At 43.8% G+C, this 58,166-nt stretch overlaps 1 protein-coding gene across 1 annotated transcript; it reads right to left on the bottom strand.

The window, feature by feature from the left end:
- Positions 1–9,603: 9,603 nt before the first annotated feature.
- Positions 9,604–53,668, bottom strand: TIMP2 (TIMP metallopeptidase inhibitor 2). Its single transcript, XM_054977073.1, has 5 exons — positions 52,969–53,668; positions 18,859–18,959; positions 17,281–17,389; positions 14,950–15,074; positions 9,604–12,219 (listed from the first exon to the last, which is right to left on the bottom strand). The coding sequence occupies exons 1-5, from the start codon at positions 53,096–53,098 to the stop codon at positions 12,022–12,024; spliced, it is 663 nt and encodes a 220-aa protein (XP_054833048.1). The 5' UTR covers positions 53,099–53,668; the 3' UTR covers positions 9,604–12,021.
- Between the last annotated feature and the right edge of the window lie 4,498 nt (positions 53,669–58,166).

Below are 58,166 nucleotides of genomic sequence, written 5' to 3'. Positions count from 1 at the left end.
CTCAATGGTGGGAGATGAGGAGCGAGCTGCTCCCCCCCCCCCCTGCCTTTGCACCATGGCACCCTACTCATAAGGGGGGGGGAAGCTCACTGATTATCATTATTTATTCCATGTAGGCTTGACATCCTGTTGAGGTGTTTGAAGGCAGAAGTAGGTATGGGGGAGAGCTTTGGGCTGGTTTAAATTGTTTCTCATGGAACAGATTCAGGAGGTTGCAGTTGGAGACCAGCTCTCTCCAGAGTGGGAACTGTCTTGTGGCTTTCCACAGGGCATGTTATTCTTCCTCTATGTTATTCATCCTCTATGTAAAGCCTTTAAGAGAACCAATTTGTAACTTTGCAATTGGACGGCATCAATATGCAGATGATATCCCCCTCTGTCTCTCTCTATCCAAAATCCCCTGGTGATGCAGTAGAGACCTTAAGCTGCTGCCTGAAAGCTGTGGTCAAATGGCTGAAAACAAACAAACAAACTGAAAGTGAACCCAGAAAAACAGAAGTGATGCTGGTTGGGAAGGCGGAGATCTTGAAAGACGTTGTGCTTCCTACTTTTGATAGGGTTCACTTGACCCTTGCAGGCTCAGTTAAGAGCCTAGGGGTTATATTGGACCCAGCCCTGCTGCTAGAGAAGCAAGTTAAGGCAGCTGCAAAAAAGGCCTTCCAATTCAGTCTAGCCCAGAAGATGGCCACCTACCTTTACACAGTAAATCTGGCTACCTGAATCCATGTTACGGTAACATCAAGACTAGACTACTATAATGCACTCTACCCTGGTCTCCTCCCAAAGACTCCATTTGGTGCCGAATACCACAGCTCGATTATTATCAGGAGCTAGGCAAAGCTTGCATATTACTCCCATCCTGTAGTCACTCCATTGGCTAACCAGAAGTTACTGGGCTCAGTTCAAGGTTTTGGCTATCACATACAAACCTTTCATGGCCTTGGTCCATCATATCTGCGGGAGTGCCTCTCTCCCTGTGCTCCACTATGGCATTCATTCATCTGAACAGGGCCTTCTGCAGGTGCCACCTTGCAACTGTGCAGAATCAACAACTGCCGATAAACGTGCATTCTCTGTCATGGCACCCACCGTATGGAATGGCCTGCTTGATGAAGTTAGGAGAGCTCCCACTCTCCTGGCTTTCCACAAACTATGCAAAACTGAATTATTCAGGATGACATTTTTACACAGGTAGGAGGACTGTACTGTTAGGAAATGGTTCAAAGAGATATATTAGTAAAAAGACAGGGAGTATAGAGTATAATACCATGTGTGGTCTGTTGTCTGTTCCTACTTGAGTGTTTCTGCATTGTTAAAATGTAATGTTTAATTGCTTATGCTTATTTTATCATTGTTATCAGGTCTATATTGAATTTTTGCTTGTTTCCAATTTCTGCACATTAGCATTCCCTAGCACATTGTTTATTGAATGTCCCAGCTGTTGATTGTATTGAGTTATGGTCTGTAATCCGCCTTGAGTCCCAGTGAAAAAGGCAGACTATAAATAAATAAATTTTGATCTCCATTCCTCTTGGAAATTTGCTAGATGATTTGGTGGCAGTCATTTGCTCAGCCTACCCTACCTCATAGGGTTGTCATTGTGGAGATAAAATAGAAGATGGATGAACAATATTATAATGTTATAAGTCACTTTGAGCCCCTGTTGGCAGTAAAAGTGGGGTATGAACATCTAAATAATAAAAAACTCTGGTTTTCAGCAGGACCAACATGCCCTATAGCCAAGGTCAAGGAAACAAGAAGGATAAATAGTTATATCTGCAAGAAGTGTTGGAATTGTTTGAATTGGCTAATAATACTTGTAGATGGATTGAGTTGCTATATCCGAAACCAATGCAAGAGTTCGGATCAGAAATTATTAGTCAACTCCCTTTTGTCTACAGTAGGGAGTAAGACAAAGTTACCTCTTTTACTCAGTCTAGCTATTGAAATTCTGGCATTACAAAGTTGCCAACATATTGATTCAAGGAATCCAGTTAGGCATTACAAATATGAAGACACTTTTATATACCGATGATACAGTTCTTTTGTCTACAAAAACCTAGGCATTCAGTGGAGGAGCTAGTTAAGATTGTGGAATAGTTTGGCTGGATATCATCATGATACAAAGTTAATGAAGAGAAACCAGTCCTATTGTGTATACACGTGGATCAAGAAACTAGGAAGGAGATAATGATACTAACGGTTCAGCTTGGAAGGGAGAATAGATTAGATACTTTGGGATTCTCCGTTCTGACAATCTGAGTAAGCTAATGGAACAGAACATTACCCCATTAACAAAAAAGCTAGAGCCTGGAGCAAATTTAAGATCTCAAGGTTGGAAAAACTTGCTGTTTTAAAAATGAAAACACTGCCAAGAATTATGGGGGGGGGGGTTGACGCTCATTATTAGTAGCATAATCATTACAATCTATATTCATTAAATTCATATGAAATAATAAAAAACCAAGGATTGAAGCTAAAGTAATTCAGCAGGCAAAGGGGAGGAATTGCAGCTCCAAATGTTTCGAAATATTACTATGCTACTAGATTAGCCTCAATAGTCAACTGGTTCAGGAACGATGAGACCAAGTTAGTTCAGAACAGCTATGGATTAAGGTCCCAGGAGTAAATATCTGGATTCAGAGAAACAAATATATTTGATTACACAAAGGAGACAGTATGGTTTATTCTGCGTTACTACAGGCTCGGGACAAATGCAAAGATGTACTGGAGTTAAAGGACCATTAGGAAAGAAATTCATACAAGCATTTGATATAAGAAGATTAATACCTGGACTAATGCAGGTTTGATAAGATAGTAGACTTTAAGCATGAAAGGAAAATCCTGTTATATGTTGAAGCCTCTAATAAAGTGGAAGGAGGGAGGATCTCCAATTTTTGTAGATCAGAAGTTACATAAATGCATTGCGTGGACAAATAAATATTTGAGACTTTGAAAGAATATTGAAGGAACCAGAGAAACAGAGGTCGTTGGCAAGGCAGAAGTGTTGGACTTATAAAATAAAACAGTTAAAGGATCTAAGAATACAGGACTCAGAAGACATTTGGCTTGATTTATATAAAAGATGCTTGAAATACAGATTTAAGAGAAAGTACACTGAAAATTACTGTACAAGGTGGTATTTAATACCAAACAGAGTGGCAAAAAAATTAATTTGGAGGGTTGCTGGAAATGTAATGATAGCAGTAGAATGTTCCTCCACATTGGATAGAGTTGCCCAATTGCCCGGTGTTACTGGCAGAGCATCTTTAAATTTATGGAAGAGATGTCAGGGAAGGCAATTCCAGTTGATCCAAAGATGGCTGTGCTCAGGGCTTTTTTCTGGGGAAAAAGGTGGTGGAACTCAGTGGGTTGCCAGCACAGGGGACAACTCCTGGTGGGAGGTTGGTGCCCCTGGTACCACATGCGCGCACACAAAGTGCGCGCATGTTCCCAGGACCGCACAATGACGTCACTTTGGGTCAGCTGAAACGAGGGAGTGTTTTAAAGTTTTAAAATCAAAGAGTCCAGTAGCACCTTTAAGACGAACCAACTTTATTGTAGCATAAGCTTTCGAGAATCACAGTTCTCTTCATCAGGTGCATGGAGGGCAAGAAGAAACTAGTCAGATATAGGGGAGGGGAGGGAGGAGTAGATGCAAACAGCTCCCAAACAGCTCCTTCTGATATGGAGATCAGTTTAAAGTTTTAATTGCCCTCAGTGAAAATGGTCACATGGCTGGTGGCCTCGCCCCCTGATCAGATAGAGGGGAGTTTAGATTGCCCTCCATGCCAGACACAGAGGGCAATCTAAGCTCCCCTCTGTCTGGAGATAAGCATAAGAACATAAGAACATAAGCAAAGCCATGTTGGATCAGGCCAGTGGCCCATCCAGTCCAACATTCTGTCACACACAGTGGCTAGAAATCCAGTGCCATCTAAAGGACTGTCAGTGAGGCCAGGACACCAGAAGCCCTCCCACTGCCTTCCTTCCAGCACCAAGACAACAGAGCACCACCTCCCCACAAAGAGAATACCATCTATCTCCTGTGGCTAATAGCCACTGATGGACCTCTGCTCCATATATTTGTCCAGTCCCCTCTTGAAGCTGGCAATGCTTGTAGCTGCCACCACCTCCTGTGGCAACGAATTCCATGTGTTTATCACCCTTTGTGTAAAGTAGTATTTTCTTCTATCTGTTCTAACCCGACTGCTCAATAATTTCATAGAGTGCCCACGAGTTCTTGTATTGTGAGAAAGGGAGAAAAACACATCTTTCTCTACCTTCTCTAACCCGTGCATTATCTTGTAAACCTCTATCATGTCTCCCCTCAGTCGTCTTTTCTCCAGGCTAAAGAGCCCCAAGCGCCTCAATCTTTCCTCATAGGGAAAGTGTTCCAACCCTTTAATCATTTTAGTTGCCCTTCTCTGTACTTTTTCCAGTGCTATGATATCTTTTTTAAGGTGTGGCGACCAGAACTGTACACAGTACTCCAAATGAGGCCTCACCATCGATTTATACAGAGGCATTATGATACCGGCTGATTTGTTTTCAATCCCTTTCCTAATAACCCCTAGCATAGCATTAGCTTTTTTTATGGCAGTCGCACACTGTGCTGACGTTTTTAGTGAGTTATCTATCATGACTCCAAGATCTCTCTCTTGGTCAGTCTCCGCCAGTTCAGACCCCATCAACTTGTATTTATATTTTGGATTTTTGGTTCCAATGTGCATTACTTTGCACTTGGCTACATTGAACCTCATTTGCCACATGGATGCCCACTCTTCTAGCCTCGACAGATCCCTTTGGAGTGCCTCACAATCCTCTCTGGCTTTCACCACCCTGAACAATTTCGTGTCATCTGCAAATTTAGCCACTTCACTGCTTAATCCCAATTCCAAATCATTAATAAACAAGTTAAAAAGCATTGGACCCAATACCGACCCCTGTGGCACCCCACTGCTCACCACCCTCCACTGTGAGAAGTGCCCGTTTATACTCACTCTCTGTTTCCTATTAATTAGCCAGTTTTCGATCCACAAGAGGACTTGGCCCTTTATCCCATAGCTACTGAGCTTACTTAGGAGCCTTTGATGAGGAACTTTGTCAAAAGCTTTCTGGAAGTCAAGATAAACAATATCTATCGGGTCTCCCTTGTCCACTTGTTTGTTCACTCCCTCAAAGAACTCTAACAGATTGGTGAGACAAGATCTTCCCTTACAGAACCCATGCTGAGTTTTCCTCATCAGCTTTTGGTCATCAATGTGCCCACTAATTTTGTTTTTGATAATAGTTTCCACCAACTTACCCGGTATTGACGTCAGGCTGACTGGCCTGTAATTTCCCGGATCTCCCCTGGAACCTTTTTTAAAGATGGGGACAACATTAGCTACCTTCCAGTCCTCAGGAACAGATGCAGAGTTTAATGACAGATTACATATTTTTGTGAGGAGATCTACAAGTTCACACTTGAGTTCTTTCAGAACTCTTGGATGTATGCCATCTGGGCCCGGTGATTTATCAGTTTTTAAATTATCTAGCAGTCGCATAACCTCCTCTCTCGTCACCTCAATGTGACTCAGGTCTTTCAAAACCCCTCCCAAAGTCAGTGCTTCCGGAGTGGGCATGCACTTCTTATCTTCCACAGTGAAGACAGAAGCAAAGAACGCATTCAGCTTCTCGGCCATTTCCCTATCACCCTTTAGTAATCCTTTTACGCCTTGGTCATCCAAGGGCCCCACTGCCTCCCTAGCTGGTTTCCTACTTCTAATATATTTAAAGAATTGTTTATTGTTTTTCTTTATGTTCTTTGCAATATGCTCCTCATATTCCCTTTTTGCCTGTCTGATCACAGACTTGCACTTTTTTTGCCACAGCTTATGCTCCTTTTTATCAACCTCACTCCGACTAGTTTTCCACTGCCTAAAAGAATCCTTTTTACCTTTTACAGCTTCTATTACATTGCTTGTTAACCATGCTGGCCTTTTCCTAAACCTATTTGTGCCTTTCCTAACCAGCGGTATATATTTAATTTGAGCTTCCAGGATTGTAGTTTTAAATAGTCTCCAAGATTCCCCAAGTGTTTTGACCTTTTTTACTTTCCCTTTCAGTTTCTTCTTCACGTACCCCCTCATCTCAGAAAAGTTACCCCTTTTGAAGTTAAACATGGCTGTGTTGGTCTTATTTGGCAATTTCCTATTTATACATATGTTGTACTCAATAACATTATGGTCACTGTTCCCAAGTGGTGCAATCACATTTACATCTCTCACCAGGTCTTCAGCATTACTGAGGACCAAATCCAGGATCACCTCTCCCCTAGTAGGTTCTGTAACCATCTGTTCCATAGCACAGTCATTGAGACAGTCTAGAAACTCACTTTCTCTCCCCCGATTCGAACACCCATTGGCCCAGTCAATGTGTGGGTAGTTAAAATCACTGAGTGTGGGTAGTTAAAATCACTGAGTGTGGGTAGTTAAAATCACTGAGTCCCTCGAATCTTATACGGAGCAGGTCTCCAGGTGCTCAAGCAAAGATCAGGAGGCGGGGCCACCAGCCATGTGACCATTTTCAAGAGGTGCCAGAACTCCGCTCCACCGCGTTCCAGCTGAAAAAAAGCCCTGGCTGTGCTAGAAATACTCCCAAGATATTGGAATTTAGACGGGAAGGGTACTAATTAAGAATTCACTGGCAGCAGCCTGTATGATCCTAGCAAAATATTAGCAAAAATATGATACTCCATTCCCCAGTGGGGAAGAGAAAATTGATGTTATCCTATCCCTTACAGTACTGGACTTGTGGTGTGGAAAGGCCATATACCAACGGTTGTCTTAATTTCACAAGGTTTGGTCATATTAAACTTCAGAATTCATATTAAAGCTATTTAATAGCTGACTCTGGCAGGCATCTTTTAAGGGGGGGAGGGAGAGGTTTTATCTTGGAAATTTTAAAAATCATTTTGTAAGCTGCCTTCAACTGTGTGAAAAGGTGGGATATAAACACTTAAATAAAATAAATTTAACAGTGCTATCCTAAGCAGAGGTACACCATCATATGCCCATTGGTTTCAATTGACTCGGAAGAGTGTAACTTAACATAGGATTGCACTATAAAATGGCTAACGTCACTTTCACGACCATGTGAATGGAGGGATGGCTTGCCAGGGCATTCCTAATGTCCCTTCTTTGGAACTCAGAGCCAAGCTACAAGTGACGCCTGACACCGGTTGGACACTTGTCAGCTTCCCTCAAGTTTTGATGGGAAATGTAGGCGTCCTGGTCTTGCAGCTGTAATGGAGAGCCAAGCTGTAAAACCAGGACGCCTACATTTCCCATCAAAACTTGAGGGAAGCTGACAAGTGTCCAACCTGTGTAAGGCGTCACTTGTAGCTTGGCTCTCAGAGGCATCAACTGACTCCAGTGAGCAGCAATATATCCTGCTACAATGCTGTTTTGGCCACTTTTCTCTGTCGCTTTTTTTAGACTGCAACTAACATCTTCCTTGCTATAGTTTCTAGGGGCATCTTGCAATCCTTGTCCGTGATTATAACATCCGACATATCTTCATTGAGCATGCCAAAAACCAGTGGTCTGTCCCTGTACTTAGATTTTTTTTATGGTAAGCAATTGCTAATTTTCAGTTCAAACTGCCTAACACCGAATCAGACTGAGTCCCTCGAATCTTATACGGAGCAGGTCTCCAGGTGCTCAAGCAAAGACATTTCCCATTTCTGCTGCCTGAGAATCTTTTAATTGGAAATGGAAGAAGTTTGTATCAGAGCCTATCTGTGTATAAAGCATGTGCTGTACACAGAGCTGAGGACCAAAAAAATGATCCGCCATTAGATGTAGCATAATACTCTGTCACAATATATTTTTTAGATTATAGACCCCTTGAAATACTATCATTATGCATGTGCAAGGTTAAGCTTTCCATCGATCCATCTCAGCCATTTGAGAAATAACCTTTTCACTCCAGATAAGCATATGGTCCACAAGAATGTGTTGCAAATTCCCAAGGGGCTGCTGTGTTAGTCTATTGTAGCAAAACAAAACAGATGTCCAGTGGCACTTTACAGACTAACGTTAGGTCAGTCGTCATGTTTTGAGGCTCAAGGAGCTTGGAAAGAAGGTATCCAAACTTGGCTAGCGAAGTAGATCAGCTTCTTAAACAGTTGCATTAGGAAAGAAACCTAGTCATAAAACTTCTTTAGGGCAGAAGTGGAGGGGAAATGCTAGTCTGTGATCCTATCCCAGTTTTATTTTTCTAAATTTCAAGCTTGCAGATTATCTCCCCTCTCTATGACTCTAGAGAGCTCTAGGTGTATGTCAGCAAGAAAATCAAAGGCATACCCTTGTTGAACAAATGCTTTGGACCCCGCTGATTTCCAATTAACTGGGAACCTGTGAAATAAACAGGTCTGAGATTTTTTTCCTGTTACATCAGAACTAGGTTCTTAGTGCCTACAAGATTCCTTCAGTAAGAGACAGCCTGATTGCTACTGAAATAATGGCAAGCCGTCTCTTAAGGAGAGCCCTTTCCTTACAACTATGTTTGAACGATAGATGTTCATAAGGATGTAAAACTAGCCAAGCTGGTTCAGGCCAGTGGGCCATATAGTCCAGCATCCTATTTCACATCAATGAGATGCTTCCCATTAAGGCATATAAAATAAGAGAGTGTGGGCTAAAGCCTCCCTTCTTGTTGCCCTCCATCACTAGAATTCCGAATGTTACTGCCTCTGAACATGGAGGTTCCATTGATGGACCTATCTTGCATGTATTTGTTTAACCCCTTTCAAAGCCAACAAGTATAGTCCATCACTACCTACTGTACCAGTGAATTCCACAATTACCTGAGCTCGATCCTAGCGGAAGCCGGGTTCAGATAGTCAGCTCAAGGTTGACTCAGCCTTCCATCAGGTAGATAAAATGAGTACCCAGTTTCCTGGGGGTAAAGTTGAGATGACTGGGGAAGACAATGGCAAACCACCCCGTAACAAAAGTCTGCCAAGAAAACGTCGTGATGCAATGTCCCCCCATGGGTCAGTAATGACTCGGTGCTAGCACACCTTTTTAATTACTCTCTGAGCTTGTCCTGATGGTCATAGAAGACATCAGCATGGGAACCAGAAGGCCTTTGGAAATAGCTAGAGGGGCAGAGAACCAACCGTCTCCATCATTAGGATGGGGGGGGGGAGGTGTATAGAATTCTAACCCTCCCAGTGAAGGCTGTCCACCATCCTGTTTTTAAATTTGTATGAATAGAAATATGCTGCTGATTTAATGATGTTTTAATACAGATGGAATTTTTACTGTGTTTTAATACGTTGTTATCCACCCTGAGCCTGCCCGCAGGGAGGGCGGAATACAAATTTGAAATAGAAATAGGAACCATAGATCAGTTTGTGCCAAAGAGAGAGAAAAAGTATGCCTAGAGGAAACTTGGAACCCTTAACTTAGCTCAGCTTATGCCATGACTACTTTGTTATATGGTTTACCGTAGTCAAAAGGCCTAGGTAGCCCTATTAATCCTTTCTCGGGTCTTAGTGGACTCATTTCCCATTGCAGCATCTTCATTCCCCAGACAAAGAGAGGCTTCCCGTTTTATTTGATAATACTGTTTATTGTCCAAAGACTCAAATGTCCACATATGAATTATACAAAGCGTCTGAGACATGCACAGTCTGCTTGTCTATTCAACAACTTTCATGTGTTCCCAGCACAAGAAAATCTCAGCTTTCAGAATCCAACAGAAAAAAAAGTCCACCCACCCCCAATATTACTCCACCCACCAAACAACATCCCAGCTCCCCAATAAGCTTTAAATTATGGCTGCAAGTTAGATACTTATTTTTCATACTTACTAAGCAAAGATTTGAAAATAATGTAAACTTTCTTTTAAATATTTTGAGTTGCTGGCATGAGGAAAAAAGGGAAACTTTGTATGTGTGTGTGCTTGTGTGTCTCAGGGAGGGTTCGGCGTGGCACCAAAAGCCACAGCGATAAATTAAACCAATTGAAGAGCTTTTGATAACTACTTTTTCCATAAATAGATTTTTCACAATGGTTGCTTTTCACACAGCTACTGGAAAGGCAAGCTGATCTTACTCCTTGGCAGGTTATGGGACTGCAATTTGGCTAGCAAGAAGCAGTCATACACCACAGCCAGCCTCCAGCCTCTGGAAAAAGCCTGTGCTTGTTGTAGGGGCAGGAAGAGGAAGACAGAAGGAGAAATACTACCACCACTGGCATTACGAAATAACCGGAGGTCTCTACCCTCCATACGTTTTGACATTCTTCCCACTGTATGTTGAAAGCTTCCAATGCAGAACCCCTTTAAAAAGAGTAAGTGCAAATCTAACAGCTAAACAAGGAAATTTAAAAATAATAATAATAATAATAATAATAGAGCACAGGAATGATACAACTGATTGCCAAAACAAATGGAAAACATTACAATCAAAGAGAGTATCAGCAGAGAGAGGTAAATGTCACATATGATATAACCATACAGGAAGCAAAAACGGGAGTCATATATTGGATTGAACAGATTTTTTTCCTTTTTCTTTTTTTTTTTAAATATATTGAAAATCAAACAGACTGGTCCAATATGACATCTTTTAAAAAGTTACCTTGATGAACAGCATGAAAAGGTCACGGGTTGGGGGGGAGGTCTGGCTGAGTACTTCCGGGCACCCTCCCAATTAATTTTGGGGTCTTGCAAATAGGGGCAGCTATACAGAGCTCAGGAACTACAGCAAAGAAACAAAGCTGGCTCAGAAAATATGGAGAAAGAGCTGGATGACTGGGATGGTTTGTAGGCAGCCAGTGTCCATTTTGTGACTCCAAGGGAACATTTATAATCACAGTTTAGAAGGGTATGCCTCGACTACCTGGCTCCTGTGATCACATTTTTGGGAGGGGGATGCCCAAACTCAGTTCTTTCCACAAAGCTTCCCTTCTACACAGGACAGACTACAGAACCTGAAGCAACTTCAGTCCTATTGAAAAAATCACCATTCTGCATAACAAGACGTTTCAAATAGGGGGAGAAGAAAGACTCCTTTGGTCTACCAAATACTGAAAAGGAATAGCGAGTCCACTGGGCTGGGAGGGGCTTTGGCAGTAGAATTACATTAATGGACAGGAACACAATAGGAAGTAGACACAGCGAATGTTTGACGGGGAGGCCTAACAGGTAATTCAGCTTCCCAAGGGAATAGTATCTTAATTAAAATTTATACTTCAGAGTACAGAGCCAATATCTGCACACAACTTTCCCATACACACAAAGGTGGTGACTTAACATCCATCAACTCACACTGCGACCCAACTAGTGACAAAAACATTGTTCCTGAAAGCAGGGAGTGCCCTCTGCCCTCTCAGCACTCAGTAGCAGGATGCTTTGACAATAGAAAGGGGAACGCAGTGTTCACCAGTACTGTGGCAAATCGGTCCTCTCGTTTTGGAAGCTATTTGCTCTCAGTCCACTAGCTGTGTGTGTATGGGGCAGAGAAAGGAAAGATTCTGAAGCGCCAAGGGTAGAGGTTTAATTTGTGCTGTGTGTGCATGCATGTATATAAAGGGGAAGATAGTTTTTTACACAGGCAGAAGCCAGTAGGGTTGGAATAGGGAGCTGTCCCTACAGCAGTGGCTGCCCTCTCAAGGCAGTAAGAACCTGGTAGGCCTGCTACACAGAATCAGAGGCAACGCCTCTCTCAGCCACTTGTACTGTAAATTCTGCACCCCCTCCCCCTCCCCATGCCGTGGCATGTTGGTAATTGTGTGATCCAGGTTGCAAGAAACCACTTGTTAACACAACACAAGGGAGGAAACCAACAAAGCAATGTGTAAGTGGCTTAGACCTCTCCTCCCTTAGCCCCACTTTCCACCACCATTGTGCTTGCCCGGGAGACCCTATTTTCATGCTGTTTCCAGGAAATGATGTCAGAGGTGGACCAGTCTAATTTCTTGCAAGCTTTGTTGCTATTGGCTACTGGACTGCCATGGCGCTGGGGACTCAAGGGTCCTCAATGTCAAGAAACTCCTGCTTAGGTGGGGCCACTCCACGGTACCATGCGCATGAACCATCGCTCCGCTTGATGCAGGCATAGTGCTTTGCCTGCCGACCATTGATGTTCTTCTCAGTCACCCAATCAGTCCAAAGACACTCATCCTGAGCAGAAACAAAGCAAGGGATGGAGGGGCAGCGGGAGATCTGCAGAGAGAAGGGAGAACCATCAACAACTTAACAGCCATTCCAAATTGCTAATAAATCTCTCTCAGCTCTGGGGAAGGCTGAAGTTTCTTATACGAACACATTTCTCCTGAAAACTAGAAGAGTTGAAACCTCAGGTATCAAACCAGGCAGGAGCCCAAACTATGAGCAACCAAGGACTTCCAAAGGCACAGTTAAAGAGCCAGCCTTTTCAACGGCTCAGCAGCAAACATGCAAGCCATCAAGGTGTTTTAAAGCTTATTAAGAATCTAAATTTCCTTTAAAACATGAAGGAGGAGACAGAAGCAAGCTAGACACAGTCTTTCCAGACAATTATTGCCACTGAGCTGTTGCAAGGATTTTCCACATCCTTCAACCTATCTTACTAGCACCCTGTTGAATGAATCATCATCAAAACTTTGTGATTTCCTGTCCACCTACTGCTTCAGTCAGTCGTAAAGGGAGAGAGTGTTCCACTGGCATATACCGAATTCATTTCTTCACCAATGAATCACTACAGCCTATTACACAAACATAAGAAGAGTCCTGCTGGATAAGACCAGGGGTCCATCTAGTCCAGCATTCTGTCTCACTCACTGGCCAACCAGTTACTCTGGAGGGCTGATGTTGCCTCCTAGCACTGGTAATCAGAGTTTTACGGCCTCTGAATGTGGTGATTCCCTTTAGTCAGGGCCGGCGCATCCATTGAGGCCGGGCCGGCAGCTGCCTCAAGCGCTAAGGCGCCAGACGGGGTGCTGGGGGCAGGGGCGCACGCCATGGAGCTGAATTGCCCCATGCTGCTGCCGCCGCTGCCAACACACAGCTGTGGGCCAGGCGCAGCAGGTGGCTGTGGTGGAGCGCAGAGCAACTGAGCCGGAAGGCTGGGAGGAGGCACGTGCGCCGCCACAGCCGCCTGCCGCGCCTGGCTCGCAGTTGCTGCGCCTGACCAGGAGCGCATGCTGGCAGCAGCAGCATGAGGCAACTGAGCAGGCAGCCTCCCAGCCTTCCTGCTCAGTTGCCCTGTGCTGCTGCTGCTGCCACCACTGGCACACAGCTGTGGCTAGGCACGGCAGGCGGCCAGGGCAGCGCGCAGAGCAATTGCGCCAGAGGGCTGGGAAGACGCATGCCGTCCCAGTGGCATGCCCTGCGTATGACATCACATGCAGTGACATAATCACATAGTCTAGGTGTGCAGGCGGCGGGGGGGGGGGGGGGGAACAGCCCTGAAGCTGCCTCAGGCACCAGAAATCCTGGCACCAGCCCTGCCTTTAGTCACCATAGCTAGTAGCCATGGATAGACTTTGTCATAATGGGCAGGTAGTTTCAGACCGCCATCTCTCGTTATCTCAATATAACTCAGTTCTTCAGACTCTGTTCCTGAAAGTAGTTGCTCTGGCCTGGGAACATACCGCACACTTTCCACAGTGAACACAGATGCAAAGAAGTCATTTAGCTACTTTGCCACCTCCCCATCTTTCTTCAGCAATTCTTTTATTCCTTTATCATCCCAAGACTCATTTACCTCTCTGGCCAGTTTCCTGCTCTGGATATATTTAAAGAAATGTTTATTGTTTGCTTTGATGCTTTTAGCAATCCTATGCCTCAAATTCTCTTTTTGCTTGTGTAATTATTAACTTACACTTCTTTTGCCAGGTTCTGTGTTTCCTTCTGTTTATCTCATTTGGGCAGACTTTTGGGCTCACTTTTTAAAAAACGACTTTTTGTTTTTATGGCTTCCCTGACTTGGATCATTAACCATGTATGTATCCTTTTATACTTGGCAGTACCTTTCCTAACCTGGGGAATGGATCTATCTGGGCCTCAATTAGTGTGGTTTTAAATAACTTCCAAGCATCCTCTAGGGAGCTGAATCTCTTGAGCTTCTCTTTCCTCATCATAAAGAAGGGCTTATGAGACTGAGGATGTGCCGTCTAGGCAGACTTGAGAGTGGCACTTCATTTTAGACATTAACACTAGGAAAATGTGAAGGAAAAATCCCTGTTACTGTACAAAATGAAGGACTGAAAATGCTCCACTATCTTATTATGGCCATAGAATATTCACACATCAAATATTCATAGAATCACAGAGTTGGAAGGGGCCATACAGACCATCTAGTCCAACCCCCTGCCCAGTGCAGGATCAGCCTAAAGCATCTCTGACAAATATTCATCCAGCCTCTTCTTGAAAACTGTCAGTGAAGGGGAGCTCACCACCTCCCTAGGCAGCTGATTCCACCTTTGAACTACTCTGACCGTGAAAAAGTTTTTCCAAATATCCAGCCAGTACCTTTGTGCATGTAATTTAAACCCACTGTTTCGGATCCTACCCTCTGCTGCCAACTGGAACTCCCTGCCCTCCTCCAAATGACAGCCTTTCAAATACTTAAAGAGAGCAATCATGTCCCCCCTCAATCTCCTCCAAACGAAACATTCCCAAGGCCCTCAGCCTTTCCCTGTAGGACTCCAGACCCCTGATCATCCTCATCGTTCTCTTCTGCACCCTCTCGATTTTATCCACATCCTTTTTGAAGTGAGGCCTCCAGAACTGCACACAATACTCCAGGTGCGGCCTGACCAAGGCAGTATATTTCCTTGGATATAACCTCTTTATCTTAAGCAAATTTCTAAAATGTTTCCTAATCAGAGCCACACACCTCAGCCTAAATATAGGATCCTCTTATAAAACAGCAGATGGTCCAAAATCTAAGACGGTCATATTTGGATTTACCTTGCACTCACAGCCCATCTGGTATCGCTGGTTTAGACTCTTCTTCTGGGTGGCACTGAGGGAATCCCAAGGGACTATGAAGTCACACAGTGTGATATGCATGTTGCCGTTGCCCTCAGATTTTCCTGGCAGAATGAAGTGGGGTTTTTTATTGGGACATGTATCACAAAGAGAGACAGAGAGCTCACGCGTCACTGACACTCCGTATCAAATATCATCATAATCCACTCCTAGTGTAAGTTTATCTTTTTGCAGATAAACTACCTTGGCTAAGAGGTGTCAACTATACAAGAGTGAGCCACAAAAAGGACTTGTTGATACCAAGCCTTTCCTCTAACTCACGATAGCTCCAAGTACAATGAAAACAGAATTTCTGACATGCCGAGTCAGGTGATCAGTCCCTCTTGTTCAGCACTGGTTTCCAATAATTAGGCAGGAACTGATGGACATTTCCTGAACTTACAGCTAGCAGCCACCAGAACTGTACATGGAGGCTGCACATCTATTGTGGATGATAACTACATGACAGGTTTGTCTAATCCATTTTAAAAACCATTCCTGCTCAAAGTTAATCCATATCATGAAACACCAAATTTCACCGGTTGGTTTTGTGTTGTGTGCTGCCACATATGATTAATTAAGATACCCTACAAGATTGCGAAGATAGAACTGGCAGAAGAAAGCTGGTGCTTTTATGAAAGTGCCAGTAGGTGGCGCTTGGCAAACCTCTCTGCCTATAATTTAAAAGCAAAAGTTGCTCACAGGCTCCAGTTCCAACACTGACATCAATGCAATCAAACGTCATTTGCAATATATCAAGAGCTCTGCTTGCTGCATCCACTATGGATACTGCATTTATTTCAGTCGGAAGTTAATCCTAGTGACACCCGGTAGCCAGCTTAAGACATCAGGGATAGAACTATTTGATTACATCCCAGGAAATTCTTGGATTCATTATATTTGCATCCCACCCTTCTCCAAGACATTCAAAAGACAATGTTTTCACAACAGATCTGTGAGGTAGTTGTTAAGGGATTTTTTTAAAGGACCTCTCACTTAATGCCCTATGTGTGAGCACAAGTGAAGCTGAACATGCACACAAGAGGCAAATTTGCCTCAGGGTCAAAACACATGATACTCATGGGCAAGTGTCAGATCCTGCAATGATCCCTGGGAATTGTAGTTTTTTAAAAAAAACACATCCACTCAACGTGATTCTCAGCTGGTGAGGGAAGAGGGAGTCTCTCTCTCTCTCTTTCACACACACACACACCTTGGGATGAGGGTGGGGGGATGGGGAATGACGTAACAAGAGACAGGAAAAAAGCCAAGATATTTTGCAAGCGCAAGAGAAATCTAGTCCCTCTCATTCTTATTCTCCTGGCAGGAAATCACTGCTTGGATTCCCGCCCCCCCACCTCTGTCCAGCTGACTGGATTTTTGAAAGAGAATCAGTCTCTCTTTCAGAGAATCTCTTTGAAAGACAATCTCTGTTCTTTGCAAGAAAACCCACTTCACTCAGAGGGGGCGGGGTTAGACTACCATTCCCGGCAATGATTGCGGGACCAATCAAGTGCTCTTCACATGAAGTTTGTCTCGTGTGTTCTGACCCTCAGTGGCAGATTCTTCCTCCCTGGCTTCTTGAATTAAAACTACAGGTTAGCTCAATCTTGCAGTGAGGAGAGAAATTTCCTTTTAACTAAACATTTTCTCTTGTTCTCACTTTCCAACTAAAATTTTAACCTTGACTGTGTTATTTCCCAGAAGAATTTCGAACCTGTGACAAAATTATGACTCCAGCATTGAAATGTTTATATTACATTAAGATCTGATTGTCCCATCAATCAGACCCGCTGGGTGCCATGAATCCTGGGGAATGTATTATTTGTTCTAACCTTTGATCTTTTACTCTGTAAAACAAATAACCATTATTCTGTAAACAATCAGTATTAAGGGCATTTAAAGCCCTCCAATGCCACTAGTCTTTATACACGTCACCTAGAAATGGAGAAATGTGTCTGGGGTTATTCCATGTAAGAAATAAAACCATTTTCCTCTCTATCCATTGTGTTTGGTGTCTTGAAATATATATGGGTTCGTGGTAGAAAGGGAATTACAAATTGGAGGCAGAGTACTATTACAAAAATTCCCCTAACAGTAGTTTAGGCTCAGGGACAGTACTTCATAATCAAGTGCCAATCTGAATGTGGGTGTCCTATATTCAGCACCCAAAATAACACCCTCCAGAAGCACTATGCTTGCTCTCCTCCTTCTCCCTGGCTTTTCCGGGGGGAGGGGCAGGAATCATTCTATTTTGGAAGTATTGATTACCTGCAATGAGATACTCCTTTTTGCCACCAACATCCAGCGTCACCCCACACACTGCTGACGAAGGAGCCGTGTAGATGAATTCAATGTCCTGGTCAGGCCCTTTGAACATCTAGAGGGGAAGAGTCTGGTGAGACCAAGTGCAGGAAACACCAGTGCCCAAATTCCTGTGAACCAGCTAATCTAGAGAGCACAAAACAAGATAACTGTTGGGTTCAAGCCACCAGCAGCCACTGGGATAAACGGGATATCCATCCATGTTGACAGCAAGGGCCTTGTCTAGGTGGGTGTTTGGTGGTGTTCTGCCAGTATGGCTCATTTGGGAGTGTGGTGACCACAAGTTACAGGCATGTCTCCCCACCACGGCAAAATACTCGGCCAGATTGTTTAGCACTGCCATGCATCACAGCAAATAAAAGGCGCCAATGTGTATTTATCACAAGGATTCTTCAAGCCAGTTCCCTTTTTACTACTCATTCCCTGCCCCACAAAAAAAACAACCCTGAACTCTGCCTATTCTGTGAGGCACATTAGAATGAACACCTCTGCTATCAAGCATTTTTCATCAAAGGAAAGCTGGTTTTTACTAAGAGCAATCTACTGGGCTCCTGCCCCTTCAGGCATTTTGTGTCTTATTCTTCAGAATCTTATCTCTAATCATGAACATCGATGTATTTAGTACATGGAAATATGCTACAGAACTGGGCGGGATTAAGGTTGCCTAAACCCAGTTCCTCAAATGTAAGGGTCAAGTAAGGGTCAGTGGGCAATGATTATGTATATTCTTTGAATATCTAAGGCATGCTCTAAAATAAGATACATGCATTGTGTTCTACTCGGCTGGGATGTTCCAGACAACGGGTTCCAACATGCTGTCATAATGAGCCTCCCTAAAACCATTCCAGCCAAACTAAAAGCAAGCAAACAACTTGAGCAGAGATGCTCACTCTATTCCCAGGCCCAGTTTGGCTAAGCCAATGACAACAGGTTAAGCCTCTCCCCCATGATGTCCCTTCATTCTCCTTCACATAAGTGAATGGCTACCATTCGCTTCTCTAAAGAAAAATAAAATGCTGCGCTGTCATTAAGCAGCCCAGGCTTTGTTGACAGCGCTGCTGCAAGGGGTATTGTGTCTCTCTGTGCATACAGCATGCAGAAATGCACTGCAGTCTCCAAAATCTGGTGATCCAAACCCCAGATAATTCTAAACAGGCATGTGCGTTCAGTCTCTAGACTGTTACGATTCCTGTGTCCAGCTCCATGGTGTATGAGGTCCTCATTTCACCATAACACACACTGGACCAAAAATCTTCTGTTGATCTGTGTGTCCTATGTTGTGGGTTCCTTGCATTGTTGAGGCCTATGAGATATCCGTGGTAACTACAAACCTTCAGAACCCTTTTCTGGCACCATCCCCTCTGTTTACACAACAACCATACTGCCTGAACTAGAACAGTGCATTCTGGTGGGTTCTCCATATTTTTTTACTCTTTAACACTATGTTGTGCTCCTCTTAATTTTTTTTAAATGCTTTTTAAAAATTCCATATAAACGAGATCATCATGAAACTATTATATTTACCTTTATCTGTTTGATCTCGTACTGGATGCGTTTGATGGGGTTTCCATAGATGTCATTGCCGGAGTCCACCTCTCTCTCAGAAACAGCTTTTGCTCTAATCACTGAAATTACAAAGACACAGAGGAAATCAGTGGTCAGACACAGCAGCACCGCTGGCTCCAAAATTTCTGAATCGTATTACAATCCAAGCAACAGTGAGTTGTCCATCACTCCCCACACGCCCAACAGCCGTACCAGCAGATAGATCTAATGCTGTTAATCCTTGTATATATTTAAAGGGACAGTCCATGTAGCAGGCGGCAAGCAATACCATGGCTTCTTTTGTGGCCAACCACGAACCATCTCCAAGAGAGCTTGCAGCAATGTTGGCAACATTCACTCTCAATTTCAGAGATAAGGCCAAAGCCATTAGCCTCCAAGAAGTGCCCTAGCTGGGAATGGGCGGAGTGAAATGGATACACTTTCCCAGTCCTGGAGTGACCAGCTCAGGTTGCAACTTGCAAGACCATTATGGTGATATGCTCTGGTTATGTTATTTCAGAAATAACGTGGATATCTTTCTTTCATGACTCATGAGATTGTATGTATGTGATAGTATCACCAGGGACAGGGGCATGTTCAACTTTTTACTGTGAGTCTTTGTCCAAGATAGGATAGATTGTTGTAACTGAAGCCACAGGAACACTGAAAGTCTGTTTGTTAACAGCGAGTAGCAGTGAGTAGCTTTTCCTCTTAATATTCAGACTCTCATCTAGTAAATTATCCTTTGAGAAGCTGCTCAATTTCACTCATTGAAACTTCTCCAAGCAAAACCTTGGCTTTGGCTTAAAATCTTCAGATTTTATAGACACCTACTGTCATGTTAACCCTAAAGGACAACAGATACAAATAAAACAAAGATAATATTTATTATATAAGCCTGTGTGATTTCACTAAATTAAAGAATATTAGAATTTCCATGGTGGGTCCAGATCTACCAATAGCATCATCTATCTCAACAGTCTTGTCTTCTGTCATCCAAACATCACAGAAAAGTTTACAAGCTGGGCACACAGTATTAGCTATTGTTAGACTTCCCTATACCAGTTCTGTACATGGGATCTATGCCTCTTGCTACTGTGCCAGAAGATACCAATATATCCTCCTCCCATCGAGCTATACTCTACCATATCCTTTTAGACAATCATCCCACATACCCTGCCAGCATTCAGAAAGAAGTAAATTTAAGTATGTTCCCAGTCCTGAACCTTCTCAGCAATGAAGGAAAAGTAACTTACACAACAGGTTGCTTCACATAAAATTGAGGACTGAGCTGTTGCATAGAAAATATATTCCAGGTCTAAAATCGGGGGACTTTTGACTGAAATTCTGTATGCTGCACTTGAACATTATCATTACTGTTATCATTACTGTTATCTTATTACTGTTTCACAAATTCTAGTGCTCAGAACTGGCAAAACCAAGGCTCAAATTATGTCTTGAAATCTCACATATTCACACTCTGGTGCAAACCATGTTGTGCTGATTCAAAGACCACTAAGAACTGTACATCTCAGCCCAGATAATTTTTTAAAGGATGATCACAAATCCCTGCATGATCATCCACACATTAGACTCTCACACACTACAGACCACACTGTGCCACAAATGAGCAAGAGCTAATGTGGTCTACCACACCCAAGTACATGAAGAATAGGTGAGTTAAGCCACACATTAGGAGGTGTGTCAAAACCACACACACACACACAGTACATTGTTTAGAAATTGGGTTTGTTTGCTTCTTTTTTTGCTATTTCGTTTTCTTTAAACTATATACTATAAACAGTAACATAAAAGTTATAGACAATAAACACAGAAGAAAAACACAACATTCTAAAAGGAAGACATACTAACAATACATAAACAACTAACAACATACTAACAAAACAAAACAAAAAAGACCTTAAAAACTAAACTACAGGTTGAGTTCCGATTTCTCCCCAACAAATACGTATCATTACTAACGTCTCACTTATTATAAGTTAAACATAAGAGCCCTTTCCCCCCCATTGTTCATCATTCTCAATCCATAAATCCAGGTATCATCAAATCCTTGATTTGGGTATGTTTGCTTCTAAGAAATGTGCACTGAAAAGGCTGGAAGGAAGGAAGAAAGAACCGTTTCTTTTCTCACTTGTGCTCCACTGAACACACGGCAAGCAAGGGGGGGAAAGCAAATTATGAACCCCTTAAAGCCCTGGATTCCCATCCAGTTCTTTGCATGCTTTGAGCTATATTGAGTAACCTAGTCCTGTTTTTAGTTGCAGGGGCTACAGACCTGTATTTTAAAATACTAAAGCTTAAAAACTGGAAGGGTGGGTGAATCAAATTTAAAGAAGTTTATTTTATTGGTAGCATCAGAACTGTGCAACACCCTGTAGCAACATATTCCCTCAGTTAACTATATGCTGTTAGGCAGTACATACTCCTGTTTGCCATATACCCATGGCCCACTAACTTCCCTAGAATAAAGTTTTCCTGTTTTGAGAGTGAATAACTTTTCCCCGTGCTGCTAAGAAGGGCACAAGCCTGACTCAACATCCTGTTTACTAAGAAGAGTCCACCTACGAATATATGAAACTGCGTTTATACCAATCCCATCCAAAGACCCATCATGCCCAGGCTGAACTGCAGGGGCTTTCTAAGGTCGCGGGCTGAGAGATCGTTCCCAGCCCTGTTACTTGAACTCCTTTGTCACTGAAAAATGTTGGGGAACTGAACCTGGGACTTGTCCCACACCAAACATATGCTCAGCTACTGAGCTTTGGGCTTTCCCGGTTATACGATTCCATGTAAGACAGCGTAGGCAATTCTGGAACTGGCTTTCACAGAAGATTTCTGGAGTACTTGAATTGCAGGAGGGGCAGGAAATAGCAGATAAGATTCTGGTGCCATTTCTAGTCAGTCTGTATTTCACAGAGTTTTCAGCTGGAGCTAGCCTTCATGCTGACCTGTAATTTTTAGCTCAAGCCAGCTATGAGAAGGAGAAGAAAGAAAGTGGCACGTCTTGTTCCCAGTTTTCAACAGATGGCCCCTAACTCAGCCGCCCAGCCCTTTGTGTCAGAACAGACTTTACATAACATGATTCGACATTTAAGAAAATCCTGCAGGCATTCCCTCCACCTCCTTCAGAAGCTCTTACTAAATGTCTTGGTCTCATTGCACTGCAGGGAGCCACACTTACACAAACAGCCATTGGTTCACACTTACAAAACAATCATGGCAAACAGCATAGTGAGAGCTTCACAATGCTACAGAAAACAGATGGAGTGGGAAAGTCACTACAGGATGGAATAGCACTCCTGAAGCAGGAATAACATACTACAGCTCTGATTCAAACAGGGTTGGGAATAGGTTTGCACGCTCCAGATTGGAAAATCCCTGGAAATTTGAGGGGCGGAGCATACAGAAGACGGGGTTTGGGGAGGGACCTCAGCAGGGCATAATGCCATAGAGTCCACCCTTCAAAGCAGCCATTTTCTCCAGGGGAACTGATCTCTGTGGCCTGGAGATCAGTTGTAATTCCAGGAGATATTCAACCACCACCTGGAGGTTGGCAACCTTTGTTGTGAACATGTAGCACATGGTATCAGTCACTTTATTTATTGATGTAATTTTTATTCCACCCTTCCTCTAAGGAGCTCAGGGTTGCATACATTTTAACCTTACAACCAGCATGTGAGGAAAATTGTGAGCAAAAGCACAACCATTTTTTCTTGCTAGCTTGAAATACAAAGCAGCTTTTGCCTGGCCCTGAGTGTCACTGTACAGCAGAGAAATGCGTGGCCAGCAAGACCAGAAGCAGTAAACAATTACCAGTTGAAACCAGCTAGATAACATGGGATAGTTTTACTTAGAGCTGAGAAAAAAGGATGGGCCTTTTGTCTCAGCAAGAAGGTGGGTTTTTTCTTGAGGCGGGGACGAACTGAAATATGAATCGATGTTTGTCACGAACTGGGCAGTTCGTGGGAGCTCATTTCTCACAAACAGTAACGAATTTTAGCCCAGTTTGTTTGATTCATATTTTGGTTCGTCGCTGCAGACAGCCTGGTGGTGAATGGTGATCAATCAGTTTCCTAGGCAAAGGGGGGGATGGGCTGTCTGCAGACCTTCTGCTGACCCGGAAGTGATGTTTTCATGAACCGAACGAACTGATTCGTGAACTGGGTCAAGTTCATGAAAGTCCGTGGTTCGTGAAATGCAACAAACCATGAACCACACAGTTCGGAATTTTCCCAGTTCGTGCCCATCTGTAGTTTTGTCTCAAAACGAAGCAAGGGATATAAAAGATCCTCCTCGCCATTTTAGGGTGAGCTCAGTGTTTTTACTGGCTTGAAACTCTGTATCCCTTTATTCCTGGAATAAAATCTTTTCCTCTTCAAAGTTCTCCAAGTCTTGGTATAATCATAGGGTAAAAGGTTAGCTATCAACATGCTTCCCTAGCCCATCTGCCACAGCTTCTGCAGAACAGGCCCTATGTGAACATGTCAGTGTACAATGTCATTTATTTAAGTTAATAGATAAAAATTAACACAGAGCTTACAATGAGCCTGCAGAAGATGTGAGAAAAGCAGTGACCTGAACAGAGTTCTTGGTTTTGGAGCTCAACTGGCTATGCTGCATCAGTTGATTGTGACTGACCACTACTTTAGGTACAGAGTATCATAACCATACTCAGCTTCTGGTTATTGTAAACTACAAGGGATCTGCAATAAACCTCACCTGCATCCATGTCAGTCTCCTTAAGAAATGTGCATCTCTTATCTGGGACAAAACATCTCTCAACAGAGTGTGAGAAGGCCACCCTAGGCCCACCACCAGTTCCTTCCTTGGTTCAGTCATCCATCATTCTCTCACCTGCTGCGCACCATACCTGGATACTTTCTTATTACAGCAGGGAAGGGTGGATAGCAGGAAGGGCTCATTTTGAGGGGGAACACAGAGGAACGCAGTTCCGGCAGTCCCCCAAAGTGGTCACATGTCAGGTGGCCCTGCTCACCTAACTCTCAGCCATTTTGGGCCTGTTTTGGCCTGGATTGGGGCCAAAATGGCCTGGATCAGGCCTCTGATGGGTGGTAGATCACTCTTCCGCTCAGCAGCGGCCTGATCCTGACCATTTTGGTCCTCTTTTTGCCATTTTGGGCCCAATTTTGGCCCTGAACGGCCAGGATTGGGTCCAAAACAGCCAGGATAGGTGATGTCAGGGTGTGTGGCATATGCAAATTACTTATGCTAATGACACTTCCAGCAATGTCAAGGGGCGTGGCATATGCTAATGAGTTATGCTAATGAGTTCCTCCAGCTCTTTTTCTATGAAGTAACCCCTGATGGCAGGAATGGGAAGGGAATGTCTTGGAGGAGCCACTTTTCTGCCACAGCATCAGAAGATTTAAAAGCCATATGTCCATGGTAAGAGATGGCAACCTCCGGTGAAGATACATTGCTCTCTGACTTTCAGGATCCTTAACTGATTCTCAGGCCAGTATGATCAAGAGGCACTTGCTTCAGGCAGTAAACTCCAAGAGCACAGCAAGGAGGCTAGATTAGAGGTGGGCCTTTTAGCTATTTCATGGACTCAGGATTAACCAAATTAAAAACACACAGGCTTGGGGATGTTCCGTGATATATCAGGTCAAGGTGCTACTTGCTGCCACAAGTAAGCTTTTATTCACAGAGGTGTTAACATGCAAAACCCAAAAAGGGATGCAACGCTGAATTCTTGCATACAGCTTCTGAAAACTATTTTCAAGTGCAATGTTACAAGTGAGATTGTGGGCATAAGTGTTACCATATCCTAATAAGAACTCGGTAAGGCAGTTGGAAACCAGACTACATTGCTTTATAGTTCAGATGCATCTTGGGGCCTTCCCTTGAATATATTCTCCACGGGGTCTTTTCCAATTCTGTAAGTGATCAAACCAAATGGCTACATTCAGTCTATAGAAAATTTAATGGGTGACATGTTAAAGACAGCCACAAAAAAAAATGGAGAGCACTGGTTTGCCTTTGCAATGAACTTTTAGGAAGAGGGAATTTTAAGTTAGTAGTTATCAAATAGTGGGAGCTTAAACAGTTTCCTTATCTCTTTGCAGTGGATACTGAAAACAATGTGGTACAAAATGCCTTACCAGGTCAAGTTCTGTGCTGTGGTTGAAAAAGGAAGCAAATTCCAAATATTTAAGGAGAATCTCTTTACTTGAAAATTTGGGAACACTGCTTGAACATAGGCACAAAATGGAGGGACCTCTTAATCAGAAAAGCAGTTGGACAATGGCAAAAATAATTACCTAGAAAGCCATGCATAACTGGTTGTTAAAATGGCATGATGTGTCCACCACACCCTCTTTGAAGCATTTCTTCTTTCCCTCTAAAAATTTATTTTTGCAAGCATCCAAACCAGGGGAAGTGTTCTGTATACAGGGCTTTTTTTGAGGGGGAACACTCCGGAACAGTGTTCCGGCAGCTCTAGAATCTGCCCACATGATTCCTTCTTCCTTCATGCCCACGGGCTCTGCAGAGGAGGTTAAGCTGCTTTGAGTTCATTCTGCTTTCTTTTCATTCCTCTGTGAATGAGAGAGAGCGTGCGCGCAAGCGAGCTGGGGCCCAGCGCAGGCTCTGCAGAGGAGGCTTAGCTGCTTTTGAGTTCATCCTGCTTTCTTTCCATTCCTCGGTGAGTGTTTGTGTGTGTGAGAGAAAGACCATGAGCTGGGGCCCAGCGCAAGCTCTGCAGAGGAGGGTTAAGCTGCTTTGAGTTCATTCTGCTTTCATTCAGGGGTTTCTGTGTGTGTGTGTGCATGCTGCTTTGAGTTCATACTGTTTTATTTTCATTGGGGGAGTGGGGGACTGGGGTTGTGTGTGTATGTGTGCTGCTGTGAGTTAATTCTGCTTTCTTTTCAGGGGTCTGTGTGTGTGTGTGTGTGAACACGTGCTGCTTTGAGTTCATTCTGCTTTCATTTCATTCGGGAGTGAGTGGGGCTGTGTGTGCGTGTGCTGCTTTGAGCTCATTCTGCTTTCTTTTTATGGAGGTGTGTGTGTGTGTGTGTGTGTCTGTGTGTGTGTGTGTGTGCGTGCGCGTGCTGCTTTGAGTTCATTCTGCTTTCTTTTCATAGGGGTGTGGGGGGAGGTGTGTGTGCTGCTTTGAGTTCATTCTTTCTTTTCAGGGGGTGGGTGGGGCTGTGTGTGTGTCTATGTGTTGCTTTCCTTCTTTTGTTGACTGAAGTTGACATTGTTATGGTTCCCACAGCTTTTGACTGCAGATTGATTGTGTTAGTTAAATATATCAGTTATGGTTATTTGTATTAGTTAAAGTATCAGTTATGGTTATTCCAGTTTTATGCTAGGGAATGGATAGCTGTGTCCAAGTCACAGAAGGCTTTCATAAATTTATTCATTGGCATATAGGTGTTCTTATGTTTTAATAGCTGTAACTCAAATGGTTCTCCCCATCCTCAGCTGATTAACATCACTGAAATTGCAGTGGACATATGGGTGTTAAGGAATTTTTTATGAATATTGTTTGTCTGGGACACTGGAATATTTATGAGCATTTCACAATGTCACAACAGCGTAGCCATTGGTAAGGTAGCGTTGGCAGGCAACAAAAAAAGCCATTTTTAACTAGTTCTAATGCAGCTAAAGTTGAGTATCTAATTTTGATTTGCTCCAGTAAAGCAAAACTCTTTCTGAAAATTTGACAATTCAATATTCATTAGATTAGGAATTTCAGATTCTGTGGAATTTTTAGAAAGAATTTTGGAATTTTTTTCCTATGCTGGCAGAGGGAATCTTTTAGAATTTAGATTCCTGAGATGGGTTTTGGATTTTTAGAGGCCCCCTCCTTCTTGCATATTTTAAAATGAGATCCCAAAGAAATGAAATGTTTGGGAAAGGGAATGGAAGATTTCACTTTTTGTAGAGGATACAGAAAGGAAAAAATAGTGTAATTTTCCAATCTTACTAACATTTATCTCGCCGTAATGCATTGTGCTGGGTTCCGGGAAGCGGCGTCATTTCTAGGAAGCAACAACACTTCTGGGAGTGACGTCATCACGCATTTCTGGGAACGCGTGCGTGCTTTGCACGCACACGTGATAATAGAGAATTCCGCCACCTCTTTTCCCAGAAAAAAAGCCCTGTCTGTATAACTTAAAAGTTAACTACATTATGTACAACGACTAATCTTAATAAAGGGGTTATTTTACTGAATTTATGTATTCATAGGGACTATCATTCAGCGTAGAGAACTGTGGACAGACGGGCCTTAGAAGTCAATTCTGGATCTTGATCCTGAATCTTTCTTTCTACGCTAGCCCTATCCAGGAGTTTCTAACATCACTGAAAAAGGGAAGGATACATCTCTGCTTTCAAACTCCTGTCCCAGCATAATACACATATGGTGCATTCATCATCCAGCTCAGTTTCACAGCCTTCTTTGAATTCAGTTTAAAGCAAACTGCCTGTGGCCTGGCTTGAATGATTTTGGCCTGGCTAAGATGACTGTGTGACAGCAGCCGAGAGTTTTTAGGCCTGGTTAATAGTTATGGCTCCAGGCTTTTCCACTCACGTGCTGCTGAATCACTGACAAAAAATGCAACCTCGTCGAAGGAGGATTTTTGTTCTGAACAGTGTGGCTTTGTAGAAGGAACTGCTGCTTTGCACTTTCTAAGCCAAGCACCCAGCAGTTCAGTCATGCTAGGGACCTGGTGGGGGGGGGGGGAGAGCGAGAATATGTGCATGTATACACATGCATCCAAGAAAAAAAAAGATTGAGGAAAGGACATCCCATTTGCTGTCTTCTTTTTATAGCCCACACACCCACCTCCAGCAAAAGGATGTGCTCTGAGACAACTTAGGTCATCGGTGCACATGGTTTAAGAAGAGGTTCACGGCCGTCTCAAATATGTCAAATGTTGCATGCAGAGATTATTGGTCTGTAATAAGAACTGGCAGTGACATATGGGGTGGTCTTCTCTTTTCCAGATCATCCACAGTGTCCCTCCAGAACCTTACTTTCAGTGACTTTTAAATTTTCACTTCCATACACCTCTTCTTCTTCCCCAAGCCCATAACCATGGCACCCATAAACAGAATCTGATACAGGAGATATTCTCCTTCCCACATCTCCTACAGCATGTTTATTAGTCCCTTCTGCTTCTCCAGACAGGTCAAAAAGCTTCAGGCACATGTCCAAGAGCTCCAACTAAGACTTGGGCTGCCTCACCAAGTCTCTCCAGGTCAAAGGGGTGCTCATCTCTGTTCTAATAACCGGCCCAGCAAGATGCAGTATAGGTCCCTTAGCTGAACTGACACAAAGAAGCTAAGCAATTTCAAAGAACCTGAATATATTTTATACATATACAAAGAAGTTGTATCATCCTAGAGACTTCATCTATACCAGGACAAACTCTAGATAAGCTGCCTGCTTATACCCAAACACTCCATCCCTTTTCCCACCTGATGGGCACTGAAAGAGCTCAGTCACTGCACGTCAAGTTCTATTCCAGCCAACCAGTCATCCCTTTGAAATCTACTATATGGCCTTCTCTCCCCTATCTGCTCCGTTGCTAGCAGCCCTTCCCTTTTGCCTAAGTGCTAGTTTTGGCACAAATGTTGCCATGCTATACAGCGGGGGTCCCCAACCCCCGGACCGGGACTGGTCCATGGTCTGTTAGCAACTGGGCCGCACAGGAGGTGAGTGGCGGGCAAGCGCAGAGCCAGCTCCAGGGAGCAGGCGAGGTAGGCCGTCGACGTCTTGGGAGGGGTGGCCGCGCCTCGCCTGGCCAGCCCTGCACTTTTTATTAGAAATATCTTCTCGCCTGGCCGGCTGACCACATCATGACCAAAGCCACACCGACCACAGCACGAGGCAGCAACTGCGCGTGAGGAGAGATGCAGAGGCATGATGGGAGTCAGCCGGCCAGGCGAGGTGATATTTCTAATGAAAAGTGCAGGATCAGTCAGGTGAGGTGCAGGCGAGGTGCAGCCGCCCATCCCCCCCCCCCCCCGGGGTCCATGGGAAAATTGTCTTCCACAAAACCGGTCCCTGGTACCAAAAAGGTTGGGGACTGCTGCTATATAGCATATGAAGACCTGAAACCTCTGCACGTGAGAGACAGGAACAATAGGCAGCCTAGGTATGGAAAGGCCCTTAATTTACCTCATGTATACCTTGCCTTTCTCCACAGTGGAGACCCATATCAGCTTACATCATTTTCTTCTCATCCATTTTATCCTCACAACAACCTGCGAGGCAGGTTAGGCCAAGAGAGACTGGCCCAAGGTCACCCAATAAGCTTTCTTGGCAGAGCAGGATATGTTTCCCATATCCTAGTCCAGTACTCTAACAAATTATACTACATAATAAGAGGGTGAAGAGAAAAGAGCCACAATGAGTTATCATAAGCCCAAAGTCTGGGTGAGCACTGCTGCCCCTCAAACTGACAAACAAGTTTCCACTTGCCCTCTTCTCTACTAAGCTTGAGCCCAGCTCCTCTGCAGAAGCTCTTCTTAGGCCTTTACTCCCCAGGGAACCCAGACACGCCTTTTAAAAGGTATTAAAGGGTGGCTCTTTGGGGGACAGGAGAGTTCCCCAAACCTAGACCCACTTATATGTGCAACAGAAGTAACAGAAAAGAAATGCTACCTTTGTGGATATTGGGAAACACCTGAAGTTGGCCAGTACATTCAGATCCCCTTCCCTTAACTACAGTTCTTCCAAGTCCAGTTACAACGAGTCAAAAGATTTTTTTACTAAGAAATTAGTCATATGGGACAATACTTATCTATTAGATTTTTATCTTGCCCTTTCTCCAAGGTTCTCAGGGCAGTATATATTGTTCCCTTTCAACCTTTTTGTTCTCACAATAACTCTGTGAGGTAGATTAAGCTGAAAGAAAGGGAGTGACTAGCCCAAAGTCACTCACAGAGCATCACAACAAATGAAGATTAAATTTGAGTTGCGGTTTGACGTTCATTCAAGCCACTGTATTATTCTGGCTATTGATATGTTATATAGAATAATATAATGAAAACGCATCTACGGCTTGTTTAATCTGGGTGGCAAGGTAAAAGTTATCCATAGGCAAACAAACTGGAGGAACAATAAAGTAACAGGCCACCAAACCAACATAAACCTTTATCTAAGCACAGTTCTATCCACCCCACACGTACCCCAAATTTGAGCTGTTTCATGGTGTCACTAAGCTCTGTCAGTAAATTTCCACTGTCCACACAGCACAACCTTGCCCCAAGTGCACTGTAGTTTTGAGCACAGTGAAACCACTAAAAGCTGGATGCCTTGTCTTTGAGTCCACAGATTTTCACAGATAGCTTCTTAGGGTTAGATAAGAGCAGATTTAACAAGTCACAGGAAACTGGCATTATCCCCTCAACAACTATGGTTTGAGGCAAGACAGATACAATGGTGGACTTTTTAAATGACGATTGAAGCTGATAAATAGCTTACATGAATAAACATTGGGGAGTCTCTGGAATAACAAGAAGTTTTGTTGCGGAAAATAGGTCTTCTGGAAACTAAAGGAACTGTTGCACCAGTTCCAGAGTGAAGCAATACGGCAATGATTTTTTCACATGGAATAAGGTATGTGTAGATGAGGTAAGGAAGAAAGAATACTTTAAAGCAGGTTAGCTGTGTAATTCATTTCTCTCCATTTCCCCTCTAAACACTCAAATAGTGCTAGGGTCTGTATAGGACAATGTTCCACAGGAATACAGAAAAAGGGCACAACTTACATAGCAGTGACGCTCTCCTGCAAAATCTTTATTTTGGGTGCCCTCATACAACTCCGTATGTCCCACCTCTCCTCAAAGAAGTCAGGGCACCGTCACTATCTGTTTCAAGAGGGCCTGCAGCGTCAAGGGAATTTAATTAAGAAAGCTATGTTCATAAAAACTTTGAGGGAGCTGTTTGGTTGTTAAATTCTGATAATTTATTCTTGTGTACGCAGTGTATAGTTGTATTGTGATTTTATTGTAATATTTCCTACTTGGCACATTCTTTGCCACTTTGAGTCTCTGGAGAAAGGCAGGATATAAATAAATAGATATAACAGCTTAGTAGCAAGAATAAGATTCAACTTCCTCCCTTTGTTTTTAATAAAGTTTGTAGCCCTTATTAGCCACCTTGAGACTGTGTGGAATGGCAGGATATAAATATTTTACATACATAAATATAAGGGGAGATAATATAGTAGGAATAAGATTCAACTTCCTGAGAATCCCAAAGTTTTTTTAAAAATCAAGTTTAAAGTCCTTATGATAATAAAGATATCTTTGAAAATACATAGTTAATCCCTGTTTAAATAGAGGGGGAAACTAGGGTAATGGCTGGGTAAGTTCTTCAGTGGTTGAGGTGATGTTTCAGTGACCTGGCCTCTCTCTTGATTAACCAACCAAAATTTTGCAAAACAGAAAAAAAATACAGACTTATGCAACAAATGGTAAATTATGCAAATATACTAATTCACATAATTTGTTTAAATTGAAGGTTTCTTCTTTTCTTGATAGGGAAATAAGATGGCCTAGATGCAGAATTTTATTTTTTATACAGAGGACACAAAGCGCTCTGCATTACCTTTCCAATATTACATTTCCACACATTGTAAGATTTGGCATGTCTCAGGGTATCAGTGTGTTTCAAAGTAAGATACAGTAGTTGGTGGCTCAGAGTATAAACTTCAGCCTCAGTTTAGTCTCAGCTGTAATCGTTCCATCTAACAACAAAACAGGTAGCTTATGAGTAGACATGGTAGATGAAACAGCAAGACAGGAGACTAGAAGAGGGCATAGGTCAGGGGTGGCCAAACTTGCTTAATGTAAGAGCCACATAGAACAAACGTCAGATGTTTGAGAGCCACAAGACATGATGCATTGAAGTGACTTCAGATGAAGAGGTGGGTTTGGGGGAGTGTCCTGAAAGTGACATGACAGGAAAGGGTGAGGTTTTGGTGCAGTATGCTGGAAGTGACACCATCAAAACGGGTGGAGCTTGGGAAGAGCCATCACCTGACCTTTGACTTGGAAGAGAAATTACAAAAGTGATTGATGTCACATCCTTGCTAGGCTTCACCCCCAAAGTCCCCAGGTATTTTCTGAGTCTGACCTGGCGACCCCAACATTTTTATTGAAAATATGAAATACATGGAAAGAAGGAAGGAAAAAAGGAAAAGGGAGGGAAATACATGGAAAGAAAGGGAAGAAGGGAAGGGAGGGAAAGACATGAAAAGAAAGGAGGGAAGGGGAAATAAACTAAACTAAAATGTATGGCCATGGCGATACTCAGAGACCACCGGAAGCCACACAATATGTCTAGAAGAGCCACATGTGGCTCCCGAGCCGCAGTTTGGCCACCCCTGGCATAGGTGGATCTCTAAACTCAAGGCCAAACCTCAGCCACTTAAGGGTGTGAATTAAACTAAAGCAACTGAGCTGTCTGTTCTTCTGAGCACTGAGTCTAGAGAAGGGAAGGGAATTCACCACATGAGATGGAAGCCTTTGGGCATAACATCTTCCTTGACCATTTTTCTTATTCCCCATAGGCATCTGAAAGGGGGTGTGCTCTTTTCAGTTTGACAACACAGGGAACTTAGACACAAGGCCAGTCCCCTCTCATCTTCTCAGTTTAACACAATCCCTGTGCCAGCTTCAGACCTGGAGGGTGTAGGAAGCTCTCACATATACACCATTTGGCCCCTAAAGCTATTATACTCCACCACAGCCGGGAATCATTTGACATAAGCAGGACAGCTGTGGGTCTCTTCAGACACAACTCCACAAAGCCGACAAATACCAATCAGCTGATGGTATTTGAAAGGAAGCTGAAAGGATGGTATTTGAAAGGTAGGCTGAAAGGAAGCTGATGGTAGCCAGCTTCCTTTCTCCCAAATTTTTGAAGATGGATAAACTATCTTGAAATACTGTAAACAAATTGGCCAAACAATCTTAATTCCACATGCACAGTGATCACGTCTAAACCGGCAATAACCAAGAAAGAGGTCATGTTGGATAGCTCAATGAGAATGTTAACAGTGAAAAAGGCAAATTCCATCCCATGAATGATTAGGAAAGGGGACTGAAAATAAAATAACCAGTATTGTAATGCCCTTGCGTAACTGGAATATGGTATACTATGCTGATTATTCAGTCTCAGGAAGAATGTCAAAGAGCTGGAAAAGTACAAATAAAACAACTCAAAAGATCAAGCGGTTGGAACACTTTCTCTGCAAAGAAATGCAAAAGTATTTGGATCTTTTACATCGAGAAAAAGGGAGAGATGGCCGATGGGATCAGCAAAGCACGGGAGGCCCGGCCAGGCGGAGATACCATTTTCGGGAAAATCATCCGCAAGGAGATCCCAGCCAAGATCATCTTCGAGGATGATCGGTGCCTTGTGTTCCATGATGTTTCTCCACAAACTCCAACCCGTTTCCTAGTGATTCCCAGGAAGCCTATAGATCCCAGTTTTGATCAGGCATCTGACGAAGAGAACTTGATTCTCGAAAGCTTATGCTATAATAAAATTGGTTAGTCTTAAAGGTGCTACTGGACTCTTTTTGATTTTTCCAGGAAGCCTATTGCTCAGATATCTCAAGTGCAAGATTCTGATGAAGCATTCCTTGATTGTGGATAAGACACGTGCAGCTGAATTGGGCCTGACCAAGGGATACCGAATGGTGGTGAATGAAGGGACAGACGGTGGTCAATCTGTCTACCATGTACACCTACATGTCCTTGGTGGTCATCAGATGGGTTGGCCTCCTAGTTAAGATGTAGCTGAATAAAGAATTGTGCTGAGTCCGTCTTTTGAATATAGTCAACAAATGTTTGAAATACCAACCACTATCAACGAGTTCATCTGTTTAACATGTCTTAGGAAATACACAACTTTGTGTAAACATTATTCATTAAAGTCACAAGCATGTTGGGAAAAAATAATAAAAAAATAAATCGAGAAAAAGACTGCTGGGGAAGAGGCAGGATTGCCAACAGATCTAGAGAAAAATGTCCTGCCCCTTTAAAAGAAGACTAATATGTGGAAATAGTCAACTGAAGATTTCCATTGCATGGAGGTAAATCACATCACCTGATATATAACATCCCATTAAGCTTCTATGAAAATGATAGAGGTTTTTTTTCTCCAGGCAGTTGGCAATCCTAGGAGGGGAATATAATAGATTTTTGGAAATAAAATTAGTACTGGTTGGGAAGAAATAGATAATTTTTTTTCTCCTTCTCCCAACCAGATTAATGGGCAGTAGATTCAGGGCAGATAAAAGAAAGTTATTTTTATGCAATCTGTTACTACATGATTCAGTAGTAGATACTAGCTGAGTTGTATAGGGAAATAGACAAATTCATGAAGGACAGGTCTATTTATAGTTATTAGCCAAAGCAGCGAGAGGGAACCTTTAAGTTCAGAGGTAATAAGCCACTGAATACCAGGGCTATTGCCATTTTGCCTTATTTGGGGGATTTTTAGGGCTATCTAGGTGGTCATTATGGGAGACAGAATGCTGGACTAGATGGACCTTTGGTGTGACCCACCGCCAGGTGGGCAAAGACAGCAGCAGAGGAGGCCATACAGTAATCAATAAAGCAAAGAACAGAAAAGTGCAATGAAGCAGTCACTATGAGTCTCAGCATAGAAAAAAGCCACAGCACCGAAGACAAATCAACAGGCAGCACAAACACAGGGGAAACAGTGTCGTCGCAGAACAGCAACTGCAGAAAGAACAAAGACTACACTCAACATCCCCTCAAAGAACACAAAGAACACATCTCCCTGCACAGCAATGTGCACAGTGCACACTACTGACACAAGTGAATGGATTCAGAGGTTGCAAATGACAAATGTTTATTCATCCAGCAACAGAATGCAACAGCAGTAGGATGCACCAGTGTAAGAGTGCAAGAGCTCCTGATTCAACAGAGTAGGTGCCATGCAAATAGATGTTGGAAGGGAATTCCACAAATAAGGTGCCAGAACAAAAAAGGTGCTTGTCCTGGTAGCCTGCCACTTGATTTCTGAAGACGTGCACAGATTGGGGCTTCTGGCAAAAACAGGAGTGTGTTTTTATGGGAGCAAGCCCTTCTTCAGATACCCTGGTACCAGGCTATTTATGGTTTTAAATTAGCACTTTGAATTCTACTTGGAGCTGAACTGGCAACCAGCAAGTTCCTTCAAGTTCAAGCAAAATACGTTCTTCATGCCTTTTACCAAAGAGCAGTCTTGCCATTCTCAACCAACTGAAGTTTTTGAGCACTCTTCAAAGGCAGCCCCATACTCTCCAGTAACGTAACCTGTATGTGGTAATTGTGGCCACAGGTGGTGAATCAACCAAAGTTGCTTTAAAGTGTTATGTTTACAGATCCTATTAGGGTTGCTAGCTCCAGCCTGGGAAATTCCTGGTGATCTAGGGATGGTGCCTGGGGAGGGTGGAGAAGGGACCTTAGTAATCGTATGTGGAAGACACATCTGAAGCCACAGATCTAAAAACAGCATCACGTTGCAAATTTGCTCCATTCAGAACATGCTGACTCCTCAGTCCTTATTAATCAACTCTATTATTGAAAAACAACATTTATATGGACTGAGCTACAGTTTATTGACCCAGATCCAAACGCCAAAACCAAATTATTCAAAAAGGCTTTTCACTCAGATAGGAGGGCTGTATTGTAGGGAGGGGATCTCAGATGCTTCGCTAATGAGTTAGGGGCCATAGACTTCACCCCTATGTTGCCTTACATATTATCTGTTGCTTTAAATAGGTACTCTGATGTACTACCTGTGCTTCATGTTGTCTAATGTCAGTCCTAGAATTGATTATGTTCTGTTTCAGTATTTTTTCAACACTGAATTGGATCCTTGCTAATGTTATATTTTTGTAAACTTGTATTTATTTGCCCTATGGCATTGTTTATGGAAATGTCCTTGACACTGTATGGAAATGTCCTTGATACTGACTGTACTCACACTATGTAATCCGCCTTGAGTCTCACTGAGAAAGGCAGGCTATAAACGACATACATACAACAGCCACTGTTTCACCTGACTGCTGAATGTCAGAAACAGAGTACTGTGTCATCAGTGTACTCCAAATTGCCAGTCTTTCCCCAGTGGTTTTATGAATATGTCATTTGTTTAATATATTTATATCCCACTTTTCTCCCAATCAATGGGACTCAAAAAGCAGTTTACATAATTAAAACCAGCTAAAATTTCATTTCACAAAAATGAAATACAAATTTAAAATACAGCAAGTCATTGCCCCATCACAATAACTGGCCTTCACTCACAAACCACCCAAAGCACATTGACTGACTGACTGACTGCCTGCCAATGGGGACTCAAAGCAGCTCACGTCATTCTCCTCACCTCCATTTTATCCTTACAACAACCCTATGAGGTAGGTTATGCTGAGAGAATGTAACCAGCCCAAGGTCACACCAAGTACACTTTCCATGGCAGAGTGGGGATTCTCGGCCTTCCAGATCCTAATATGACACCCCAACCACTAGACACACTGACATTCTGCCTTGCAGTCTCTCTGAAATTTTTGCAAGGTTGGGGCCTTCCTCATGCCCTCAGGAAATCCTTTCCATAGAACAGGAGTGGCTGGCTACTGAGCAATCCTGAGCCCAAACAAAAACTGTTTCACTGACCTAAGTGGAGGAACTACTAATAATCCCTGGTCTGACACTCAGAGCTGTCTTATGGGCAGAGAAAGGTTAAACATGTTATGTAATGCCAGGATGGGGACAAAATGGATCCCTGGCCATGGAGTCAAGCAGACACTGTCTGGAGCCAAGCAGTGCAAAAGGATACCATGGCTGATAGTACTGAAAATAGCTATGAGCTCCAGGAGAATGAATAGGGTTCCACTCTCCCTGTCTTTCCCCCAACAAAGGACAACCAAGGCAGATTCAGTTTCAAAACTAGGCCTGAAGCCATAAGGAAATGGTTTCAGATCATCCGTCTCATCCAAGAAAGATGGAGTCACACATCTTCAAGCTGAAAAGGGGAAATGTGCACTTGTGAGACAGCTGTCAACATCCTTTGGGGCCAAGGAGGGCTTCTTTAGGCGATGCTTCATAACTACCAGGGTGGCTGGAACCACTTTTCAAAGAAGCAATGACTCATGCCCAGCTCCAGTCATTTTCTCCCCTTCAGCAAGATGTCGAAGAGTTAAATAAAGCATGATTGTCAACTCCTTACCATCTTTTGCTTAATCATTATCAGAATTTAATTAAGAGTGTAAAGCATAGTTGTTCCTTAAAATCCTCATTCCTCAAACTTATACTTGGGGGTGGGGGGGTGAGAACAGTGCATGGGATAAGTGTGTGATATGACAAATCACCTCTGAGATTTTGACAGAATAGAGAACAACCATCTAGCACAGGCCAGTTCCTTTCCATTGCTTTTTATCTGCTAAAGTTACATGTGGCTCCAGCCAAATGTTGACAAAGGGAGGGCCCAAGCCAAGGAGAATCTACTCCTTGTAGAGCAACCTGTTCCTAGTGTTGAGTATCTCAGAGCCATCTAGACAGCATCTTTTCCATGGGCCAACTTCAAACCAGCTAGGCAACCAAATGGAAGCAAATGTTGATGGCGTGTCAGTTGGAGGGTTGATGCCCAGTTGTCCCATGCCACATATTTTCTCTTTTTAAAGGTACAGTCTACTGCAGCATTATCAACACTGCAATAGGTACAGATTCCGGACCCAACTCAGACTTAGGTTGCTGGATAAACAAACCAGACTTTCGTGGCACCTTACAGACTAACAGATTTTATCATATGTTTTGGAGGGCAACAGTTCCCATGCTATTTATTTGTTTTACCTATCATACATGCAAGAAGTTGATTCCGGAATTGGAGACCTAATTAGGATCCTTATAACCAACTGACCCCCTCCTTCCAGGTTGCTAAAGGGGAATTTGTGAAAGAAGAAGGAAATAATTTAACTCACTGGAAAGTGGAATAATTTAACAATTATGTGGTTAAGACAGGGAGGTGACAGATTTTCCAGACATATCTTCAGGACTGTGACATCCAGTGTAGCACTTAACTCTGCATGGGTGAAGCCATTTCAACTCTTCCCCACACCATTTTCCCAATCTAAAATGGCTCCATAGAGAACTATTTGCCCTGTAGGGGAAACATGAGTACAAATATAGGTTACTTGTATGCTTCCCCAAGGAATACGCAACATCTCTCTGGAGCCATTTTAGATCAGCAGAACATCATAGAAGCTTAATCGCCCCCAGTCTCCAAGCTGCAGTCCCCAGTTGAATCAGGTAATCAAGTACACCTGTAGTTCCAGACTCAGAACTCCCTGGGTTTCATCTGATTTGATCCTAGGCGAGAAATAAAGTTAGCACAGCAAACCCACATAATTCAAACCAAACACACTCAGATACATATTTTGGGGTAAAATGTACCCAAATGCACCAGATAGTCACCTTCAATGTTTGAGAACTTGGAGAAATGTCTTTACCAAGGCCCTCTATGCTGTTTAAAATTTATTAAGAAGTCTGAATGAACAGTGGTGTCAAAAAAGTGCATATGAAATCTAAGCCATCCATAAACACATTTCTTTTTAATGCCTTAGGAAAATGCCAGCAAGCTTTTGAGAAAGTGCAGGATGTTTAAACAGAAGACAGAACGTTTAAAAAGAAATAATCGTAATGTGATCCTAGTTATGATCTAGAGATCAGAACCGTTGGCAATGCAACACAAAATCGTAATGAGGTTAAATGGATTCCCCGGCAGATGTCCCAGAAAGATTCTCAGATTAAAATATTACAACATTGACTAATGCAAATATAAGATACATAACTTAAAACAAAATAAGGAGGCACTATGATAGAATTTTAGAGGAAAGAAGGCAGCATGCTATATGGTCAGTACTTGGATGGGACCACCAAGGAATACTGTGAAGAGGAAGAGAATGGCAAACCACTTCTGCTTCCAATTTGCCTGAAAGCCCCTTGCCAGGATCACCATAAGTCAGTTGCAACTTGATGGCACATGCAAAGTATGAGGGAATTTTGATTAGGAGTCAGCTATCAGTTCTGTATCCTAACAGTGCAATCCTATGGTGATTTACTCCAGACTAAGCCCATAGGAGTCAATAAACTTAGACTGGAGTAACTCTCCATAGGAGCACACTGTTAGACCTGGAAATTCTGCAGTTTGCTGCACCCTTTCTTAGACCATCTTATATACTGAATACAAAGTAGCCCTGATCTGAGAATACTTAAATCTGGAGATTGGAGCCATGAATGGACAAGACAGATCTTCCTACACACCTGAAAAATGGCCCAAGTTTGCAGAAAAATCTGAAAACCAAAAAAAAACCAATGGAGGTTTTAAAAAAATCCAAAATGATTAAAGGAGCTCTTGTAGCTTTAACTAGATGCCTTCAGTGGCTATTGCTAGGCAACCAAGTAACAGTTTGGTCAGTATTACAGGCATGGTTTCTGTCAGGAAAATGCAAGGGGGAGGGGGCAGGGCCCTTTCCAGGGCTGTTTTGGCCTTTGAGGGAGGAATCATTGGGGCCAGGCCCAGAGACAATCACCACATGACTTGATGCCACGTGACTTGCATGACTCACCTAGGCCTAGCTGCTACTTACTGTTCAACAGCAGCCCTCCCCCTCCCACACACAAAGCCAGTGGAGTGGAGTAGTTAAGAGTTGCAGAGTAGGAAGTGGGAGACCCAGGTTCGAATCACCACTCTTTTGTGGCAGCTCACTGGGTGACTTTGATCCAGTCACACACTCTCAGCCTAATCTACCTCTCACTGTTGTGGTGAGGATAATATGGAGATGAGAATGATGTAAGCTGCTTTGGCTCCCCGTTGTTGAAAAAGGAAGTATACAAATGAAGTAAATTAATAAAATATAGATAAAGCTGAGAGGCAAATAAATGCTAAATTGTTTCGCGGGTTTGAAGGAGAAAAGGACATAGGGAAAAAAATGAGCATATGGAGAGAAAGAGGAAATAGTTTGGGGAAAGGGATACAGGGAAAAATGAAGTACCTCACAGAAGTCCCTGCAGGTTCCCCACCGTGCAACTGGGCCATATGGGAAAGGCTACCTGGGGTGGAAAGGTGAAAACAGGGGGACAAAGGTAGGAAGGAGAAAAGGAAGTAGGAAAGGGGGAGAAGCTATAGAGGGGCCAGGGAAGGGAAAGAGGAAATGAGGCAGAGGGGAAAATGAGATCCCCCCCCCCAGCAAGTCCTTGTGAGTCCCCTCCCCACCCCCATAACACTTTGTGCTTTAATTTATCCTCTTCCAGCATCCTGGTGTGCTTAGCATAAGACTCATAAGAGCAGTTAATGGACTGACCCACCAATCTCTGGCATATATTGCCAAGAAAAACAAGTTCAAACAAGTGGGTTTAATGGTAAGCAATGTCTTTTGGCATAGTCCTCTAGATTGAATTCAATCAGTAGTTAGCTTTGCAAACACAAAACTAGAATCATGTTGGGAGAGAGGGAAAAAACAGGATGTCCATGACTCATGGTATGAAGTTTGTTTACACTCTCATCTGTCTCTTATAAATTGGGGGGGGGGGTGTGAAGCATACAGGTAAAGGGTACTGAACTCACTCTTTTCCTCCACTGTACAACCCACAGCCTCAAGCTCCCATTTTTCCTCAACACCTGGGCTCCGTTGCCACAAGTGAGCAGAACTCCTATAAAGGTATCCGGGGAGGGGAGGGATTGCAGGCAGATAAGCAATGGGACGAGCAAGGATTCAGCTCCCCTCGTTCACACACCTCTCTAAAAAACATCAAATCCCCACCCTTTGCTTTATAAATATTTGTAGAAGACATCTGGTATGAGCCAAAGCTATTAGAACAATTAATATTACAGCACAACTTTTTAATATTCTTTTTTCAGAATTCTATTTTTGGGGAACAAGGGCAAGGATAATGGATTGATTGAAAGCAAAAAATGAAAGTGAGTCAAAGGAGCAACCAGAACTACCTTCAACAAGAAAAACAGAAGATGCTACAAGATGTCACTGCTGTCTCTTGTGAGCTTTATAACCCAAGTAAAGCAGAGGTACACCTTTCTAAGTCCACTGACTTCAATGGACATAGAAGGACATGATTCTTAGGACTGTGCTATAAACTCTTTAGGAAGATTCTCTTCCTAAACCCCACAGGAGTCAGTCAGCTGGCAACATTTCTGTGCTATCATTCTAATCTTGGAGTAAACAAATAGTAGGGCTGTAAACTGACCCCAAGCAAAGCCCACAATCCCAAGCATGTTCCTTCGGGTGCAACTCAACTACTTCCTTCCCTATGATGCACAGGCATTAGATTCTCTATTCTTCTCCTTCCCAATACAAATGGCAGCCCAGTGTCAACCAGTTTAATATAAAACAATGTCCCCAACTCACATATAATACATTCAGCATTTGCTCAGTTCAAAGTATGGCACCCACTCAAAATTCTACAGCCCCTTACTCCTACAGATACAGAATACCTTACATTGCTGTATTCATGAACTATATATTCCCTGTCTGTGGTTTGATTTCTGAGTTGTCCGAATCTCTTTCTCCAGTTTTGTTTTTAAATGGTTACTAAATCCTGAGGTGCTGCCACTTACATTCTTGTTAGTTACCATAGCAAGGCTCCCAATGCTCTCCAGGCCTATTACTCGGGAAAAGACTTATCCTCCCTAAGCCACCTCCAAGTGCCAAATATGCAGCTTAACTAGCAAAGGGGGGAAATCAGTCAGGTGTTCTTTTAGGATTATAACCAGGAGAGCTAGAATTCAATATAGCCCAAATGAACAAACTGTACAATTAAAAAGTGATTTTGCTTTCAGCGCCTGCAACACATTTCCTGTGATACACTTCCTGTCACTTTGGTGTAACTTTTCCAGTTGCAGCCAGCCAATGACAAGATGATCCAGCGGCTATAATGCACTCATCTTACAACTGTCCTTTTCCTAAACAGCCATTCTGCAGCAATCGAAATGAGGACATCTGTTTTAATTATAAACAGAGGTCAGCTTCTCTTTTACATACTAGCACTTACAGATCTACTACTGCCACTGATTAAACAACAAAGCATCACATGCTGCTTAAGCATCCATGTTTGGAAATGTGCACAGTCATGTAGGACAGTCTGCAAGAGTTTTCAACTTTCATTTCTCTTGGATACCCTAACACTTGGGCCCCTTGGGTGAACCCCACTAAACTTTGGTCACAGTTATGTCTTTTCAATCAACACTATACTAAGAAGAACTTGGCTGGGTTAAACCAGGCACCCATCTAGCCCAGTTTCCTTTTCCCATCTAGCTCAGTATCACAGCCCAGTATCCTGAACATGAACTCCCTGTCTGTGCACGTGTATTATTATCAGGGCTCATTTCAAGGAGCAACGCACAGGAATGCAGTTCCAGCAGTTCCCCAAAGAGGTCACATGTCATAGCCATGCCCACCTGACTCTCGGCCATTTTGGGCCTGTTTCAGCCTCAATCGGGCCTCTGATGGGTGGTGGATCACTCTCCCGCTCATCAGCAGCCCGATCCTGACCATTTGGGGCCCCTTTTCAGCCATTTTCAGCCCCTTTTTGCCATTTTGGGTCCAATTTCAGCCCTGAATGGCCAGGATTGGGTCCAAAACAGCCAGGATAGGTGATGTCAGGGGGTGTGGCATATGCAAATCAGTTATACTAATGACACACTTCCAGCGATGGCAAGAGTCATGGCATATGCTAATGAGTTGTGCTAATGAGTTATGATAATGAGTTCCTCCAGCTCTTTTTCTATGAAATGACCCCTGATTATTATTATTACGGTACATAGCCTCTGAACATGGAGGTTCCATTCAAATGTCATGGCTAACAGATGTTGATAGATGTATCCTACATATATTTGTGTAACCCCTTTTAAAAACCATCTAAACTAGTGTAACATCACCATATTTTGTGGAAGCAACTGGAATACGTTAATTATATGTTGCACGAAGTAGTATTTCCTTTGTTACACGGGATGATGCCAAGTTCTAATATTATGAGACAGGGGAAAACATTTCTCTCTATACCCTTCCCCACTCACACCACCAATCATAATTTTATAACTTACTTAATCATCATTGCACTCCGTCTCCTTTTACAAACACGGCCCTTCTCCATCATCTTCCAATGCAAATGTATTTGAGAACCGTGTGATGGACTCAGCTTCAGATGCTGATATTTCCAGTCAGTGAACTATGATTGACATGTTTCCTCCCCGCCCCCCATGGGGCTAGCCTGAAATGGCAGTTGGGGGTGGAATGTAGGGGAAGCTGGCAGTTGGAGTTGGAGGGTAAACAAGAGAGTGAAAGAGAGCTGGAGCCTGGCTTTAGACCAGAGAGGGTCAGCCAGAGAATCCTCTGTGAGAGGAAGAAATGTTTGTGAAGCACTGTTAGTCCTAGGACTAAAGTGGGGAAAACCAGCACTAACTCCTACTTAGACTCAAGAGATCTGGGAATTATAGAGGGCCAAGGAAGTGGGTAGAGAGGAGTCTTCCCTTCAGTGCCAGGAACAGGGTTATAGCTCATAACTATAACGCCTGCCCAGTATCTAGGAAGGGTTTGTCTCAATGGAGCACCCTTAAATCTCAAGAGGAGGGGAAGTTGTGCTGTGTCTGTGCTTTGAAAGTAGAGCATTGGTGAAGCAGTGTCAAACTCTGAAAGAAGCCAGCAACCTAGTGTTAAACCAAGTGTTTTGTGCCTCACACCAGTGAAGTTGCTGTATAAAAACCTTTCCGTTACTTAAGTTGAAATATCTGTCTATCTGCCTTTTGACTTTAACCTACTGTAAATAAACCTTCAGTTACGTTTTGACCCTCCCCAAGCCTTGTGTGCCAGTTTCTGCTAAAGGGAAGCGCAAACCCCTGATCCGTCCCCTACTAAGACTTGGCGGGGTAACCATTTTTAATAATCCTTAAGGGTGGGACAAGAAGGAGAGTTGAAGCTTAACATCAACCACGCTACCAGAGGCTTCCCAGCCCAGGATACAGCTTCATAGGCTTAAAGAGGAGAAGTTTTACCTCAAAGTAGGGGAAGGTCAGCCTAAGCCTGAGTTGGACGTGGGTTTGTGGCTAACCGCCATGCTGTTTTTCAACATTGCCTTGGGAGAGTGCCACACTCAGACTTGCCTCAAAGAAGTCTCCTGGGGGCAGAGTGACATGGAAAGCAAGCTGAAGCAGGACTACTCAGAAGTAGGTCCCATTTTATTTACTCCCAGGAAAGTGTTCTTAGGACGGTAGCCATAGAATAAGAGTGTCGAATTAGGACCAGAGACCGGTTTTCAAATCCCTATTTGTTAAGGAATTTACTGGGTGATCCAGGCCAGTCATGCTCTCTGCGCCAAATCCACCTCACAGGTTGTGTGGATAAAATGGACAAAGACAGATCAATGTATGTTGCCCCGAGCTCCATAGAGGAAGAACTGGATAAACATGCACGAAAAAAATACAGCAGAGTTAATTAAATGAGCCCCTGAATGACATTTTAGTGTTACTAACCTCTCAGAAAAAGACAGAATATTAGCCATTATTACTGTATTCCACAATAACTTGTAGTCAAGGACCCTCCCTTTCCCTTTCAGTCTTTCCTCCTACTCCTTAAAATACATAACCCTATTTTGCATTTCCCAGCCAGACCTCCCAGTTCACTAACATCTCATGTACTTAATTCATCAACAACACCTACGTATCGGGTGAGCTTACAGGTTCTACACACTGTTACTATAAACTAGATCATGCTATATATTAGAGAAAAAAGCAGAAAGGTGCATAACTGTCCTATATTGATAACCTTGCTCTTTTTATTCAGAGGTTTTAAATAGTAATGATAACATTCATAAAAAGACATTCCTTGTTTGCAATTTAATGTGGAATCTATCCACGGGTGGGCCTTTGAAACTTACAGTGAATCCCCAAACACAGAGAAAAATCTAAAATGGTGTCCTTAACAAGAATTTGTGTTTCAAAGAGAAAAGGGGAAACATAAAATAAAAACCTCTTCTGTTCCCAAGGGTTGCAGTCAAGATTAATTAAATTTAGAATAGGGGGCGGGGAGGGGAATGAGTCTATGCAACCCAAACAATGTATTTTAATTAGAGAGAGCTGCAGTGCAAATCCAGCTTCCCAACAGAGTTGCAGAAAGGCCAGTGTTTCAGTGTGGTACCAACTTGTCTGAAGCTTAATGATGGAAACACTGAGTGCTGACACGGAAAATCCTTAGCTAGGAAAGATAAAAGGAGGCACCCTTTATATTTTCTCTGCAATTATACTGACCACTAGGAAATCTTTCTTAAGAGACGAGGATAACAGCCTCACCAACATGGCACCCAGCCAAACCCATACTGGCCCTTGCTATGGCTCTGGCAGAGGCGACTGAAAGCAACACGAGCAAGCCAGGTTTTCAGAGCTGGAAATGGCCAGTGGCATTCCTTTGGCTCCTGCCTCTCAATGAAAAAGGCAGCAGGTGCCTGCACAACAGCCCGAGAGTTACAGCTCTGTTTTGATTGGGGAGACTGTGTCGTGTGAATTCAGAACAGATGGGGGCCAAGTCTGAAATGAATCAGTGACCTCTTTAAGACAAGGGGATTTGGAAATCTGTGTGGCTGCAAGTGTGTTGTACAATGTGGAATCTATCAGGTCAATAGAGATTCAGATGGCAAATATGCATTCCTTTTCATTTATTAACAGGAATACGTTCTAGCCCTCATGCCTGTGGAAGAAAACCTTGACAATGTATGGGCCATGTCCAGTAAGGGCACTGCGCATTATAGTGGCATAATTACCAGGCTCAATTTCAAATCTAGAACTTTTAGTGGCAACCTTGTGTTGCATCAGATAACTGCTGCTTGTATGACTCTGTGTTTCCTCCCAGGTCCTATGACTGCCCTGGAGCTTGCCCATTCCGTTGCTGGTCATATCTGATCAACATAGGCAGCCCTGTCCACATCTTGGCTCAGCCCATGCAGCTTTTCAAAACTCATGAACCACTATGATATGTTCTTTATGAATGTTTATTGAATGTCTCAGCCATCGATTGTATACTATTGACATATACTCCATAATCCACCTTGAGTCTTGGTGACACAGGTGGACTATAAATACACAAATTTATAAATCTTATCCCATAATCTGAATGTTCCATTAGAAGAATGTGGGCTATCAAACTGCACAAATCTTATTTATACACACCCACACCCTTACAGCCCATAGATTTATTTGCTGCTTCTCTATTGCAATTAATTTCATAGTATCCATGTAGGTTATCACAGTATAGTGCTGAGAAATCAATTCATGAATCTGGTATGGATAAACTAGCAACTAGGACCTATGCCAGGATACTCTGCCCCTCAGGGTGTACAGTCTGGACAGAAAGAACTACAGTTAAACTGGAGCAAACTAGAGCATTCTGGGAGCGAAATTTGGGCACTGGTGCTAGGAGTGTGTGTATGTGGGTGGCAGGGTGTGGATAAAGAGAGATATAATACAAAAACAGAGCTCATGGCTCATTCAGCTGCAATGCAAACCCAGCTCCACAAATAAAATGACAGACATGCATGCTAGCAAATCAAATTCTAGACAGCTATCAATCTTTCCCCTTCCAGTATGCATGTCATGCATGTCGCCTGTCCTTTTTTAAAAAAACAAACCATATTAACATGTTATATATTTATCTGCTCATTTGTCACCATATTTAAAAAATGAAAAACTGCTCTAGCGATTAAGGGGGAGAAGATGTTTCTCGGAGATGTCTAAAAGGACAGCCAATCAGTGCTGAACACAGCTGGTTTCTGCTTCACACTGAAAGAACTGTGTTCGTTTGTCATAAGAGCACTTCCATTGCAGCCTCACTGCTCTAATAAGGTTATGACATGAAATGCAGTGTCAAAAAGAAAAAAAATAGCACGACTGCTGTTTTCTAGAGGCTCTACTACAAGCCAGTGCAATGGAATGCAAGTAGAGTAAACAGACATCTGTTGATTCTCCGTGGGCCAAGTCAGCCAAGGGAAGTGAAAACAGCACAAATGTGCTTGTGTTTGCATAGTGGCATGTGCTCAAGTATGTAAGAAAGAATGGCATAGGATCATAAGAGTCGTCTTCCTGGACCAGATCATCTTGTAGCACTCTGCTTCTAACAGCAGCCTGTCAGATCCTGTAGGAAACTCACAAGCTGGGTAGGAAGGCGATGTCCATCCCTAGTCATTTGTTCCCAAAGGCTTGTGCTCAAAGGCAGAGTGTCTCTGACCACACAGTTTCCATTTGGCTATCAAGTCTAATGACTATTAATAGATCTATGACCTGCACATTTGTCTAATCTTTCTTTTAAGCTAATGAATCATTTTTAAAAGCAACAGCCATGTGTTCAAGTGTGTGTGAATGTGTAAACCTAACCCACTGGGTTCACAACCATTTGATACTGGCAGTGTCACCCCTTGGTGAAACACAGCATATCAGATTGCCCTTCTTTCCCATCAGACAGAAACGGCAAAGCAAAAGGCAAGCAGCGGAGATGAGGAAAAGTGCCATCTACTATTTCATCTCTTTTTCTCTACCATCACAAGTCTACTCATTCCCCCAATTTTAAAAACACTGCAAAACCTTAGAGGCACCCAGGATAGAGAACTCAATGAATAGATAGGCACAGGGTGACTTTTCAGTGGCTATGTTGACGCTTCCCTAGCAGCATTTCCCCTAGGTAAATTTACTGCAACTTCTATTTTTTTCACACAGTCAACACCCTTCAACAAGCATCTTGGGAAACTGGCTGTGGACAACAATTATCTATGGAATGAGAGCCTTGCAACACCCACTCTATGGGAAGATGCAGAAAGGTAGCGTAATGATTTCAAGTAAATGTGTGCATGTATCTTTAAATGCTTGGTGTGAGATAGGTGAAGGGGGGGTGAAAGAGAGGGATGAGTGTGTGATATGATTGGTTGATGACTAAGAGTGTGGGTGGAGTGAATGCAGTTTAGACTGACAGCTCAGGGAGAAAAGGAGCAGTCAGAAGAAGGCAGGCTAGCTGTCTGCTGCCTGAGTATGTTGAAATATTTATGAGAGAAATATAACCTGTGCGGAACCTGAACTGAGCATGTTTGTGAAAGGACACTCAGTCAGGGAAAGGGAGGCCAGCTGTGTGCTGCCTGAGCAGGTTTAATTTTTCTTTGAATGAGAGTCAGAGAAAGAGAGGCTAGCTGTGTGCTGCCTGAGTAACTTCAAGCACGTCTGTGAGAAATATTGAGTCAGAGAAAGAGGCTAACTGTGTGTGAAGTCTTAGAAGAGATCTGTGTGAATGAGTTTAAATGAAGTAACTTCAAGAACCGAGAACTACATTTATGAAACTGATACGCTTCTTGAAAAAATAAAAGTTTACTTTGTTTTTATTATATCCCAGAGTAGCTGTCATTGCTATATCCCACTCCGATCCTCAGGGCCACATAGAACCATGAAGGAGCCTGATGCTCAGGCATGTTACAAATGGGAAAACTTAAATATAATATCTTGGAATATAATATTCCTGGTAGCAGCAAACTACCCAGAGGGTGTTAAGGGAAAGACAAAAATTAAAGGCAAAATCTACCCTAGAGAAAGTAAGGGTCATAACAGGTAGGTTTGTAGAAATGGAATCTGGGCAGTGAAGAAAGGGGAGATAAAACATCTGGGCCCACCTGACCTTCCCTGCCCCTTACCCCTGCACTCTCTCTTGTGGCCCCAGAAAGCCATCAGGCTGCCTACTGCCCAACGATGAGAAGGAAAAAGGTTTTATTCCTTTTCAATGCTGTGGCTCACCTGGCTGGTTCTTTCTCTCCCTGCTCCTCTCTACCTAAAACTATAATTCTCAGATGCATGTTGTTGTGTATATTGTTGAGCCTTTTACCAAGAACGTTTTTATATCAATCGTTCCTTATACAGTAGTTCTTGCTGCGGCTTACGTTTCCTATCTGGTTCTAAACTGATTCCTTATCCATCATGGCACTCATTCTGTGATATTTCCTCTCTTTTTTCCCAAAACAGGGCATCAAAGGAGCCTCTTATTGAGCCATGATTGCATGGGCCTCTGTGTATGTCAGGCAGTTTTTATGAGTTTTCGAAGGAAATGCAAGAAGCAGCTACCAATAGGATGTTATATGAAAATATTGTTTTATGATAAAACCAAGTGCAGGAGTCCTTCACATAAGTAGACAGCAAGCATTAAAGCAAACTGTCTCCTTATCAACTAGTAAAGAGTCTAGTAGCACTTGTAAGACTAATCAACTTTATTGTAGCATGAGCTTTCAAGAACCACAGCTCTTTGTCAGATACTATTTTGCAACTACAGACTAACACAGCTAACTCCTCTGGATCCTTATCAACTGTATGAAAAGACAACTTCAGAGCTTACATTCTTGTTGGCAAGGCCAGCTTTACAACAAAGTGAACTAAGGTGGTTGCCTCAAGCGGTTCCACATGCTGCTAGGTGTCTGCAGGCCCACCTGACACCTCCTCAATGGACACCCCCACCTTACAACCACCTTACCTCCCTTGTTGCCTCTTTAAAAGCCTCTTTAAAACTCTTGAGAGGTGTGTTCTTCTCATGAGAATTCAGCTACCATATCTGGTTGCCTGTCCCTAGACAACAAAGATGGTGGCCAGACTCTTGTGAGAGCAAGTAATCTTATCAGAGTTCATGTGACAAATATTCGGTTTTATATTTTCTGGATAACCAATACTGCTTCTCTCTAATCTCCAGTTCCTATTAGCCTATATATTTTCCTCACAAAACATTTTGCTTGCATTGCTATAAATTAGTCTCTGGTGTGCAATTTAAGGAATGCTAAATAGATGGAGTCAACAAGTTAAATTGCATGTCTTGATTCCAGATGCAGAAGAGTATAGGGCCTCAGACTGTCCTGGGTGACAGCTGGCAGCAGCAGTGAGCCAGTGATGTGTTACAGTATCAGACTAGGAGCTGGTGGACCCAGGTTCAAATCCTCATTCCATCACAGAAGCTTGTTGGGTGCCCTTGGGCTGGCCACTCTCTCAGCCTACCTTACCTCACTGGGTTGTTGCTGTGAGTATAAAAGAGAGGAAGGGAGAACGATGTTGTAAGCCACTTGTTGGTGAGAAAAGCAGGTAACAAATATCTAAATAAACAAGAGGAGTTGTGATACAAACGGGGCTCACTCGTGCTCCCCTCAGGAACTAAAGTGGACCCAGTGGGGACCTAGGGATCAAAGGAGCTGTCACAAGATCCATATAGAAGATTTCATATGCTCAGAATGTGTTTACAAGGGAGAATGCAAACAACTTATTCCCGTATCTCAGAAATATCTTTTCCTTCCATCAGAATAGACACTGGGAAACAAAATGAAACCACAGAAAGCTGCTGCTGCTGCTGACAACAGCTGCTCCATTTTCTGAGCATCTGGCAAGGCAGCTTGGGGCGCACAGAGAGAGAGTCTGGATTTTCTAATTGACACCATCATTGTAGCAGAGTCGGTGCCCTGCCAAAGTATTTCCAAATTCCATCTCTAGAGTGAGATCTGGAAGCAAGGGCAAGGGCTGTTTGTTTAATATGTTAAGATTTAATACGGGGATTATTCATGGAAAAAGGAATTTGAGTCCCAGCCCCTGCCAAGCCCTGCCTTTTAGTAGCTTCCAAGTTGAGCAAACTGGGAAGGAAGACAGACAACGCCTACCAAGAAACAGCACCCGGTGAGTGACCCAGCACAAAGTGGCCGAGCTAGAAGGGTAAAGTAGTCACACTCCATTCAGCTCTTTCTGTCAATCGCCAAGTGCAAAGGGGCACACAGTGACATCACAAACAGGAATGATTGACCCTCCTTTCAGCATTTTGCTGAGCCAGCAGATGAAGGCTTTGATTGAATCAAGATGGAAACATGCAATGCTAATTTGTCTCATAAGAGGCTTCGCTATGCTGGGCCGGAGGCCACGGTGAAGACATCTTTCCACTCACATATGAAAGATAGTACCCAAGATGCATTGCATTAAGTTGCAAGAAACAAGAGGACAACTGCGAACCATGTCCAGAATCCTGTATTTCTCAAAGCTATTAAAGGCAACAGGTAGAAGGTAGAGTTATCTAGCCTCTCAAAGAAGGTAGTGATCCAGCCTCTCCAAACAGTCTTGGTTCATAACATTACCAGAGTTGAACAGAGGCTTTCTTCTCCTTTTGAGCCATAAATATCAATTGATTTGAACGAGTTAATATCTAAAAGGACAAGATGTTTGGAGATTAACCACACTTACCCAGCACATATGCTCAGAGGCACTTTCCTCATGACTGTAACTTCTATCTTCCAGGGCTACACCTAAAAACAAGTTCTGTAGGCTTGAAGAGACCTGTCTCAAATTATGCCTTGACTACCTGGACAACATGGTCAGATAACAGGATGCTTGGAAGACAAGAGGGTACCACACCAATCTCTCAACTTTCATTAAAAGAAAGGATTCCAAAGTAAAATCCATCGACACGAGTGCTAAGCAGGCACCCTGCCTGCCCAGCCCCAGGCACTTGCAATGCAAAGATAAAACTTTTGCACATAGCTAGAGTTCTTCAGTGGTAGAGGCACTGTATGTATGACTCAAGTTATTTCCTGGGAAATAGGTAAGCCAATAAGCAAAGGCCCCGGACATGATGAAAGATGAAGTTCTTTTAAGCAACATGGGACTCAAGTTTGATTACTATACAGGGGGGATATGCTGACGGGGCAAGCAGAGGCCTTATGGCTACAGTAAGAATGCTGTTCACCTGGTAATCTGAGCATCCAAGGGTTTGATACATGCACCTGAAAGCAAAAGTAGGCTGGCACGAACGCAGCAAAAATGGCAACAGAGCTCAGCAGCTCCTGGGAGACAGGCACTTAGGAGACAGAAGATATTTATATGCAGCAAAAATAGAGCTTCCGCTTTGTGCCGCCCCAGCTTCCTCATGTCTCACAGCCTCTCTGCTGCGATCATCCGCTGAGTTGTAGACTCATATCTTTCCATGCCTCCCTCCATATGTCTCTCTGGTTTCCTCCACTCTGTAGGTCGAAGGCACCCCAGGCCTCTGCGGGCTACCAGCATGGAAAGGCTGAAGCAGCATTTCGTTCTGAGGTTTCTCCAAATAGATCAGTTCACAAGGAACTGCCTGGCTTCAGGATATGCATGTATAAGAGAATCCTAAAACAGGGATAGCCGCAATCTGCATCTTGACAAATAAATAAGAACTTTTGCGCGCTTGCTAATTTAAACTAGAGCAGCCCGGCTATATATCATGGGCCAGATATGGATTGCCAACTAGTACAAGGTATGGAGGGCAGAGGTGAGATATTGCACAGTTTCCCCCTTCATTCTAGGAATAAGTCCTTTAAAATGTGCATGTCCTTTAAAATGTACACAACCAACCTATGCCAACAGGAGAAGAAGAAAAAAGCATTCTCTCCCTTCTGCGTTTGGGGCTCTCGGAAGCTGCATTTGCACAGGCGAAGTTTTGATTTGCTTCCCTTCCACTTTCCGCCCCTAAAGCTGTTTCCACCAGCCACGGGCAGCTTCCTGGATCTTGCAGGCAGAGAGCCACGGCCAGAAAAAGAGGAATTTGAGTTCGTGGTCGCCTTTGTGCTTTCAAGTGAATTCCTGCGGATCGGGTCAGGGGAAGCGTGCCTGGGCGTGGGGAAAGGGGCGAGAAGGGGGGAAAGGCCAGTGTTTTCTAAAACGGGGGGGTGGGTCAGTCGGCGGAAGGGCATTCTGTCGAATCCCTCGAAGCACTCAGAGCCCTCGTTAACAATAGAAGCGTACAGGGTTTCTTTGGGACCGAGGAGAACGGAATCGTCCGCCTCTCTCTCCTCCCCGCACCCCCACGGTTCATTCGGTCTTTTTTGCAAGGATAAAGGGGTGGGGTTGTTTTGGCTGTTAACAAGTGAGTTTGCAGCGGGAGACGAGGCAGCTCCCGGCGGAGAAAGAAATGCGAGGCTGGCTCACGCCACGCAAAGAAGCCACTAGGGGAGCCGCAGGGGCGGGCAGGCAGGCGGGCGTCCTTTCCTTACCTACATCTGCATTGCAAAACGCCTGTTGCGGATGCACGGGGGAGCAGCTGCAGGCGTCAGCGAGGCGGTCCATCCTTCCCAGGAGCAGCACGGCCAGCCAGGCCACCAGGCTGGGGAGCGTCGCGCTCATCTTGCCGCGGCCGGCAGGGAGGGAGGGAAGAGGGCAGCGGGCGGCCGAGATTCGCTGCTCAGCGCTCCCGCCGCTTCATCCAGGCGCGCGCGCGCGCACTCGCTCGACCGCCGGGCTCTGCGTCTGCGGCGGCCCCGGGGAGGGCGGGGGCTGCGGGGCTTGGGCAGGCGAAGCCCCGAGAGCTGGGCGCGCTCTGGGCCGCTCGCTCGGCGCGGGAGCAGAAGCGGGGCGAAATCCGGCCGCTGGAGAAGGCGCTGGCGGTGGCCCCGGCTGCTCTGCCTCTGCTGCCGCCGCTGCCTTCTAGGGAGGTGTTTTCTCCGCCTGGCTGCTGCTCAGCCTGGCTTTTTAATGGGCTCTGGGGATCCGCTGCCCCTCCTCTCGGTGGCACGGGGCCAGCGCGGGCGGCTCGCCTGCTCCCGTCAGCGCTCTGGCGCGGCTCTCCCTTCCTCCGCCTCCGGCCCCGGCCAGGCTCGCCTTTTGCTGCCTTGCGCGGGCTTCCCTCGCCTGACAGCTGCCTCCGTCTGACTGCGGGCGAGCCCCCGGCGCGGGGAGGGGCAGCGCTCGCTGCTTTGGCTTGTGCAACGCCGGGCCACGCTGCCACGGAGGAGCCGAAGAGGGGCCGGGCGGGGAATGCTGCGAAGCCGCCGTCGAATGGGGATGTGACGAGGCGAAGCGTCGCGACCCGGGACAAATAAAGGCGTGACCCGCCTCTGCCTCGCCGCACAACCGGCGGCACCAATCTGCCCCGGGCTGACCCCCAGCGAGGGCTTAGGCTGGCCCCGCCCGCCTCATAAAACCTTTCCACATCTCTCCGCAAAGCTGATCAGGTGTTCCCAAAAGAGCCACCCAAGACAGCAATGGAAGCAAGAGCTCCTCAAGTGATGGTACTGGAGGAAATAGGCTTTGGAGCAAGCAGGACGCCCTTTGGTCATTCTTTGCCTGGAATACATAAGAGCAGCCATGCTGGGTCAGAGCAATGGTCCCTCTAGTTCCATTGCTCACACAGTGGCCAGCAAGATGGCCCTGGAAGAGCTACAAGAAGGGCATGGAGGCCAAAGTCTCCCACTGATGTAGCCCCGCCCCCCTACACTGCTGGCATTTGGTTATGGCCTCGGAACATGAATGTTCCATTTAGTGACCATGGCTAACGGCCATTGTTGGGCCTACCCTCCATGGATTTGTCTAATCCCTTTTTACAGCCACTGGTGTCATCTCTACATCGTGTGGCAGTGAACTCCACGAATGACAGCGCAATCCTAAACAAGACTTGACTTCACTGGGCTTAGAAGAGTGTTACTCTCTTTAGGATAGTACTGTAAATTGCCTAGAGGGGCCAAAGCACAAGCTAGCCTGGAAATTGCCAGAGGATAAACTTGCCTAGAAATTATGTCCTCCGACTTGGATGCTTTTCTCTCTAACCTGGTGAAATGTGTGGTTTTCAAGAAGTCCACACACATGACAAATCTGGGTTACCTGTCCATTTTCTAGAACTCCTTTTGCCAATGTTCTAATTCTAGATGTTGGTGACACTGTTGAGTGGATCCTTCACATGCCTGTTTATTATTACATCACACATTTTAGGGCAGGAGCACAAGACTGAAAACCATTTCCAGGGCTAAACCTGTTGTCATTGTCACAGATCAGTTCTCACCCTTACTATGCCTGTTTTGGAATCTCAAAGTTCGGTTTGGTGTAGTGGTTAAGAGCAGTGGGACTAATCTGGAGAACCGGGTTTGATTCCCCACTCCTCCACTCGAAGCCAGCTGGGTGACCTTGGCTCAGTCACAGTTCTCTGGAGCTCTCTCAGCCTCACAGGGTGATTGTTGTGGGGATAATAATAAGCGCTCTGAGTGGGTATTAAGTTGTCCTGAAGAGCGGTATACAAACTGAATGCCGTTATCATCACCATCATCATTATTATTAGAATATAAAGGATTTCAGTTCTTGACAAGGCAGGAGCCTACACAACATCTAACTCCATTGGCTTCCCTGTTGCTCAATCCTCAGACCAGAGTCTAACCAGCTTTTGCAGGCTGTGAGGGAGTCAGGAACCACAGATTCCCCCTCCCCATTTCTTCAAAAGTAAACATGTGGTTCTTCTGTCACAATCCTTCCCAACCGTTCCAGCTTGGTTCTGCTAAATTGAGCTTCCTAACATACATTGCAGCATTGAGTGCTATAATTCTTCATACACATTGAACATCAGTGAATCTCAAGCTCCAAGAAAAGTCAAATACATTTGCTAACTATTTTTTGCAGCAAGGGCCATGACTCCTGTTTTGATGGGAAGATTGGCATCACACTGTTAATGACAATGGTTTATGGGGGGGGGGGGTTGGAATTACTCTTGCCAGCAAGATTCAAGCCCAGTAGCACCTTAAAGACCAAGCTACCCACCTGAAACTTGTTCTCATCACTGCCCCCTGTTCTGTTCCCTTTTTTCCCTTCATACATAGTATTCACTATTAGGCGGAAATGCTCACAGCTCCTTTGTAGGCTATTTCAAAACTTTCTGTATCCTTACTCTACTGTCCTCCCATGGAACTTCATCCAGGCTCCAGATCTTGTCCTCTATCCACCCCATTTTTGTCCTTGAACTTTATGATGCCCGCATCCCCTCTCCAAGTCCTCGGACCAAGATGCTGATGAGCAGGTGACAGCAGACGCCTTTAACAAGCTCCAGTGATGTGCAGAGATTTACCATGGGCACAGAAGGATCAAAATTAAATGTTTTGACAATGCTAGGGTCAGGAAGCCAGGATGGAGGCGGGTCCTGCTGACAGCCAGGGAGTGGAGCCGGCTGCGTGCCCAGCAGTGAGTCATGGCTGCTGGAGTTAAATGGAAACACATGTGCAACCATTTGTGGGCTTTATTGCTCAGAGCACATTAAACATGGGTGCTTAGTAAACACAAGCCAAGGGATAGTCCGAGCAAAAGATCCCCAGGATTGTCAGTACTTCCCACACCAATTGTTGGAGAGATCCAGAGGTGTCCTTATGCACCATTTCCAGCGATGGTTTCACCCAGTGCCAGCCTACCTTATAGCTACATGTTCTGCACATATCCTAGTGTAAATTCCGAGTGGAGAAACAATCTCTTATCTGACACTATGCCACCATTTTCCTGCCTCGGAGGTTCTGAAATAATGCTTCCAAATAGATAACAAAATACAGTGATTGTACCATAGGAGATTCCTAATCATCCCTGTGTACTGTATGGCACCATACCTCTAGTTGGTATACTACCAACAATTCAATTTAGTCCTGATCGTGGGAGACTCAAAAATGCTTGCTTTTAATTTTGCCAAATTACTGTAATTTTTAAGCCAAATGTTTGTACTATGGAAAACTTAAGTAACACTTACCTCTTGAGGAAAACAAGCGCAGGAAACATGAATGAAATAGTATTTGGGGTTTTAAGAGTTCTCTCTTTGCTTGAGAGAAATAGTTTCTTGCCACTTCGTTGCTCACAAGATGGGAATCACATAAAGAGGCTGTGTTGCCAGAATGTATGAAACAGACCTCTTCTGAAGAAGTGAGCTGTGGCTCACAAAAGCTCATACCCTACCGCAAATTTTCTTATTCTTGTAGATGCTACTGGACTCTGGAACTTTTAGACCTCTTCTATCTTCCTTATAAGGAAAAAAAAACAACTATTACAGTTTTGCTTCTTTACAAGGTATTTGTAGGAATTTAGGGTTTAGAACCTCGATCTCTTTGTCATGCAGTAGTTGTGATAGTGCTTCCCGTTGTGAAGTACTGACAGTGCTCACGTAGTGGCCTCACACCTGAACAAGGCAAGCAGCTCTTAAAATGCTGATCGTGCTCAAGAAATAATAAATTCCTGCTCTGCACGGCACAAAGTCCATTTGAGGCAGAGGCGGAAACTTCTGTAGAAATGGACTCACACACACCCGTCAGTGCAGCTTGTCAAGGAGTCATGAGATCATCATCACCCACTAGATAATACAGGTTTGGGAAATAACTGATCAGAACCTGATCTGAAACCACTGGTTTTTAACTTTGGAAAGCTGACTAATTCAAATGTTGCCCTTGACTTTCAGACCTAAAACCAATCAGTTCCGGATGGTTTTCTGGCAGTGCTGCAATCTCTGCAGATGTACTCTACTTTCATTCAGTTTCCCCAACTGTCTTGAAAGTTGTTTCCCAAGGGTGCTAAAAAGGAGGGGGGAGAGCGATCCAGTAGAACCATGCCTAACACAAAGGTCTCCCCCAGTCACATTGCAGGTTCACTGGCTTGGGAAGGGAGCACTTTCACATGTAAAATGGGGAAAGGTGCATGGATTGTTTGTTTACAGAAATGGAGCCTTTGGACAAAGGAAAGCTCCTGCTACTCCATGCCTTATCTCACTATCAAAAAGAGTCCAGTAGCACCTTTAAGACTAACTAATTTTATTGTAGCATGAGCTTTCGAGAATCGGTTAGTCTTAAAGGTGCTACTGGACTCTTTTTGATTTTGCTACTACAGACTAACACGGCTAACTCCTCTGGATCTATTATCTCACTATGTTGTCCCAACAAGCCTGCCAGCTGCTTGATGGATAAGAAAAGTTGTACACAGGCTGGAAGAAATACGCTGAAACCAATGAACCTTAGCACAGCGTCTATCGGTGTGTGCAAAGTTCACTGCCCCTTGCCTTTTCTGTTTCAAAATAGCCAGCCCCCTTCCTCAGGATCCTGGTAGCAGGAAAAAAATTAAGGAGAAAAAAAATCACTGCCAACTCTGCAAGGGGGAATTTCAGCAGCCTAAAAAGAGGAATGCTTTGTCCTATTTATTTGCAGTTTAGCAAGTAGAATCCCATGACTGAAGGCTGCGATCACAGATAATTTCATCCCAACTAGATTGCAGGAGGAGTTAGAGGTGGAAAGGTATCGTATCTTTCATTGCATCTAGAACGCAGATGATGCCTTTTGTCTGCCTCAACTTTTATTTTTATTTTACTTCATTTATACCCCACCATTCTCCCCAATAAGGAGAGATTACACTTTTCTCCATTTTTTTTCTTTTAGGAAAGAGGCCCCTCTTAAGTACAGTCTCTGAGAATTTC

This window comes from Eublepharis macularius, chromosome 4 (genome assembly GCF_028583425.1).
Source record: "Eublepharis macularius isolate TG4126 chromosome 4, MPM_Emac_v1.0, whole genome shotgun sequence".
Classification (NCBI taxonomy): Eukaryota; Metazoa; Chordata; class Lepidosauria; order Squamata; family Eublepharidae; genus Eublepharis; species Eublepharis macularius.
Note: the sequence above shows the minus strand (reverse complement) of the source record. Positions and strands in the feature narration are given on the sequence as shown.

Coding starts and splice junctions, on each gene's coding strand:
- TIMP2 (XM_054977073.1), bottom strand. CDS start 53,098: ATGAGCGCGACGCTCCCCAGCCTGGTGGCCTGGCTGGCCGTGCTGCTC. Junction 18,960..52,968: donor GTTTTGCAATGCAGATGTAG/GTAAGGAAAGGA, acceptor TTGTAATTTCAG/TGATTAGAGCAAAAGCTGTT. Junction 17,390..18,858: donor ACGAGATCAAACAGATAAAG/GTAAATATAATA, acceptor CTTCCCCTCTAG/ATGTTCAAAGGGCCTGACCA.